This window comes from Glycine soja, chromosome 15 (assembly GCF_004193775.1).
Source record: "Glycine soja cultivar W05 chromosome 15, ASM419377v2, whole genome shotgun sequence".
NCBI classification, from domain to species: Eukaryota; Viridiplantae; Streptophyta; class Magnoliopsida; order Fabales; family Fabaceae; genus Glycine; species Glycine soja.
Window position 1 is genome coordinate 10,369,122 of NC_041016.1, and position 51,108 is coordinate 10,420,229.

Sequence of the window (51,108 nt, forward strand, 5' to 3'; positions counted from 1 at the left end):
TGATGAAACATTCACAGGTAAACAAATGACTTGTATAAAATGACAATGTACGCAGAAACCCCCTAATAAATACTAGGAAGCTGTGATTATATGGGGAGAACTCTAAAAAACCGCCTAATATAAAAGATACCCGTAATAACCTTCATGTTCATTTGAGTTGATCAAGTTAAATTATAAACCCAAATTCATAGGAAACAAAAGATGGAATGAAGAAATTATTTTTGTACCAAAAATAGGTCAAATGATGATACAAGAATGCTCTTTTCAATAAATAACTTACATTAAAATAAGTATTACAGAACTTTAATCAAATATCCACATATCATTTAATTAGAGAACGTAACGACAAGGATGTAAAAAAATTAATCTAAGTTTATTTCAAATTTCAAAAAAAAAAGAAATAGAAAATTGAACCATGAGTTAAGAGCATTTGGCACTAAGTTAGATCAAGCGAAACAAAACGTAAAGGAAAAATAGTACCAATCCTAGAGGACATTTGCTTCCTAATTATTTTGATTTTGGGCTATATACAAAAAAGACTTGCATTTGAAGAATTAATTCCGGTGATTCGAGTAGAGGCACGGAACACAAATCAACATTTTTGCAGTACTCTAACAAATAACTTAACTACTTAACGCCTAGTAGATTTAATACCTAAATAGTCTGATAAACCAAGTTCCAATTATGAAAAAGAATGTGCTCAAATTACTAGTTTATGAATAATAATGTCTCAATGGTATACAATGAATTACACTAGAATAAGACTAAGCCGGGAAGTATCCCAAGTTAGTTCTCTAGCCTCCCGCTCCAATAAAGCTCCCATAAATTGTGCTTAACCTATCAAAGTGAACAATCAACCATTAGTATTCTATACACTGAGGTGCATTAGACATAAAGATTATTTTGTTTGTCACTTGAAAAAAATAATGAACTTTGTTATGCCTACATTTAGAATCACTAACATACCAGGTAAGTATAAGCTGATGATTAGGGTCACTATAATGGTAAATATACAAGCCCTTGCACCAACAGCAGCTGAGGTTGACCTGCAGAATGGATGGTTCCATCAGTAATAAGAGGAGCAACTCTAGTCAAATGAAAAGTAGTTAATGACTAGCAGCATTGATTAATTAACATATAAAAAGCTTTAATAGTTTAAAGGAAAAATTACCTTGCTACCAGGTCCTTGACGGATTCGGTTGTTAGTCCGAAACCAAAAGGAAAAAGAGGATCATAGTGAGGATCCCCAACATTCATTGGGAGTTGATCTACGGATTTGAACCATGTCCTCGCAAGCTTACCAGTGAAACCATAGTCACCAAAAAGGACGTCCGTCATGCCTTGGCCTTCAGTGCCTGGTAACCATGCAGCCACCAATGCATCTATAGAAGAAATGTATGGTTCAATGACAATCGGTCTGCCAGAAATGATGACAACAACACACTTAACAGTCCCACAGACATTGTTGATGACATTTGGGCCAGATTCCATCATTGTAAGTGTCGTACTGTCCCCAGCAGTCTCAGCATAAGGAGGCTCACCAACTACAACAATGGCATATTCGAAGTTATTGGACTTAACAAACTCATTGTCAGGGTTGTCACGAAAGACTACTTCTGTGCTTGTATCAACTGCTGATTTTATGGCATTGAGAATAGTTGTTCCTGTCCAAGGAAAAGAATATTAGTTTCTGCTCCTTTGACATGTATGCAACTACTTGCTATTAGTTAACTAAAAATATGCATGACAAGTTTGGTGAATATTTATAAAAAAAAAAGGCTAGTAACCTTGCATTGCTTCACATATTATATAATTTTGGATAACTTCAAAAAATGCTCATTAACCACTTGTCTTACACATCAAAGTAAATGAGTATACATAAGATCTAGAACTCAGAATCTCATATGCTTCCATAGACCTAGACCTCAGCTTGTTACGATGTCTGAAAGTCACTTACCTCTTGTGTCACTGTTGCCACTGAATCCTTGCCATTTGATTGTCCACCCACCACATTGGTAACCCAAATTATCAGCATGAGATCCAGCAACTAGGATTTTTGGGACTTTCTTTGGAAGAGGCAGAAGAGAAGCACTTTCATTTTTCCCATTCTTAAGCAGCACAAGAGATTTTCTCACTGCTTCCCTTGCTAGGTCTCTGTGTTCCTACTTAAAAAAACATAATCTTATATCTCATGACTTTCAATGTCTCAATTATGCTAGGATATATATTATATTATAAAATACAGGCAACAAGGAATGCCATTAAAAATTAAAATACATACTAAATTTTGTCCTTAAAAATCACTTGCAGGCATCAGATAAATTCAATGCTGTAACGTATATTAACAAAGAATGTAAGGTATATGATGTTTAGTTTCTCAATACAAGTAGGTTCCAACTTTCACGATTTTCATTTTTTTTCCAAAACTGTTATCAACTGAATCTATCAGGCAGAGGCTGGATCATCTTAAATGGGTTGAACAGTAAGAATCCATCCCAAATGGGAAATCATCTGAGATGGTTAGGTCATAGGTGGGTTTGGAAGCAAGGAAGATTATATTCAATGTGGCTCAAGTTATAGAGATCTCTTGTTGTCTTTCGAATAGAATCATCTGAGACATTATTGGGAAGACAATTTCATCAAAATTTTGTTTTTCAATCAAAGGAAAGAGCATGTTGTTTTATATTATTCTGATCGAACTAAATGGTTTGGATGACTCACCTGGCTTCCAAGCTCATTGACTAAGCTGGTATCAGCTAGAGGATTCTCAAAAAGACCCATGGTGAACTTTACAAGCAAAATTCTCTCCACAGCATCATCAATGCGCTCCATTGGAATGATATTGCTCTTGACCAAGAGTGTAAGATCCTGAATGAACTTACCATATTCAAATGGGACCATCACCTGTAATGATTAGTACACAAAAAAACTGAGTTCTATAACCCTACACTGGACTACTTCAGAAAGCATACATTGTTTCACGAGCTACACTCAAGCAGAAATTTTATTCACTCCAGTCCCACGGGCAATTTCAACATAAACAGCGGACTAACCATATCAACACCAGCTTCAATGGAAGCCTGGACAGAGTATGTGTAATTTGAACTGGGTGGTGATGTGAGTCTGTCAATACCTTGCCAATCTGAGATGACAAACCCCTGATAAATAAATGAACAAATTTGTTGTTAGCATCCACAATATAAACCATGTTGCTTAAATCAGGATCTGACAATGGCAAAAAGACAGGCTGTACAATAATAGAACATCAGATTGGTTTATTCTCACACTATACTTGATAATATGGTTCAAACAGCATTATCAAAATAGCAATTTTAATTGCAGCATAAGTTACATGGATTTCTCAAGACTACGACACAAGAAATTTTATAGTAGATCCAATAACAGAGAACATTAAATATAATAGTGCAAATAGTTTATTGATTCTCATTGTTATTCAAAGTGAGTTCCTTTGAGAAATGATTTCATAAAGCTCTTTGGATAACAATAACCTTATCTGGCTGTAACAATCAGCAAATTGTAGAGCTGTCAGCATGTGACAGAAATATCAAATGCTGACCAAATGTTTCACAGGAAATTAGCCCAACACTTTAATATTTGAATTGAATATCAAATGGAATTGACTCACTAATGATGATCAACAATGAAGGCCTTGATCAGTTGCGTATGAAATGTATAAAACAAATATATTATGGACTAGTGAAAATAAATAGGATATACTTCCAATTGGAAAGATGGCAAGCAGCTAGATGAAGTGTGCAAGCCATTTTCTTAGGTCATCAATTGGCAGTTGATATGGATACAACATTCACTACAGAAAACTAAGGATAGAATATCTTTAGTTTTCGGGATTTTTCTTTTTTTTTTGGGGGGGGGGGGAGGGGGGGCGGGGGGGGGCACAACAATGATACCCCACAGATGACTTTGATATATTGGCTGATTTCATGTTTAAATTCACATTTGTGTCTTTATATAATTTTATATCTAGGTCTATGCCACATCATATGAATCAAGCCACTATCAGGTTCTTGTGTTGCCATGTTCAAATCATGTTGTGCAGTGTTCCTCCCATGTCTGGGTCTGTTTTTCTTTCTAGATGAGATAATAGGATAATCAAACAAAGCATTACCGTAAAAAGCATTTGGTAGCTGCTTCCATTGCATAGAACAAATGTACCTCAGCATTTATAATGTATGAGAAAAGAATACAAAGAAGCCAATCACCTTAAACTTAAGGGTATTCTTGAGGAAACCAGTGACTAGATCACGATTTGCATGCATCCTTACACCATTCCAACTGGAGTATGAAACCATGACTGTAGAGACCCCCTTAATAATAGAATCAGAATATGCAGGCATGTGAATGCTCAACAATCCATGCCAATCAATCACTGTGTTGTTCTCATTTATTCCCTTTGTTGTACCACCATCTCCAACAAAGTGTTTAGCACAAGCTGCTACCTTTGTCCTACAAGAAATTTGTAAGCCTAATGAAGGAAAGAGGGACAAAAATAACTCACTTTTTACATCTGTAACTACAAAAAATAAGTCAATCGTGTAATTACTGATTACAAACATAACATTCTAATTACTAACATTTTCCTATCATAAAAAACCATGTAATTTATTCATTTTTGTTGCAGCTTAATAATTGTGGTTGATGTTAATAATAATTATCTGGCCAGTATCCCTAGATGGACTGTTGTTGATATGAAGTGGTTTCCCCTAAGTCAAATTATGATCAAGTAAAACATATTAAAAAGGCCTTATTACCCAAATACAATTTAGACTATAAATCAGGTTCTATTAAATATCAGATAGTTACTAGAATGACCAATCACATGCATACGTCATATCAACTAGTTGCAGATCCAGAGGAATAGTGTTACTTTTTACACACTTTAGTTAAGGCTAAAATACAATTTTGGTCCTCCCATTTTTTCCAATCCGCAAATTTGGTCCCCCTTTAAATATAGAGACATTTAGTCCCCCAATTTTTCAATATCAGCAATTTTGGTCCAAAAGTCTAAATCAATATGTGGATCGTACAGTTTTTGATGTTGACTTAAATGATTGTCAATATAGTATTTGTTTTTTTTAATTTATATATTGATGACTAGATAATTTAATTTAATAAATATTTTATAAAAGTACATTGAAAACTTAACAATCAACGCATTAAATTGGATGGTAGGACTAAAATCACTGATTTCAGAAAGATGGGGAACTAATGTCTCTATTTTTAAATAGGAGGACCAAAATTGCCGTCAAGAAAAAATAGGGGGAAGAAAATTGTATTTTAGCCCTTTAGTTAAAAGGCATAAAGAATCTTTCAAATATATTAAAATTTAAATTTATTAGCAAATAGCAACTTATGGGATTAAAATCACTAAAGATCCATGAATTATATGTAAATTATACCATCTTCGTATGGGCACAAAACCAACAGATTAGGCATCAAAATCCATACATCATGGCCCCAAGGGTAAATTTACAAAATGTGTGCATAAAACACCTAATAATGAAATGCAATCTTGTTTTTAAAACTGCTTTAATATCATTAATTACATACTTGCCACCAACATATGGAAACCCCTTCCTGGAATTGGCAGGGATACTTCCTTGTAGACCAGGTATGATCTCTGTCATTTCTTGCACAATTTTAGGATCCTCACTATAGCTTTCATAACACCGACCCCATCTTGGATCTCTACAAACCTATAATCAGTGTTTCAGGAGTAATCAGTAAAATTATAATAAAAAAGGTGCACATTTGACAACCTCAAACCTGTATAACAAGAACTTTTTTACAAGTTTATTATTAGACTCTTCACCCTATTTACCGCTATGCATGGAGCAAATACATAAGGAATCCCTGTAGCTCTAACTTCAAGAGCAGTTGCAGCACCAATCCTTTGTGCCAGGTTAGGATCCCTGTTTATCAAAGATTATTAGAACCGAACAAATGGTGGATAAATGCAACCATGTTACCAATACAACACCATTAAAATTAAGATCAACTAAGTTTTAAACCTACTGAATTGGGAGTAAATTTTATACAACGACTCCCTTCTCACCCAAGTATATAGCCGGTGAAATGGTTCAGGTGACAAGAACTTTGAGATACGTAAATTATCAGGTTGCATATGAAAATCTAGTATCAAATGTTGTCCCTGTCTCCATACAAACAGTAAAAAAAATGATAATAAATCTTATACTTGCCTGGTACATCCAAGCCCAACATTATGGGGAAATATGGTAGCATTATAGACATTATTATGTCCATGAACAGCATCAATACCATAGATCATTGGTATGCCCAATCTACTCTCAAGAGCTCCTTTCTGAAAATCATTTATCATATTAACCCAATCTTCAGCAGTAGCCCTTGGAAGGGGTTCACTACCGCCACCACTCAATACACTCCCTGCACACAATTTAAAGAACCAGTTAATTGATAGTGTCTCTTAATGATAATCTCCTTTTATTTCCAATTCTTAATTTTTTCATCAATTACTCATTCCTGGCTTCACTTCAATTTCCTATTTAGGTAATAAAGATCTTATGAGATTATAAAACTAAAAAGATCTAAAAGCCTATTGAGTAAAGGTGGCAACTTTCCTACTTTCTCGGAGATCCCTTTCCTGTGTTTTAGTGTTCATATTTACAATATAGTTTGAAAGAATGTCAAGCAAATATTGAAAAACATAGTTTGAAAGATTAATCAGAGTTCCAAACAATCAAATGCAATGCAATTCAAAAGGAAAACAGAAAACTGTAAGTTTGGTTGCAAAGTAGTTAATTGCATAGACAAGGGAAATTTTCTCTGTATCCCTGGAATATGTACTCCCTTTCCTTTGAAGCAAGACATCTGGCATGTATGATTAATTTACCTAATTCCTAATTTAAGCAAAAATAAGGGGGAAAATTGAAAAAAAAAAAGATAGAGAAAGAAAGATAACTGCATACCGAAAATTTGCTAGTCCTAGACGTAAAATTACAGAATGAATTCAAATACTATTAACTGAGAAGAGAAAACAAGCTAGGAGTTCTTAATTCCTACCTATGAAGCTGGTTTTCATAACATTAGCATTGGCAACACTCCTATCAATTTGAACCATTTGACCAATCTTCTCCTCCAAAGTCATTCGACTCATCAAGTCCCTAACCCGAGTTGGAACCGGTTGCTTCGGATCTTTGTATCTCAGGTACTCTATTTGGGACTCTCCAGTTGATGCCAGCCAACAACATAGCCACAAAACACCCAACAAATGAACCAATGCCCTAGACATGTTTTGTTTCCCAGCTCTCACTTCACCTGCAGAATTGGATAGAACAGAACACACCCAATCCAATAAAGATTTAGTTTTTGGAGTTATACCCCACTTGGTCTCCAAGGTAAATGATAAAAGAGCAGCAAAAGAAAAGCATATCAAATGAAATGGAACTCAAGAAAACTAAACCCCATTACTTGCTTCAGCAGTTTTTCTCTTCTTTGATTTAATTTTTTAAAAATGGAAATGTGAAAAAGGGGTATAAACTATAAACTATAAAGTATGTTACCAAGATCAAGCACACTTTTTTATTTTTTATTTTGCAGCTAGGAACTAATTTTACATCAACCAACCAGATGGTGAAGTGATGAATCAAAACAAAGGAACAACAACAGTACAACACCCTTCAAGTTAAGCATAAGAGAGAGAGGGGGGGGGGGGGGGGGGGGGGGGACACATACCTCAAAAGGGAAGGAAAAATGGTGACTTTATGAGATGATATTAAGAAAAGTTGGTAAATTTGGATCCAATGGAGAAAGGGGTGAATGATAGAAATAATGCAAATGATACAGTGAAGAAGCAGAAAGCAGGGTTAGCAAATGGATGGTAGTGGGAGACACTTATCACTGTTGTCGTCAGAGAGTGGACGGTTTTTTCTCTGAGAAGTGTTGAGGTTGCTCAAGAAAACGTGGTGATGACAAACCATGTGGGCAAAAAGAATAATTAAGCTACGAAAATGTCGTTTTAATGAGAGGTTTCAATTTTCAACAAAATGATTTAAAATCGGACTTTGATTAACGTACTTGATTAAGATAGGCTAAAATATAGTAGTATTTTTAATCTTTTATCCTATTTCTCTTAAATTTAATTTGGAATTATAATTTAATCATTTATGTTTTAATTTAGTTCAATTCTATCTTTCCGTTAGTTTAAAATTAAAATTGTTAATAATTTTAATGAATGACGGAATTTTTTATGAAGCTGGTTAAAAACTATCACAAATAATATTATAACCAATTTAAATGTATTTAAAAGTAGAAAATGATATATCATATATGTATTATGAGCATATTTGAATTTCGAAAATAAACTATACATGTTTAAAATTGACTTTTGATATTCAGTTACAAATTGTTAAATTGTACAATTTTTTTAATTAAAATTATAAATTAATTTTTTTAAAAAAATAAAAGCATAAAACTATGAATCTAAATAAGAAGATTAAGAGACTAATGTTGGATACCTTCTAGAATTGATTATCCCTCCAAAATTATGGTAGTTAAGTGAAAGCAACTAGGAATATTTATCACTTTAACTTTCAAGGTGAAATTCAAATTGATAATGAAAAAATTGAATCTAATCTAAACACAAAGTAATTTAGCCATTAAGTTTTAACTAGTATATAAGTTTAATAGCACAATGATACATAAATTTACACTTAATATAATTAAAATTTATAATAAATAAATATTCTTATAATTATAATTTATAAAAATATATATTAATTATATATGAGATTTATAGTAAAAATAAATTATGATATAAGATTATTTTTACTTAATAATAAATTCTTTTAATAAATTTTTAAAAATCAATTTAAAATGAAGATAAAAGAAAGCAAATTAAAAGATATTTTGTAACCAACATGAAGTAAGAAGATAGTTAGAAATGGTTATGAGAGAAAACTTAGTAAATACACATTCAAATGAGAGAAAAATTAGAATATTTAATAAAAAGTAAGTAAAATGAGTCTTAATGTCCAAGTTGTGTATTATAATGCATAACATGAGAGTAAATGTTACCAAACCATAATTGTTAATATTTTCTATTGAAACAATTTTATATAAGCAATATGTTATTCACCACAATTCAATTCAAATATTAACATAATAACAAAAATAAAGTTTAATGTTTGATGCACTCACAGTGTAAAATAGTCTTACATTGTCATCAAAACACAAATTACTGTTTAAATTACTAAGAGATAGTTATTTTAAAAATCAATGATTTTTTTATATATGATAAATTGTCATCATATGATTATGTAAATTTTTTTACACTATTAGTACGTAACTTTTTTTCATAGAAATAAGAGGAAAAAAAAGAGAAAATATTAAGAATGAAGTCAATGCAAGGATGGATTGGGCAACATGAATTTTGAAAATTTAATAAATAAAATCTCATTGGTGTCTTCACATTTTTGTTACCATTAATTTATTCAAATAGTGGTTGTAAATGTATACCCCTCAACACATACACACATATAATGTCAATAACTTTTTTATTAATGGGCCTAGGACAAAGGCTAATTAGGGATTGCATAGGAAATGTCACTCTAAATGATATTTTTGGTCCTTTGTTTGTCTCATGACAGGAGGTGTCATCCTGAATAAGAAAACCTATTATGTTTATGGGAAATAATTTGACACTTCTTTGATAACTTTGATCGTCTATGGACAATTTTTATAATGGATTTGCATGTATTTAATTCAACCAAAGGAAATGAGTATGCCTTTGTTCCACCTTTATTATGGTTATGACAAGGCTTGGGCAATGGGCATTCTTATTATAGGTGATATTTTTTATTGCTTGGGGAGGGATTTCACTAAAACATATATTTTAAAAGGATGTTTTCTATACTCTATCTCGTATATTCATTGCAGCATCCATTATTTGTGCTTGCTTCAAAGTATGATACTTCACTTAAGTTACTCTTGTTAATGTAAACTTATCACACTCAATTAAAAAATTATTACCACATACTAAACACAAACAGGTTCTCTCATTCACCATGATGTCTCTTACTACAAGCCAAACGTAGAAGAAAAAAGACACTTGAAGTACCTCCCTACATGTTAAGCAACAGAAAAACCTACCATGTAAATTGTTTTCATATTACACTATTTGGGTATTTTGTTTTTTATTTTTACCCACTTTCGTCAAAAAGTTGACAATAAAAGTGACTTTAGAAATCTTGTGGTTGCTCCTCATTCGACATATGCTTAGGGAGAAAGAGTTAGGCTGCCAAAAAATCAACTTTAAGCGTTGGATTATTTTTCTTTTTTGCTTGTGAAGAAATGTTACGCAATCTCGTTGATGAGAATAAAAAAGGATTGATTGTGGGCATAATGGATAGGCCACTCACTATATATAAGAGCTTAGCTTATTCCAAAACATCCCTCAGGCTCTCTAATTTTTAGTTTAACAAGTAAAAACTAACAAAATCTTAAACAATGAGTCATATTACTTTCGTCTCTAAATATAAGATTTTATTATAAAAAATTATTCTTTTCTTAAATTGTCTTTTGTAATAATTATTTTTTTTTATCAAAATATAAATATATTAGCTCTTATAAAGATTAGAGAATAAGACTAACACACAATAATTAATAAGGTAAAAAGTAATTAAGTAGAAAGAAAGAGATGATGAGTTTTAATAATTTAGTTTCAATAAATTTTAAGGTAATTTTTTTTAAAAAAATATTACGAAATACTAATAAATTTAATGTTACTAAATTATCCAATTTTCATAATGAGGATAATTAATTAAAAAATATTATATTTAGATACAAAGGTAGTATTATCTATTACATATTATCTGTAAGGTGAAAGTTGCAACTACATGTGATTATATTTTTTATTGGTTTATTCAAGAAAGACATAGGTACCATTTTTAATTCATCACGGTTTTGCATAATTATTACTTCCTTTGTCTTTAAATAAGAGTCGTACTAGGTTTTTTTATATAAAATAAAAAATTAATAAATAGATATTAATGAAGATAAATAATTAATAATATATTAAAAACTAACATTTTTATTATATTGAAAAATTAAAATAATACTTATTAAAATATTAATGAAGAAAAATAACTAATGTTATATTAAAAACTAATATGACACTTATTTTATGATATACTTTTTTTACATACAATATTTATATCGGAACAGAAAAAATTATTAACAGTTTTACCGTTCAAATAGTCACTTGACAATAACAATTTTCATTTTAAACGCAAAGTAACTCAATTTAAATAAGCAAAGCTTGTATTCAGTTTCATAGACTTCCTACATGAGGAGGAATGCCACTATTTTTAGTTTATAATTTCGTCATATTCTTATTTATTGTTTCATTTGAATTTCTGATTAAGTTATAAATTTCAACTAGCAACTAAATGTGAAGTTGAATCAATAAACATTGAAGCATTAATTTGTAAACGAGTGTGGGTGGCCGCAAGTATCACATTTAACTTTTATGTTGTAACCATTAATGCAAGTACGCAATGGAATACATAGTTAATAATTGAAATGGTAAGTTATAATTACTTCTAACTTAAAGAATTTAAAAGATTAAAAAACATTTATTTTTAATTGAAAAATTGCTACCTCCATTCCCAATTATTTAAACATTGCAATGGTGTTTGTCCATAAAAAGTATTCCTTCCTTTTCAAAAGTATAGATGCCTAAGGTTAATGCACACTCATTAAAAAATATTAATTGATAAAATTTTAGATTAAAATATTTCTATTTAATTATGTTGTTGGAATCACCATTAGCTATAAATATTTTGATAATGAAGAGTCTAAAGATAATCTTAAGTGAACATTTTTATTTATGACCGATTAGTTATTGATGTTTATCTTGGATAACAAAAGTTATTCAATCTACTAATAATAATTGTAAACAAGGGTATAGTTGGAAAAAGTTGTGAATTCAGTCTTAAATTTGTAAAACATCTATAGTTTTAGAAGGGAGGAAATACTTTTTATGGAATATATGAGTTCTTTATGTTAAAGGAAATTACTTTACTTTAAGGTTTAGGGAAATATGAGAGAAATAAGAGGGAAAAAAATTGGATTCCTCATGAGACTTGCATCTTTTATACTTTAATTAAAAAAATATTTATTTTCATCATCTAAATCAAACTCATCATAAGTTTTGAGTAAAAAACATATACTTTGATGTATTATTATGTTGGCGGATTCTCTTGAGAAAGATGTTTGTTTCTTTTAGTAGAAATGTTGTTTGCATACAAGTGAGTTTTCTTGTATAGAATTATGATGTTATAATACTTGTATATATTGATGGGTTAACCCACATAACCTACTCAAATGAATTGGGAAGGTTTGCACATTTGAACCCACTAACTTCCAACCCATATAGTCTAACCATTGAACCTATTAATTTGTGATATGAGTTAAATTGGGTTGATCCATCAAATAGTTCCCTTCTTAAACTACATTTAATACTTACACTTTTTTTATCATCATGTCTCGAGTATTTTTTTATTTACTAGTTTTATAACATTTTTTCTCTTTTCTTAATTATACTTGATTATAAAATTTGAGAAAATTTTAAAACAAACTAAATGATTAAATTTTTTATTTATTTTTAAATAAGTTTACATACCAACCCAATCCAACACACAATATTATGTTGAAATTATCAATCCAATATAAAAATATATTCAACACAATCCAACCCAACTCATTTTTTTGTGGGTTGAGGATGGATTGAGTTAATTGTATAACACCTCTACTTATTTTCTTACATTGTGATCATACAATTAAATTGTTTGTTATTTTATATCATCATTGATGAATTAAATATTACATAATATAATTTATCTTACATCTCATGGTTAATGATTATGGTCACAAAGTTATATATTCAAAAATGAATCGCAAAACAAATTAAAGCTTAATAAATATTGCTCAAGGGGCCCCTTGAACTTTTTGGATTTAGACTTTTATTGATTGATGTATTTAGTTTTATATAACAAATTAAAGCTTAATAAATATTGCTCAAGGGACAATGTTGAATTTTTTGGATTTAGACTTTTATTGATTGATGTATTTAGTTTTATATAACAAATTAAAGCTTAATAAATATTGCTCAAGGGACAATGTTGAACTTTTTGGATTTAGACTTTTATTGATTGATGTATTTAGTTTTATATAACAAATTAAAGCTTAATAAATATTGTTCAAGGGACAATGTTGAACTTTTTGGATTTAGACTTTTATTGATTGATGTATTTAGTTTTATATAACAAGTTATGGCTAGGTTGATATTTTTCCCAAAAGTCCTTAAAATTATGTAATTGATTATAAGTTTGAAAATTATTTGTTGGGTTAAATCACTATTAGTAAATACGTTGAATAATGATGTAGGGCCAAGTAATCTGCTTCCTGTGATAGGTGGAGACTAGGTTGCTATTATAAGATCAAGATTCCCCATTCGCGCTCAATACTCAGCTACAGAACAGAGAGTACGAAAATAAGTTTAATATACGTATTATTAATATCTTATATTAAGATTTTCTATTTAGTTTATATTTTTATTGTTAATTTATTATGTTTAAAATGTTGTTATATTTTAATGCGATAAATTTTAGTTTAAAAAATAAAGTTAATTTTTTCTTCTAATTTTATATATTTTTCATTTTTTTTAATTATTTATAAAATTACTATTTAGGCCTTATCCGCGTATTTTTACTATAGGATTCTTGAAAAAAAAAACTCTTTATTTTAGGGATCAAACTTATTATATTCATCTAAAACATAAACTGAATCTTAAATGGACTAAACCGATGGGATCATTTTATATTTTAAAAAAATATATAATTTGTTATAACTTTCTTTGATGTTCTAAATCTTAGCATATGTTTCTTTACCAGTGAAAAATACAAAAGAAAACACAAGAGAAAACTACACCCTCAAAATTGATACAGAAATGGCATCAACTCTTAGCTAGTGAATCTACACATTCATTGGACTCACGATTGCTTATGAAAGATCTTATGTGATTGATAATTGAAGCATCATAATGAAAAAAAACACCTTCCAACACTAATTGAAGCGCTACAGCAGAATCAGTTTCACACTAAGGTCCCGTTAGTATGTGGAAAAAGAGGGTGAAAAAGAAAAAAAATGAACAGTAATAGAGTGAAAAAAAAAAGAATCCCAAGTTTCATATTTTACTTTAATTCAAAACTTTTATCTTATTTAGCTTTCATTCATTTTCTTTTAACTCTAAAGAACACCTGATCCTAAATGTTCAAGTAACATTGAAAGTTGTAACCTTCATTTTCCAGATTCACTAACAAAGAAATTGTTAAATGGTAGATTCCTGAACATAAAAAGCCCATATTTTGGCAAAAAGATTTAAAATTAAACGAAAAGAGGAGATGTGGATATGGATCATGTGGTAAAGATATGGATGGGTGCTGTGTTAAAAAGTACAGAACATGCCAAGAATAACTTGATTAATGAAAAATTACTTTGTCTTTTGACATTTCAGGGAATCGGATTCAAATTCCAATCATTTTGTCAATTCATTCAACGAAGATATGGCAAAAGTTTACCCCTTTTTAGACATTGATTTGGTGACGGCTTCTTTTGATGGATTCGAAAGTAGCAACCAATTTTGAAAATAGGAAAAAGTAATTAAAGAGGTGTAACTGAGAAACAAATTAATGGTACTACTATGTTAGAATGGAAGAAGAGTAAATATGATCGCTTTTCTTTCCATATAGAAATAAGGTGAAACTTAGAATATCAATTGCATTGTCTGTGGGAAATGAGTATTATAAATCCTTGATACGTCTTAAATCCCTATAGATAACTAACAAAATTGTCTATTTAATGAGATATCTCAACTTTTCTATACTAAGATGGTTTCACCACAAATGTAGTTGTTGAGAAAGTTTTGTATATTTTTTTTATCCCGGGAATATGTTTTCTGAAAATTATATTAGTTAGAAATCATATTTTTATAGTTATGCCATAAATATATTTGGTATGTTTAAGATACTTTCGAGAATGAAAAAGCATAATATTTAAAAAAACATTTTGTCCCTTCACAAGAATATTGGATTCTCACTCCTTTTCGTATAAGAGTTTTAATGGAAAAATTAATTAAAAACAATTCCTATAAAATGTTAGATTTCTGAAAATGATCCCTTAAATTTTTTTTTCTGAAAATGATTTTTAAGATATTCATATCAAACTCTTTTTTTTTTAGAAAAAAAGATTTCTGAAAATGATTTTTAAGATTTTCCGAACAAACACTAGCTAAGGCTAGCATTCAACGGCTGGATGCTACAATGAATATCAGATGGAAGTATAAACTTTCTTTTAGGACGTCCTTGAGTTTATTTCAGAAAAATAATTACTTATTTAAGTTTATTACGTGAAAGAATTTTTTTTAAAATATTTTTTCACATAATTAAGATTTTTTTAAATATGAGAAGCCTAACTCAATCCCAAAACATAGTTTAATAGGTGAGTGTTGCTTCTTATTTATATATTTTAATTTGACTTTATTTTTAGAAGATTTGAGACGTGAATATTTCTCCATAAATATCAAACTGTGTGAATTATATAGCTTTGTCATTAGTATTCCTTTTTCTCCCCTCACTGAAAAAATTGTTCCTTAAGTGGGAAAACATTATTAAAATTACCTTTTCTTTCTCAAGTGACAATTAGATATTCTTTATCCATCAAATCTAGAATTGCATAATTCAGAATGAAAAACCATCATTATTGTCAGCACAAAATTTAATAAAGGGTTTGTTAGTAATACACGTACTAAATAGGGAACAAATATTTTTTTTCAATAAATTTTACATAAAATTCATCCAATAACATATGATACAATATCATCATTTTTTTCTCAACTTTATAATTACAAACAAACACAATTTGATGATGAAGAAAACATAGGTGAGCATGAAAGAGACAACAAGAGGCTGCAATTATCGAATTGGACTGGAAAATTGTTGAACAAGAAAGTTGAGCTAAGTCAGCCCAAAGTTTATATTAAGGTTAGTGTCCATTGGATTTTACATGACACGGCGTTATCATGCAGCACATTAAGAAACGTAAATATTCAACTACTCACGCAACACAATAATAGCTTATTCAAATACTTTTTTTTAATTATAAAACTAATTCAAATACTTTAAAACAAGTGATTAATATAATTAAGTTAAGATTTAATCGTTTCAGTAATACTCAAGTTTAATCCTTACAAAAATATTTTTTATTTAACTTTATTTATTTTTTGACTTAACTTCGAATTAATCAAAATTTCATTCTCTTGATGAATCGGATAATTAAAATAAGAAAAAATACTTTCGAAGTTATAGGCTTACAATTGACAAAATACAAATAAAAGACAAACAAAATTAGTAAATATTTTTAGGCAAAATCTTGTACATTCTTAAAATACATCACCAACAATATTCTACCGCGTTCAAATCTTTCTCTTTTTCAAAAAAAACAAATAAATCTATTCTGGGAATTAACCGGACCAGTTTAAATTCATTCAAATTGATTCTACAAGGAATTTACTAAGATCACATTTTTTAGATATTATTACTTAACTTATTATTATTATTGGAGATAATTTGTTTGTCATATTGAATTGTAGTTAAGCTTTGACTACTTGAGTAAAAAAAAAAAATCTTGCCATTAAAAGATCATTTAAGAGAGTAATTTAAGTGTTGTTTAAAGTTATATCACTAGAGTAAAATATGAATTGTTTAAGGATGATATGATTGTAGGAACCAATGTAAGATAAAAAAAAATGAATTGCTTAAATTGCAAATGCTATATCTACTCCCCTTTTATATCAATACACTCCCCTTTTGTCATTTCCCCCCAAATTACCCTGCAAAACACACTGCCCTTGTGGTCTGTTGTCTTTAGGACTCTTCCTCAAAAAACACACTCCCCCTCATCCCACGATGTTTTTCCAAACACTCCATTCTAACTCTTGCACTTGTGACAAAATTCAAAATCTAAAACCCAAATAAATAACCACTGCACAAAATTAGGTTACCCAAAGAATAACCTCTTCACAAAATTGAATTCTTTTAAATAAACAAACGGCAACAACATCGTCTCGCCAAAGGACACTGTGACGGCATTAGTTTGTTTGGATATGCAATTGCCAATATCCACGGTGTTACAATTACTCATCTACCTTGCGTTGTTCTTTGTTTCTGTATATCTACTTTTTCTTTCTGTCTCAACAAAGACTTGTTCATTAAAATATTTATATGACCACTGCTTAATGTCAAACAAGTGGTGGGGCGCACTACCAAAAGGAGAATGTATGTTTTGTGAGTATGCATAACATCAAACAAGAAACTATCGAATAATGGTTCTATATGTATGTAAATAGGGGTATTACTTTTATGTACTTTTCTTTGGTTTTGGGATAAGGCATATCTTGAGCTTCATCCCTAAAAGAATATAACCACGCCTCATACGCTAACGTCGTAACTCATAATGATCACTGTGTAAGACTCCATGGAAATTATTTTTTGATTTTCCTTATACTTATGATTATTATAGTATCGTACGTGTGAACGCAAGAGTCCTGTAGTTATTTTTTTTCTTTTTTCCGGAACATGATTATATGAGAGGAACAGAGGGGGAGTGTGTTTAAAGTGGGGTAGATTGGGAACAAAAAGTGAGAAGGAGTGTCTAAACAGTAATTTCCAAAGAAAGGCACAACGTAATCAGGACAGGTTAGTCCAATCATTTACCTCATGACCCATGAAAGCTGGCCCAATCAGCCCAACTTTGTAGTTAGCTTGGTTTTCAGTTTCTCAGACAATCTTTTTTTCCCCCTGCACCATTCATTTGTGCCATGCACCTATTTTGGAATGTAAAATTAAATTCTTGAAAAGTATTTTTGGAATATAAATTTGCATTTCAAAAAGACCTTTCAGGAATGTAATTTAGCATTCCGAATTAGGTATTCCAAAAGCATAAAAAAGATGCAAGAAGAAACATTAGAAGTGTAGGAAGCAACAGTCAACTTTTAAACATTTATCAAACACACACATTCTTTATTTTAAACGTTTTTTTATACTCCATTTAGTTCCTATTAGTATAATATTTACATTAAAAGTGTAACTTTATCCTTATTATTAGGTTCAATCTAAAAATCTCATATATGAATTACTTTTTTACAAAACAACCCTTCATTAGGATGACGACATAATAATGAGGAAAACATAACTCATCAATATTTATAAGTTTTGTAAATAAAAATAGCTTTAAAAAAATCCTAATTTAAGAAAATTTAATGCACTCAACTAAATTAAAATTAAGTAATATTCTAATGAATTAGTAAATTTAACCTTATAATAAGAAACGAGAGAATTACTTTATATTATTCCTTGAATTACTCATCTTGGTCGTTTGATATTTTTTTTGGACACCAATTAAAATTTAGAAAACAAAAGTATTAAATTATTCTTTTTTTAATATATTAAATATCATATTTTTAAAAATACTTGTTTTTTTTAATTAGCCATTCAAATTAGGAGTGTTCACAATAGAGTTCAATTTAATTTTTAAATAAAAAATCATTCAAATCAAATATAAAATAAAGATATGGTTGGATGAAAATATAAAATCAAATCCAAATTAGACCAAATCAATCTTTTACGGTTCGATCTAATTTCACGATTATTTTTTAAATCTATTATTATAATTTAAATCTATTAACTAAACTTACATCATAATTTTTGTATATGCTATATTATTTTAAAAATGAATTTTATTTTTATTAAATTTTATTTTAACATATTTTACTTAAAAAATATTATTTTCACTTCTATTTAACATTAACATAAAATAAAATGCTATTACCAACTCTTTTTATAACATAACAATAATTAATTTGTGCATCATTTGACATATAAACATTATTATTTAACAATATTAGTATATTCTTTTTTAACATATGAAAGTAAAATAAACATTGTAAAAAAAATAAATGATTTAATACCTATTATTAATTATCACAATAAAGATTAATATAATTATAATATGTAATTTTTCCGGTTTAGTTTGTGTTTTTAACAAAGTTTGAAAATTGAACCAAATTGAAATAATAAGCGGTTTTTTAGATTTTTTTTGTTTTTGCAATTTTTGGTTTAAGTTATTGGTTTGATAATTTATAATCCGTTTGCTTCAATTTTTAACACCCGAATTCAAACTACTTTCACAAAACCATATTTTTAAGAATAATTCTAAATATTCTTAGAAATTTTACTGATTTTCATATTTTCAAAATATAAAGAGTGTTGGAGGTTTTTATATTATCAATAAATTAATATTAAATTTTTATTTAACACTTTTTTGTAAATTAAAAATTATAAAAAAAGAGATTGACTAATGTAAATACTCTTATCTTTTTAATATGAGTACGTTAATATATTATAACTAAAGATTATTTAAAAATATATAAATGAATATACTCATACTATAAAATAAAAGTACATGAATATATTAACAAGCTATAACTAAATATCATCTTAAAATATAATATATTAATAATGTAACTTGCTAACAAAAAAAAAAAAGTATATACGTTGACAACTCCCTGTAAAAAAAAATATTACTACTCTCTATTGTTTCGAGAGTCTCTTGTATTTTAGACAATTGCTTACCTTCCTTCCGGAGCATATCCACTATCCCACATTCCTCAATTTGTGTTTAATTAAACTTATTATGAAGAAATAGTAGTTTACTTATAATTAACTTTTTGAATAATTTTTAAAAGTAGTATTTTCTTTCAAAATGCTGCATTTCAAACATATGCTGAATGCAAGTTTTCAAAAGTTGTATGGTTTGGGTTTTTGACATTATTGTGGATCGCATTGTATGATTGTCATTAGACATTGCAATCGTATCAGCGGGTCAGGTAACAACATTTAGAATACAATCGCAATTTAAAATCCTACTGGATCAAGTGCAATTTTTTATTTTTTTATATATATATTATAGATACGAACTTAGAAAGTATTCATAGGTTCTTTGTCTTCAATTTTGTTTATGATTGATTTTTTAAAAATAATTTTATTGAAATATCTTTTTTTGTTATATTTTTTTCTATAACACAACTCAAATCTAATATTTTATTTAAGGAATTTAATTTCAATTTGACTAGAATCAAAATAATATTAGTTATACCGAACGTGATGATTATATAGTCCTATTTTCCCTACACAAAGATTCTGCCCCAGCAACAAGCACATGCACCAGAATTTCTGTCCAATGTAAATGGTAGCTCGTGCTTCTACCAGAATTTCTGTCCAATGTAAACGGTAGCTCGTGCTTCTACACTTGTTAGAGCTTACTATTACTTTAGATTCGCGATCGCCACTTGCATATACGCATGTTAAATCCAAGTAATAAAAAGAGTTGCTTTGATTTACTTGATCTTCTACATGATTTGACGTGAAACACATGAATTTCTCACATGTAAAAGCAAACACGCTAATCGAGTATGATTGTTTCTTTTAAAATATTGAAGTATAAATTGATACAATTACAGTGTCTTTATATATTATTTGTTTATATATATACTGTGAGATGAGTATTATATTAGTATTCAAATTTGGGTCAAACTAAGCCTTGTTAAAATTTCAGATAATGCATATAGATTAAATTAAACATGCATGTTTCTAACTTGTCCTAGCACCAATCCTAAGTAGGATAGTGGGAGTGATTGTATCACCCTTAGCTTTTAGATATTTTGTGTATGAATGGGAATGTAAACTGTTTATACATATGCACAATGACAACTAATTGATGTATACTTGACGTAGCGAGTTAAGCTTGGATATATATTCTGGAGTACTTAACTATATAAATCCGAAAGATAATTAATAAGTACTTTTTTTTGAAAGGGTAATAAGTAATTTTATACTTAAGAAAAAATTACAATTTTATTTCATTCATGTCAAAACATTTTTACAAAATCATCTATAGGGTTTATCAACTAATAATAATGAAATCCTAGTAATCAAGTTCGTATTGAATTAATAGTTTGTAAGATAAATAACACACTGAAAATAAGACCTAAAACAAAACACTGAAAACAAAATAAGATCCCCAAAATAACGAAATTATCACACAATCAGTCATTCTTTTCATTTTATGACATAATTTTTTACGAGTTTTTCTATTAAATTAATATTTTGTTCTTGAATTAATTATTTAATTGGCATTTTTATTTTATGTTTTACCAATATTTAAATTTTGTAATCAGTGATAAAAACAAAATTTATAAATCATTAGTAAGTAATTCCTACCGATTAAATGAATTGTTAACATTTTAAAATTAAAATTTTTAAGCACATGAACTTTTATATTTTAATTTATGTTGTATTATCATAAAAATAACAATGAACGTATCAATCAAATTAATCCTTTTTAATTTATATTTTTTCATGTTTTTTACATTTACACTAGTTTAAAGTTAATTGTATAATTGATATATTATTATGACGATTGACAAACTAATTTTTGTTTTATAGTTAAAGGTACGTATGATAAACTGGAAGACAGAGTAACATCAACATGTGACATTAACATGGCGTGTGATGTTTGAGATAATGGAGTAGAGTGGTGCGTGCCTATTGCTTAATGATGAGGGGATAGGTTCCCTAACAATAATTTGGCTCCAAATAGTTGGTTGGCAAAGTGGTTAAGTACACAAATTCTATTTTTTTATGTCACTTATTTTATTTGGTCGATAATTTTTTTTAAAAATTTCTTAATGTTTAAGAACTAAATGAGTATTACAACTGAGTAAAATTATTTGTAATTTATGTTTGTGTAGTTATCCTCAGGTAAACCTCTATTGTCAATCCCAAAATATTATTAACCCCTTACTCAATTGGTATTAGAAGTGTGAGGTGTCTCCCAATATTACTAGCCTTTCCGAGAAAAAAAAGTCTCCAATATAATTTAGTGTCTCCCTTTTTGGGTAGAGCACAGCCATTGAACTGGCTAGTAGTGATAAAAAAAAATCATTAGTATATAGAGATTAGTTAAGTGGTTGCAATTGGTGGAATTGACTATGATTTAAATTTATGCAGTAATTCTCTTAGTGAACCTTTGTTGATAGGCATCCAATATGCCCTTTCACAAACATATCATTTAACTGTCAAATCATTAAATTATTCATTAAGGGTTAATATCTTTTGATTGCTAAACTTTTTTATATTTTTGTTTTTAGTCAAAATTTGATTAGTTTTAGGACACGTTTGAATTTATGTTGGGATGATTTCAAAAGCATGTTTGAGAGTAAAATTAGTTTGAATATGTTTGGTTATCCCCTAGAAGTATATTTGAGTGTAGAATTTTGTTTGAAAAATGAGTTTTGGATAAACAAGACTTGGGATAATTTTGAAAACTCAGTTTGTAAATTTAAATCAAACTTAAGTTGTAAAATTTAATTTAAACATAATCTTTGAAACATTTTTCTGTAAATATATCAAATATCACTGTTGAGAGGTAACGTGACAATGAGTTGATAGTCATGTAATTATCACGTCATTAATTAGTTTGAACTCACATCCAAGTACAATTTTGGCATGTTTTGTTTTCAAAGGACTTCTATTGTATCACATAAGAGAAATTATATTATTAAATTAGCTTTATATGAATATATAAATTATCTAAAATTTGATATAAATATTCATTAGATTAATATTATATAATTTAATGATTAGATTAATAAAATATTTTATAAAAAAAACTCATTAAAAATTCCATTTTATTAAACTTGATATATTTCTGTATCAATTAGTGTTGAATAAATTGCAGTCAACACAAACTCACGTCGAGCTATCTAGCTTGAATCCTTATTCTTTAGTTGCTGCCTTCCGTGCCTTGTGTTTTCTAGGTTCTCTCTATGGATTAATCTTATCAACATCTATCAGTCGTGATTTAATTTATTTGGAAATTATGAATATTGATGTTTAACCTTCATATATTAAATTACATGTGATCTTTGAGTTGTAGTTTTTTATATCTATAAGTAGGATATCTCATTTGTGGATATGAGATAAGGATAATTCATTGTTCTCTCTTAGTCTTTCTGTTCTCTCTTTTTTTTAGCTAATTCTTTCTGTTCTCTATTCTTATAATTTTATGTTCATTTTCACAAAAATTAGTTTATGCTATTTTAAGTTTTTAATAATTAAAAATCATTAAGTTTCTTTAAAAAAATTAAAATGAATAAATAAAACATGTTTAAGTGTTTTTTTTTTGTTTTTTTACACATTATACGTTGTCATTATCTATTCATGTTTATTAAGCAAAAAACTTTATATGACAATCCAGCAAAACCAAAATTCTTTTATTTTTAAATTTTTTTCTGATTGGACCAAAAAACTTCCTATTGATTCATTTAAAAGTCACTTAGAATTTTTTAAAGTGTACATCCACATCTTATAAAAATCGTGAATAACTACATATTGTAGTCTTAATAACATTTAAAAGTCACTTAGAATTTGAAAAATTAATTCTAACTAGAGTGTTCAATTTAATTTAAACCTAGAAAAATGGCACGAAGCTTTCTTAAAAAAACACGAAGTTAATTTAAAATCAATTCATCTTTATGTAAACCAAAAATGTATTTTAGCTTTTTCTCACCCCTATTTAAATTTAAAAAATAAAATAGTTGGTCAACAATAATTTGTGCGTATAACCCCAATATAGAATGAATTTTTAAATAGATTATAAAATATTAAAAATACTTATAAATTCATCAAAATAATTTAAATTTAAGCAGATATTGATTAATTTCTAAATTCATTAAACAACAATAATTTACTCAGTGAAATTAAGATATACAAAAAATCTGAGTAAATGCTTCAACATCTTTCGACCTTTTTATCCTAAAAAACAGTGACATCTATGAGAGCATATGTTTGATCATGAGAGTTCATACTTTGTTGTTTAATTAGGAACATAAGCGGTTATGCAAGAATTGTTGGTGACTAGGTGATGGAGGCATCTACATATATGGGAGGCACTTGTCTTGTTGTTGTTGACAAGGCTATGTCCAAAGAGTCACTCACAAAATAAATTGACTACCCATGCTTGCTATTACTCTCTATAGGATACTCAAACTAAATCTTGACCAAATGATGCGTGAGATATACTTCTTTTTTAGAGAATATATATAAGTGCTCCTACATTGTTTAGTTGTGGAATTAATCGCTCTTTAAATGTGAACATTTTCCATGACTACGACCTACTTTTAGTGGATTCATGTTTTTTTTTTGTTAATTGTATTATTAGTTTTTAACCTTAAATTTTAGTTGCACCAATTGTCTCTCTTAGGTTTTTTTTCCCATTTATAATTACAAATTCCTTCATCTTGATTTTATTTAATATTTAAGTAATTAAGTTGCTCAAAATGAAAATATATTCTTGTTTATTTTCATAAAAACAATCATTTAGATACAAATAGTGCTAACCATGAATCAAACCCAACTTAAAAATAGTTTGAGATTTGTAATTTGACAATTAATTTATTGAACTTGCCTTATAAATAAAACGAGTTAAACTTGAGTAGGTATAGTTTAATTTGTTTGGTGAACCAACTCAAGTATGTCATATATAATTACTATGTTTTATTCTCAGATTGATGATATGCTAGCTTAACTTGATATGATATTAATACACACAAAAATGAAATCCACCAAAAAGTTGATATATTATTTTTTAATTATCTTAATTAGAGCATTTGTTTCTTTGATAGAATCTCAAAGTATATTTATAAACTTCAGTTCTTTAGACTTATTATGAGATTAAGTATTAATTCAAGATTCAGTCTTATTTAAATTTTTTCATTTCTCTTCAAGCATGTATTTTGCGAGATGTAATGAAACTATCACATTATTTAAAATACGAATATTGAAACGTTTAACTTTACAGTAAGAGTTTGATGCGAAAAATCGTACTTACGAAATCAACATTCTTTTGTGTTTAATAAGAGAATCACAATTCTTACTAAAATAGATTCTTTTTATTTGTTGGAATTGAACTTATATATATATATATATATATATATATATATATATATATATATATATATATATATATATATATTCAATTGGTTTAACATGACAAAGTATACATTTTAATTCAAATAATAAAAAATTAATGGGAAATCTATACGACTTTAATTTTTATTGAAATGTAAAAAGAAATCTCGAATAATAATTTTATTGATGCATCTATTTTGACAAGGTAAGTATGAACTGTTTATAACAAACTTGTTAAGTTGTGGTACTGAACTGTTTGGAGCTGGTGTTTATGTTAAAAGATGTTTTGCTGCTTTAGATTGAATCGAATAATTAACTGATAATAGGTTTCTGAAAATAGTTATAGATATACTTGCTAAAAAGAAACTGAGAACACTAGTAAACACTAATAAAGGGGAGTTTTGTTTAATTAGTTGAATAGGACAATTTTTTTGTAAACTCCTGATATTAGTTTTTGATTCCTACATATAAAGAAAAGAAGATAGTAAACAGTTATAACATTTTACATCAAATTAAGTTTACTTTGTCTAGCAAAGAAGAAGAAAAAATAAGTGTTTAATTTGCTAAGCACTTCTAAATTTTCATTTATGCTTGAAACAATCCATTCAATTATTTTTTCCAAAAGCGAAACATTTTCTTCTAGTAGTCCCATCCCACCTTATCATTTTTGCAGGCATGCACCTTTTTCAGCTTTATCTCGACATGCGTTTTATATTCTAAAATAAATAAATAAAAGTATATGATAAGATTCTATAGTACTTATTTTGGCTGTAATCTGTTCTCAAATTGACAACATTTTTTTTTGTAGCCACTTGTTTAGTATTTACTGTTTGTTGACCCTAGCTAGTATTATTGTATATATTGTTCCATCCTCTTTTTGTGAGTGTGGTCTATCATCACCTGTTTGATATTGTCGGAATATTAAACAACTGATATAGTTTGTGGCGAACGGTGTGCTTGTAAAAAGATATTCTAACATCACTTCAGTAACAGATAAAAGGTAAGTAGTATATATAGAGAGCAAACTTATATATTTGTCTCCCCTTATTTACATATGGTATTTGTAGGACTTAACAGCAATCATGCTATTTTTGACATATCATTTTTCATTATGAATAAGAATCGAAGATAGATACAATGTGTTTCTTATATATAATGAAAAATGCTATGCAACATTCTTTTTAACTTACTATTTATTATTAGCTAAAATTTAACATAAATCACAAATTTTGACTAGTTGTTTTTGCTTATTAAGTCTCTCATGATTTTCAATGTATTCTAAAACTAACAATAAAGTGTGTGTTAGGGGTAATTTATTAGAATTATTGTTAATTTTTAAAAAAACATGTGATTGCAAGAACTATCTTTTAGTCATTTATCGAAACTAATTCCTTTGTGGGACTTGATGAAACAAAACCAAAATTTAAACTCTTAATTACTTGCTTGAAAGACTTGAGTCCTTCATCATTATAGGTTAAAAAGTGTTGAATAAAACTAGTAAAAGAATAACTTTGAGGGGATCACAAATTATCCACCCAAGTTAGTTTGTGTGGAAGAAGGATATATATATATATATATATATATATATATATATATATATATATATATATATATATATATATATATTGATTCATCATGTGAAAGAAGGACATATATGCACCCATGGACCATGGCTTATATTTAAATTACGCTTTAATAATGTAAACATATGTACTTTAATCAAATTTATCCCCCTTTTTATGATTTGAACTGAAGCAAATGGTACTTTTAATCTTCAGTTTTTTTGTACAATAATTTTTATAATAATAAAAAAAATCCAACAACTGGATTGATGTAATGATTATAAAAACTATTATGAAATATACTAATAATAATACATCTCATTTTCTCGTGCCGCCGCAAAAGAGCAATTTCAAATCTGCAATATGTATTTTGTATGTCAAACACACCATATTCCGTGTGATCATTATTATTTTGTACATAATCTTTGGCAGAAATTTTCAAATTTTAAATTTGCTGACTGCTGTGCTATATTAATCTTTCACCATTATCTTACTTCTTTTTTCCGTACAATCACTATCGTACTTTTATTAGTTTAAAAGCTCATATTTGAATTCATTTATTCTTTGGGGGAAAAAACTTTTAATAAAATTTTGATTATAATTTGCTTTCAACATAAGAATAAGTCAATATGAATACACAAGCTGGTTCAAGTAACATTTTTTTCCCATTTTGGACACTGAAGGAGCTAGCTAGTAAAGTGATCCCAGGATCCTAAAATGACTGCAGAGCTCCTACACATTCAAAATCCAATGATTTTTATATATTTTCCCTTATATTTTATTAACTTTATAATATATGGAAGAAAAAAAACCAAGGGTGATAATTTTGTGCACTTCTTATTTCCTGCCGGGAATCTCATTCCATCAAGATTACCTGTGCACTTTTTAATTTGCTAACCTGATAAACAAGAGTAATTAAATACAATACAACTAGTTTTTAGTTTATTAATATGTATTCTGTGCATTGGTAATAAGTTCAACAATATTAATATTTTTAAAACAAAAAGTTAATACATTTGATATGATTTTATGTTTATCATCAATACATTTGATTTAAAACACTTTACTGTTTCTATATTAATTGCTTTGCCTTTTTTTAAAAAAAAAAAAATAAAACTGTTGTAACAGCAATGAATGGCATCATCAATATTTCAATCAAAACATATGATATTTTTTATCAAAAAAAACCCCGCAAAACTCCCTATTCCTCACATTCCCTTTAAACACCAGTTTACCATTTATAACCATACTAGATACAACCCTTCACCAAAAAACACTTCATAAATTATAACCATACAAAGTTTATATGTATTCTGTGTTTTAGGTTTAATTCTTAATAAAAGCAAATCAACAACGTTCCATATAAAAGCTTTCTTGAGCAAGTTCAGACAAGAGATAAGATAATCTCAGTATTACTGACTCGAAAAATGCAGCATGCAGAGGAAACCTCTAAAATGCAGAAAGTTATCTCTCATCAAAACGAGATTGTCATGTATTCTAATTAATCCATAATGTAAAGATATAAAAATTAAACTTTATGTTTTTATATGAAACATTGTGATATTTTATATATATTAATTTCTTCATTTTCATTGTTCTTAAAATAAAAATGTTTGTACAACACCGAAGACAGACAGATAGATAGATAGGAAGGGTATGATAATGGCATCATCGATAACTCAATTCTACACACCAAATGGCTTCCAACACATTTCGATCTTCGATCAAAACATATGATGTTATTATTATTAAACAAAACTCATCACCTTTCTCTATAAATTACACAAACCACACATTTTTCTTATAATTATACAAAACTCCTCAGACTCATCACATAATTCACATTCCCTCTAAGCTGCAGGGGGAAAAAGTGATCGAAAACCTTTGTTGTCACCACAAGAAATCCTTCCTCCAATTAACCTCATCATTGCTGAAATAGAACCCATCTTGAGTCACCATCCAAGAACACATCCTATGAATCCCACAGCGATCAGTGTCCCTGGAAGCCTTAAACGCCTCGAAGCTCTTCCTCGTGTTGTCCCATTTCATCGTGCACTTCATGCGGTTGCTGCTCCAGAAATTCGGCCTCATCACCCAGCTGAAATCATCGTGCTCCTGCAGAGCACGCCCTCCAAGATCCATCTCCTCCGAAGCACACCAAATCACCAAAGGCACAGAGGAATTGTCACTGAAACCATTGATCACTCGAACATAGTATTCATTTGTCGCAAACAACAACCTTGCCCTTTGTACTGTGGCCATCATCATGATAAAAGAAGAGGCTAGGCACAGTGTGAGGTAAACACTCGCCACAAATTTCATGGTCGGTGTGTTTCAATATAGCTATATTGAAGAGATATGAATATGAGAATATTATATCTATGTTTTGCTTATGAAGCGTTATTTATATACATGTGTGCCGTTTAATACTATAGTCTAAAAGGTTATAATACTACTAATTAATTAAATACAAAGTCAAGTGGTTAACGTACTCAAATATTAAATCATTCAAGTTCAATCTTTTACATAAATAATTTTTTATAAGATTTTTTTTATTTTGCGGCTTTAACTCCAAATGAGTGAGTCAGGATCTTTTTTCTCTAATGAGTCGAATAGTTTAAAAAAATTACACGATTGTGTACCGTATTTAGTGTACCCTCAATCTTTTTCATTCTTTATTCTTCCAAAATCTCTCAATCTTATCATTATGTGTGATTTTTTTTTTCTTCTCTTTTGTTGCCACTTTGTTTTTATGGTGTAGATTTCACTTTTAAAAGGCACACCCATGCGACACGATGCCTGTTCATACGCTGGGATTTATTTTCTACTTTATTGGTGAAATCTGCATGGTGTTTAACAAACTACTTTTTTATATTTTTTTATTGAATATTTTTTTATAAAGTATTAGTAGCCTTTTGTGTTTGTGTGTATGGGTGTTTTTGACGAGAATATCCACGCAAATTGTATTATGAGATAACAAAGTTTGAAATAGTTAGCAAATAAATGAGTCCCTTAGTAATTTATATTTAACTATTGGTTAGAAGATATCTTTAATAACATCTCAAGAATTACATTAATTAAAGGAGTGTGAAAAATATTTATTTAAAGACGTAAAGCACATGTGAAACTGTACGCCTCAAAAGATATTTAACCATCGGTTTAAAAGAATATTTAATGCTACATTAATTAAAGAAGTATATATATATATATATATATATATATATATATATATATATATATATATATATATATATAATATTTCAGTTAGAATATATTTTAAGAGATTACTTTTTTAAAAGAAATAAAACCACTCAATGAAATATGTGTCTCGAAACTTGAAAGAATAAGTATTTGGTTCTCAATTAAAAAGTATCTTTAATGAATATAAAAAAAATATACAGGATACTATAACATTTTTCTCGGTTTTTATTATAAGATTCAAATTAAAAATATTTTTGATTTTTTTATAACGTTCAACTTAAAATATTTATTGTATTAATTTTTTTCACAAAAATATCCATAAATAAAGTTAATTCTAAAATGACGAGATAGCGGAAAAAAATTATTAATATTCATAACTATAGAACAATATTATTTTATGATTATTGTAAAATCAGAACAAAAATGGCTTCTTCTTTTTTTGCATGAGAAGCCAGAAAAAATATATGAAATTTGCATCAAGTTAGTGATGCGATGCTGAATCAAAACGGTGTTTATAAAAATAGAAAATTGTTTTGAAAGATGGAAGCAACAGACAAATATATGTTGTCATAAGAATCCTCGAGATAATGGAGTTGCAGAGGAGTTTGATACAAATAGAATCCCTCTTCTTTCCATGATTCGCGAGAGCAGTCACCCCTGGTATTCGACAGTAGTGGTGGAGATCGGAGAAGTCTCATCGCTTGTGGACAAAGAAAATCAAAATAAGAGTGTACTCATAACAAGGACAAGTGTATATAGTCATTCCTTTCTTTCTTTTTAGTTATTTGGGCTAAAGTAGTCTTGATTCGGGGAGTTGACATTGGCCCCTTCACATTACTATTGACACCTATCATATTTCTGAAAACTCCAAAATACCCTTTCATCCTTTCCTCCAATTATTGGCACTCATCCTTCTCCACCCACCTTTCTTCCTTCCTTTTCTCTTTCCCTTTCTTCCTTGCCTCCCAAAGCTCTCTCCTCTACACCGTATTTTTTTTTCATGTTTGATATTCCAACGGAATCATGATTTTGGTGTGCAATTTCTACAACGGAATCACGATTCCATTTTTTTGGGTTTTTTGGAAACCCAAAGGAAATTCAATTCTGTTGTGTCACAAATTCTGTAATGCAATCATACTTTCGTTGTATTATGGGGGTAGGTGAAAAATGTACAATAAAAGTACGATTTCATTACACAATATACAACCTAATCATAGTTTCGTTGTATATTTTTTTTCACTCCCACTTGTACAATAAAATCATGATTTTGTTTTGTATTATATAACTGAATTGCAATTCCATTGCACAAAGTTCTTCACATCTTTCCAGTGCAGAAAAAGTATGTTTCCGCTATAGAAATTCGATAAGGATAGTTTTGGACATTGAAAATATTTGGAAAGACCAATAACAAGGCTGTTAGGACAAAGAATAATAAAATATAACACTTAATTAGTTCATTTCAAGCCCAATTGCATAAATAATTTGACAACTTAATATACTTTTTTGTAATTAGATATTTCTTACTTGAAAGTTAAAAACTAATTTCACCCACCCGAATTTGAAATCAAATTGTCTGCACATCTAAAAACTTTTTTGTAAATTTATTTTTATAAGACATCTTTTTACTTGTAGACTAACATAATCATATGGTTGAAAAAAAATGCGGAGGATCAGGATCCAAGTTCGTAAACTATTCATGATAGCATATCTTTTATTATGTATACCAACATATAATGTAAAATTTATCTGTAAGGCCAATGCTCGAGTGACTGTGAAGCAAAATAAAAATATTTAATTTTTTTAGGGTAAATTTATTGAACTTGAAATACTTTTAATAAGATAGTCCTTGAGTTTTAATTTAGGGTTATTTATATGGTCAACTACTAGGAGAAAAGTATTTCAATGCCTATAGCAAATAAGTTTGTAATGGGCCATAATCTTTTAAAACTGTAATTTACATCCTAAGTCAAAAGGCCCGTTTCAGTTACCTTTTTCTTTTCTTTTTGGTCTATCACTTTCCGTTTTAAAAATCTATCATATCGCCTCTATGATATTAACTTTATAGAGATCACTTTATCCCAAGTTCCATCCAATTCATCTTCTCTCATGCTGCCTGAAACTTGAACTCCCAATAATACTTATTTTTTTATCTCCACTTAAAATATTGTACATATGTTTCATAAAAATGTCATATCTATTTGAAATCATGAACTGCATATAAGCTATTAGTTTTTCATGTTATGCAAAGACATTTTTAATCGGCCGCAAATTTTTCTTCCTTCTTATAAATGTCCCCTTATATACTAAGGAGTTTAACTTAGTTAATTTAATCATGTGCCTATTAATTCCGTGAGTTGTTATAAATGTCGTATTACCTCAATTCTGTTCCTACTTGTAAAATAAAATTGTCTCCCTGCAGTGTGAAAAACAAACCACTAAGCAAACAGACATTCATTTGTAAGTATAGTTTAACATCTTAACTGTAACAGTCAACAAAAGAGTGTTCTTCCCTTCCATACCATAACCCATAGGCATTTTATGATCTCATATCATACAAGCAAAGTTTATAAGTTTTCGTCTTCCAAACCAAAAAATAAGTTTATTATATTATAGCAAAAAAGAATCTTATTTAATTATGAATAAAATTACTTGCAAAGAAGTTGAAATTTATATTTATATGGGATCACAAATTCTGAGCTGTGTACCATTTTTCATTGTGATAACATTTTTGTTTGATTTAGAATTACTTTCTAGTCAGGTGGATGGTCCACAAAACTAGCACTATACGTTCCTTCTTTTTCAATATAATTACCGTTAAAAATTTATATGAAAATTTAAAAATATTATACTTTTATATTTTTATTTTGAACAAAAATAAGTTCATTTAATTGTATTATTATTATTTTTACATCAAATAATTAAATATAAGTGGTTAATATACTAAAATTAAGGTTAAATCGTTTGGGGAGTATTTGAGTTTAATTATCAAATTTTATTTATCTTTTAACTGAACTTTAGAATCAGGATTTAATTTTGTAGATGAAGGGGGAGGTTAAGAGCAAAAAAATATTACTTTTCCTTGCATTAAAGTGCTCTCTGGTTACACTTAATGTCAGTAAATGCACCAAAACATTAAACAGTAGAGATAATTTATCAATTGGTTTGGGACAGTTATATGCGTTCTGCACCAAGCGTATTATAAATTTGTTGAACAGTATTTGGTAGTACTAGTTGATAAATATTGCAGAAGTGTGCTGTTATCCTGCTAGTGCAACGTAAAAACTTTGTTCAGTTCTTTAGTCTAATCCATGCATTCAATTAACGCAGTTAAATTTTTGGCTAGTTAGTGTAGCAGAACAGAGATCCCCTGAGGTAAATGCAGCAACCAAGTGGGGTGCAAATTCAGACTTTAGCCGTAGCCATAAAATTTTAGTTGTTCCAACTTCTCATATCAATTACAAAATAATTATTCATAAAAATCCAATTCTAAATATCACAAAGTTTATAACTTACCGTTCAATTAACTTAACTAAACTCTAATGGTATATCAATTATTGTATTTGAACCTACGTATAAACAAAAAAAATGTTTTAGGTAAATAATAACGTACTGTTAAGAAATTAAAAGAAAATATTTTTATTGAAATACACAAAATTGCATTTGTCATGATTTTTTTTACACTCTTCTATATTTTACATAATAAATATTTTTTTAATTCTTTAATCAATATCCCAAAAATACTGATTAATAAGACCATATTTTCTAAACTCAAATATAAGTAAATTTTAACTATTTTAAACCTATGTAATAATATCTTTCCAAAAATATACTTCAATTAATTATGATTCTAACTCTTGCAATTCCTTTTTATTGTTGATATCAAATTTAATTAAAAGACTCTTTAGAAAAATAATTCATTTTTAAACGTGATTACATAAAGTTAGCTAATTTTATTTCCAGGGAGAGCGATAGTAACATCTAAGAGGTAATATAAAAAAAAACTAATTATGACGTGGTTGAAACAAAATAAAAAATACTCGTAGTAAACATTAACGAATATATTTATAGCATTTATTAATTATTTACAAATAATAATAAAAATATAATTTTGAAAAATGTCATATTAAATATTAACTCTTGAAAATATCAATGTACGTCATGCAGCGACACATGAGCTGGTTCCCACCACGTAGTCCCATCTTCCCATTAATTCACAATCGTAACATGAGCTTGAAGCTAACTAAAAAATACTTTTAAAAAATAAAACATATTTCCTTTTCTTTCGTTTAAGTTTCGAAGTTTTTTTTCCCTTTCTCTTATTTTATTTCTTCCACAGAAGCAGAAGGTAAAGCAAATCATAATGAATCCCACATTGCTACATTTCGTTAAATTCCAATGAGTAATACTACTAATAACTAATATCCTGTTTTCCACTTTCAAAAATCCTTCTCCCACACATCATTTGAGTTCAACATGAGTCAATGTTAATTCAAGCACACCATTAACTTAAGAAGCAATACACAAAAATAAATCATTTTCAAAATTTTCTCTAACAAATAATTTAATATAAAACTATAAGATAAATATTGAAAAATACCCAAGTCCCATATTTCCTGTCTCAATCCTTCGAGTGCGACTTATATATCTGTTGGACAACTTTAATGCAAATTAATTTTAAGATGAAATCTATAATGTGAGAGACCTAACTCAACCCCAAAAATAACAAATATCAACCTGTGTCTAAAAATATTGGTTAAGAAATTTAAAATAAAAATATTTTTATTGAAAAACAAAAAATTATATTATTCATAATCCTTTTTACATTCTCTTATAATTTTAAAAAAATATTTTTTTGTTTTATTTTTTAACTAATACCTAAGAACCTAAAAACACTGATTAACAAATAATCCTTAAAACTCAATGGTCAAAAGTCATATTTACTTTTCTGTTCTACAAATTATTATGGTGATCTTCATGATCACCCAAAATCCAAATCCCCCATTTCATTCAACCAAAATGGTAACAACCCAAACCACCACCACCCTCCCCTACCCACGTAACAAAACAAAGAAAAAACAAATCCCAAAGTCCCAGTCAACAACTTTCTCAAATTAAGACTCTAAATTTCCCAGACCATGATAGTCTAGTACCCTATTTTCCACCACTCCTTTACTACCTCACCCTCTTTAATTTCCTCTGCTAAAAATCTTAAAAAACCCTGCAAGGCTGCAACTGAAAGATATGTTTATAACCCCCCCACCCTTCAATTCAATTACACCCTTTGGTCAGATACTACCCCCCCAAGACAAAGGCATCACAAAGCCTAGCTAGCATATCCTATGTGACATAACAACAGCCCAACAACACCACCTAGGTCTCACTTTCCTTGGATTTTGAAAAGCTGAAGATCTTTGCACTTTAACATGTTGTGGAGGAACCAAACAGTGCCCAAATGCACGCTTATTCAGAATCTTTAATTCAAACAAAAAAAAAGAGCATTTTTCAATTTTCCTCTAGTAGTAGTATTTCTTAAAAGTGCTATTGTGTGTGTGTGCATGTGAAGCGTGAGACACATTATATGATAACTGCTATAAACAAAAAGTGGAAAGCGAGGGGTCTCCACGCGGAGCACAGATAAACACACTCCTTTCATCTTTCTGCTCTGCCCTGCACTCACCGTAACGCAACATTGACCCGCAAATAAGGTTCTTATGGTATTTTGTAATTACCATAAGACCCTTATGTGAAAAATGTTCAGTTTAAGATAACAAACTATTATTTATTTAAAAAAGACTAATCTGAACTGCAAGCATCTGTTTGTACGTGTAACCAAAGGTTAAATTTTACACTAAAAAAATGCTAAAAACACATTACTTAACACACTGATCTTTATTATTATCAAAATTTATTAAAAATTATAAATTTTTATGAGTCTCACTCATCTCTCATTTAATAACATTCTCTCCTAATCTTATAATTTTTAATAAATTTTACCCAATAAAAAACATATATATAAAAAAGAGTGGATTAGAAAATGCTTACCAGCATGTCTCTCTTTTATACTAAGAAGTTAGTACCTAGAAAGATTGGTTATATGAAAAGAAAAGACACTATAATAACTAGGAAATAATTTTGATTTATGAAAGGGTAGGGACAGAGAGAGAGTGAGAATAGGGCACGAGGCTCGAAACCACAGTGCCTTTCGCACTCAAACTTTAAAACGCCTCGAATTTCAATCGCTGAAAAGGATATCCTAAAGGGGGCCAAAATAAATAAAGACCTTTATTAAATATATATTTATATCCTACTACTGTATGTTTATGTATTTTATTTTTTACTTTGCATCATTGTATGCATACCAAAACAGAAAATGCGTTATGTATCATCATCATGTATGATCATGATTTTGTGTATGGCACTTACGACGCATACATATACATGCATATCGTATGTACTATGTACGTATTCTGAGTTAAGGGTGTTTTTGTTTGCAGTTGGGGGTTGCTTGCTGTCAGCATTAATGTAGCTGATCAACAAAGGGTAGAAGGACTCTATTTTAGAATCATAAACTTGAAGGTGTTGTCAAATGAGAAAATTTATAAAATTGAGTATGTTATTAAGATGATTTGTGAATATATTAACTTCTTAAAGCTTTACTCCTGAATGAAATATTTAATTTTTTTGCAGTTATTAAGAAGTAATGAAGTATTTGAAAAAAAATCAACTTTTAAGATCACTTTATTTATTCTTTTATAATATATGTATGTAGTAGGTTAAATGGATCGATCTGCAAATTTGCATACAAACAAAAGTAACAACACTCATTAATTTGCAGACTAAACATGCAAACTTGTACAAGACCACATTTAAATGGGTTGAATTTCACCATGTTCAAATTTGTGCAGACTGCAGATTAAATAGGCCAGCCTATGAAGTGCAACCTATTTACCTAGTTCTAAGTAACATTAATTGTAAATTTGATAACAGCAGAACTGCATGAGAATAGTATCAATAGTGAGGATGATGTCGGTAGTAGAAGTAATAATATTAGTGTGAGAGCAACAAAACCAAAAATTATTATAATTGAAGACATAAGATTTATATACGAATTATGGTCGCTGAATTTTAATTATATTTAATTTTATAAAATTCTGATTTTAATTTAAAACAACTTTCAAACATCATAACTATAATTTTAAGGTTCTTTTTTCATGTCTAATTCCATGGCAAATAACTTGATTAAATAATATAATCCATTCATTATTTAAATATTATACTTTATAATATCTAAGATCTCATGCAATAAAAGGATGGTGCAGAGGATCTGAACCCCCATATTCATGAAATGGACAGTAAAGTATATTAATTTTGCATAGTTACTTTACCGTATGTTTGGTAGAGGAAAAAAAACAAGAAAAAAAAACTTTAAAATTTAAATTGGAGGATTAATGAAAGAAAATAAAATATTTATTTTAAAAGTTAATTAATTTTTATTTTATTTTCTCTTGAACCCAATTGTTGTTAAAAAGTACTTAGAGTAACTGGGGGCATGGAAGCAAAGAACATGAAAGACATTTGATAGACAGTAGCAGCAGGAAGATGAGCAGCTTGAATTGGCAAATGGCAACTGTGCAATGGTAACCATTTCAATGAACAGAAAAGGAATATGAGACAAACATAGGCAACACGTGTGGGGCCTGGGACTTACCTAACTGTCTCTTCTCTGCTGTCACTCATGCAACAATACGTCTCTGTGTGTCTGATTATTAGATAAATAAATAAATAAAACGATCCATGATAACTATATTTACTCCATTTTCTGTTCAGCATTGAATTGATAAATAAAAATAAATTGATATAAGATTAATGATTACTATTATTATTAAAAAAAATAAAAATATTTTTCTTGTTTCATTCAATGTCTTTATTTTTTATATAAATTATACGATAGTATAAAGCAAAATTAATTTATTATTCATTTTCACTATTAAATAAAAATAAAAAATTTATTATTTTCTATCTTGCTGTAAAATATTTAAAAGGAACAAAATCATTTATTGCTCTTTATATCATTTTATTTTATTACCTCATTTGGTTTAATATTAATAATTTAAATTAATTTTATTCATTAAATATTTATTAAAAAATATTTAAAGCAGTAAGCATACCTAAAAAATTCTAAATACTATAAAAAAAATTCATTAAATTTGTCTCGTTTGATAAAAATTTCCTAATAAATATAAAAATATTAATATTAATATTATGATATACTAATAACATTATTATTATTTTAAAATGTTTTTATTAATTTCATATTTATACTATATATTAAAGAAAATATATCATATTTTAATTCAATAATTTAATTTTGTTAGATAAAATTTATTTCAATAAAGACATACCAAATGTTTAATTATTAACATATTTTTTTATGTAACAATAATACGATTATAGCATGTTTAAGGTTTAATCACTGGAAAACAAAAACTCAATACAGGTAGGAAAATACACACTAAGTTTGTGTAAAAGGACTTAGTTTTTTTAAAAAAAATATGAGTAAATTTGAAAGGATTAATCTCATAATCAATAAACAATCAAAACTTGGAAGAATAACTATGCGATTTCACTTGCAAGTAAAAAATCCTAATTACGTTAATTATAAAGAAAAATACTGAAAAACAACATTATTTCTTGCATGTAAACGTGAGCTTGAAGGCTCAGACTCTTTGAACAGAATTAAATAGATAAAGCATACATCCATTTCAATTCCATAGTTCAAATTGGTTTCAACATAATATATTTGCAAAATTGATTTACTAGCTAAGTCTTGTTATATTTTAAAATTTATTATCTTAATTTCTAGAATTAATTTTAAACTTGAAAAGGATTAGAACTACGATATACTTGAAAGTGTTGATGTTTTTTTTTTTTTTTTGTAATCAATGTTTAAAATTTAATAATTAACGGCTTATGGGGATTCACACAGTAAATTTTAAAACATAAAAGGATTGAAACAATTCATTAAAAAAAGTAAGGAAACCGATTTAATGAAATAAACGAGACAGCAGAACCAATTTTAACATTAAATCCAGCAGAATATCCAGATATGAGAGAGAGGGACAGGATCCATCGGATAAGGTAGGGATATGACAGGCACAGATTTGTGATGGATCAACAGAATGATGTCGTCACCCCTTGACCATATTTGGAAGGGAGATTCTGTGGGCCCCACATATCTCTATTCCCCAATGCATTTCCCAGCCACATTTCATGCCCATACCCTAAAACTCAAACAAAGCCTCTTTTCCATATTTTGTTTTTTGTTTTCTTTTTAAGTAAAATTAAAAGAATATATAACAAAGCACTCTCATCTTTTGAATGTTGCTATAAAGCAACTAATTATCATCCCTTTAGTACAATAGAAAGACATGAAGAAAAAGGGTCACCTTAATTTTTTCTCGGAGCACATATTTGGACACCATTAAATGTTAATGAAATAAGATATGAAAAATGTTAACTAATATTTAAGAATATTGATTAAAAATTTTGAAATAAAAATATTTTTATTAAGAGACTGAAGATTATGTTTCTTGATCTTTATTATGTTTCTTTGTCTCAATTAAATCACAAAGCTTCATCATTGCTACTAGAAAGCACTGATCCACCAAGTTTAAAATCTTTATTCATGTCAAACTTCCTAGCATAAGTTTGTCCTAGAGCATGTAACATAGTACCAACATTATCCGCAATAAGCTCTTCCTTTTATCTCGCTATCAGAAGACTTTCTCCAACGGAAAGAGATATTCGGACACAAAAACAAACATCATCGCTTGTGACAACTAACGCTTTTTGTGATTAAGAATTTCTAACCATAATATCCCTTTGTTTCATACATTACATTATGTTGGTTACTTGGTTTGTATTGCATAATAATAGTGTTACTTGTGTCCTGGTCAGCATGCTCACAAGACTCAAACCCATCACAACAATGGTAAGCGTAGGTGACTAGGTGCATCTATTACTTGCGTGTCACTTTCTTGTGCATACTTGCATTGTCATGCAGAAAATTTCCATTCCATTCTAAAATGTTCGAGGCTTTTCCCATATAAATAAGGTTGAATTTGTTGTAGGTTTCTTCTGACACAATCTTTCACAATTACTCCATCCTGCACAGCCATCATATCATATCCTTAGACAAGATTAGAGGACTCTTTCATACCTCTTTAGCGTTGAATTAATGCTTGCCATGACGCCAAAATATCTCGTTGAATGACAAGGGAGAGGGCTAGTATTGACTTTTTTGAAGCCTTAACAGATTCCTTTGATATCATTTGAGTTAAGAGCAACTTTTATCCATAACAGCCATTGGGTATAACGGGATAAATTTTAAAATAAATAATTATGTTCCAAGTTGAGTTTGAAACAATATTTTTTAGCTTAAAAGTTAGATTAGAAAAAGTTATCATCCTACTACTTGGCATGTACCATTTTTCATAACAAAGGATCCCTTAAAAGCACCTGAAAAACAATACAGCTAGCGAACTTAATGCACTACAACATGCGATTCCCATTGCACTCTTCTAACTCCACTCCTTAATCATAACACCGTTCTGAAATAGACTGAGTCATGTTTGGATAGGCGATGCAATAACCGCACCTTATTTTTCCACGATCAGATTGAGAACACCATATCACTCACGGTAATTTATTTATTTTAATTTCTTAGACTAAAAAATAGCTTATATATCACAAAAATGCAAATTCATCGAGTGATAGGAAAGAGCCCCGGATAAAAGTTACTTTTTTATGTCTTCAGACTAAAAGATACTATCATATATCCAAATTCAACGTATATAAATGGTTAAAATATTAGCTCAGAAAAATGCATCGTGAGACATTCATTGGCCGTTAAAAGTTGAAACCAAGGCACACTTTTGCTTTAGAAGCAAAGCAAAAACACCATCATGACCATCGTGGTTTGTGAAGGAAGAAAAAGAGACAACCTGTTTACCCCTGATGTTAATATCAAAATGCCCCTAGATCATATCAAAATACCCCTAGGTAAGTGTAAAAGCAAAACCAATCAATGACAATTTAAACAAGAACACCATCAGTACAGTCTCAATAGTCAATACCATGTAAATTATTTCAAAGTAAACGGTGGAATGAAAACTATCAAGGATTTCACCAAATTAACTAGATATTTTATATAATAGCGAATAAGTAACTCCATACATAGGGCATAAAGAAAAGCTGACATTAGTACATTTGTCTGTGATAGTATTATCTGATAATTAAGTACTGAATATAAATTAGTAGCAGATAAAATAAGTAGTTTCTAGATGGTTCATCCATTATACAAAAGACCAATTCATGAACATGAATGCTAGGCAGTGATTAGAATCATCATCATTGAGGACTTTCCATGCAACAGCCTGCTCATAAGATACTGGCCGATTCATACTTGATGCACATATTCCTGCTGGGAGATATGCAAAACCCTGAAAAGAAACAGAAAAGTAGAGAATGTCACACATAAGATAAACAGAATATATAGCAAAGGAAAGGGTAACAATTAAGCAAATTGGAATAGATGTATCCTAGATTTTGAAACACCAAACTCATCATGCTTTTCAAAATTTACACATCATTATGTTTAGAAAGATTATAGATGTTACTCATTTCTATGCAAGCATACATAATCCAGTACTAACTCCAAGGACCAAAAGCCCAAACTAACAGAAAGTGTAGTTTACTATCAAGTACCTGTTGCATTATCTTGGAGAACTCACAGCAAAGAATCTTCCTGCTAGATTCATCAAGAACTTTATCAAGCATTATATCTTGAAGGGCGACAAGAGTAGTTTCAAGCATGTCTAACCCAGCTTGGTTCGCAAAGGTAAACACTGGAGATGCCTGCAATAATTTTAGAAGTACACCACTCAATGGAAAGATTATTGGCCAAAAGAATTGCACATTCTTCCAAAACATAGAGCACACTGTATAATATATAAGAAATATAATATATTATTATCAACAAAGTCCTCTGACAACTAAATGATTTTTCAAATTCCAATAAACAAGAACTTAAAGAAGCGATGCAAGTGATTACATTTGTTTTCACAGAACAGCACATGATTGCATCGGGATGGTGCCAAAGTTGCTTCAAGATTGCATCACCAGCTGTGGACTCAGCTTTAAAAAGCTCCGTACCAGTGTGCATCCTGAAAGGAAACACATTACACTGTCAGACAAAACAGAATTAAGACCTGGAAAATTAAGCTACCGCTGAAGCACATGAATACATGTTTGTACAACACTTTCAAACGAATCCACATCCCAAGAGCATTAAACTCAGTTACCAACAAATGAAATAGATTATGCTGGTAACTAACAACCAATCTACAAACAACACATTTCTAAAGGCACTTCAACAATCCACTAAATACAACTCCAATACAAGTATAGTCAAACCCTTCAGAAAGCTAAAATATGCAGTCAAAATTAATATAAAACAAACCTATAGCTTCTAAAGATCCACCGGGCTAAGGTAAGGGCCTCAGGCGAACCAGGAAGAGACTTTGGAGCCAACTGGGTATTGAGCCTGGAGGGAGCAATTGCCATGGCAACCCTCTGAACTGATCCCACAACACTACGCACATACTGGCGAGCCATAGCAGCCACATTGTCCCGTGTATGGTTCTCAAAGGTAAATTGGAAAGCAATAGTGAGGACCGACCTAAGGTTGTACCCATTCAAGTCTGCTTCCCCAGCTGGACGGGCATTACCAGAACCTACTTCCATCGTTGATGCCAAATCTAATGTCCTAGTTGGAGCTGGACCATCCTGAGATGTAAAAGTAATGGGATAAGAAACATTACAACAGATTCTTATCTGCCAATTGGATTATACTATCATAACCTTGGAGACTAGGATGAGAACTAAAGTACCAAATTTCCAAATTACAGGCAAAGTAATTAACAGTAGTTTCATGACCAAGCTCTAGGAAAATCATAAAAGTCGCAAAGAAATGAAACTCAACTGATTTAGGATCCAACGGAATGACACGAAAACCAGATGGCAGTAACAGAGCATCATCAGCAAATGACTCATCAATAGGTGCAAACACAAGTTGAGCACATGCCCCAACTGCACTTTCATCAACTCCACTGCACAGCTGTCACATCAAGACACATAACAAAAGGGTCATCAAGTGTCACACACAAAATAGCTATAGCTTCCTAGTTATATAAGATATGCAAACGGTAATAAATTCACACACACTACCTGCAATAGATACATATCGCGTGCCATCGCTACGTCCTCAGGAGAAAATGCATGACCCTCTATTCGAACTACCTCCAGGAACTGCACCATTGCAGTATGTCACAATTGAGCATATACCATATGTTTTAGGAATACAGAAAGGAGGTTATCACATAGTTCAGATTAATACCTCCTCGTGCTCAATAGTATGAGCAAGGGGTAAAATGACCTGGGTGCTGGGGAAGCCTCCAGGTCTTGCACAAGGAACTGCATAGGGACTAGCTTTAAGGCATGCGGCAGAGTATGCATCAACTCCATAATCAGCCCACTCTGATCGATGCTCCCTCAAAAACCGAACAAGCAAAGCAGGAGGAACATTCTGTAGAGAAACATTGTACAAGAGATGATTATGATGAAAATTTAGAAGATGCTTAGCAAATTAGGAAACAAAAAGACAAATTTTGAATAGTATATATTAATATTATTAACATTATGCCTGAGCCCATAGAATTGTTTCAGGTACCTGCAGGAGCATTGATGCCTTGGCACACAAGACCCCACCTCCAAATGCTGGAAACATTGATGCGTTGTAATTGGAGCCCAAAAATTTGTTTGGAGATGAGTTTATGGCTATAGTCACATCTTCCACTCCATCAGTACCCATCAGTGACCAGCCATCATCAACAAACCCATTCACAGCATCATTAAAGCCCCTAAGGAATGCAATTTCAATAAAAACTTAGCAATTACGATGCAGTGATAATGGACAAGCTTGAATTTTAGCAAGAATAAGAATGATTAATGAACAAACTGCTACTTAATCACATCAAGTTTAAAATGTGCCAAGTCAATAACTAAAATGCACAAAGCATATGTTAGAACTACCAAGGACATTAATGCCTGCCTTACCTGCAAAGTCTCTGGCTAAATGTTCTTAAAACAGCAGGCTGGCGTCCACCACCATACTGAATTTCTCCACTTGATTCTAGTGCTATCTGTCTTATATGTTGCAAGGCCTGCATAGTCAATTTTAAAATACTCAGTCACTGATTTTTGAAAAAGTTAAACATATCTAATTCATTTAACAAGCAACTAATCTTACAGCAATTGTCAACTTCTGAGCCAAGATTTTTGATGATTCATACAGCGGCCTCAGTACTTCAGGTACACTCCAGACCTGCATTCAATAAGTTAAACAACTAAGGACTATAAGTTCTGGAATATTAAAATTCTAAAATTGACTTGGATATCTATTACTTACATCTAAATCAATATGATCAACAATATGAATAATGGATCCACCACCCTCACATGGTCTAATTAGAAAACCACTGGGAAGCATTTCAGCTCTTACAAAAGTAGTAGAAGGAGGCCCTGCTGGGCCACCAGTTGAGGATGTCAAGGATCTCTCACATATCTGCCAACATGATAATTCCAATTAGCCAAATTTGTTTTAAAATAAAAAATCATTCAACATTATGCAATGTGTTGACATAAAACACACCGTAAGCCACACCCTGTAAGCAAAAGCTTCAAATTTTTCATAACAGTTCTAACATCAAGTAGACCAAAAATCACAATGGAAGCAAAGTAAGGAGGGCAGAACTTAAACCAAAAGAAGCCAAGTCTTGTCAAATGGGCAGCTTGCTTGTGCTAATGAACTAAAATATTTGAAAAATACTCTCTCCTTTCTAATCAAAAGACAGGGAGAATAATACTGGGACCAGTTCAAGAAATGACCATTTTCAGCATATGAGAAATGAACAGTCATTTAACCAGGGCATTTGTTTGCTAAGAAATATATAATAGGATTAAATTCTTCTCAATACCACAAGACTTCCATCTTCCAAACTTGTCGTGTATCTCAGTGTCCAAAAGTCCCGTGCTGCTGCCAAAGTTGTGGGCGCATATGTCTGATTAAAATAAATGAATCACATGTCAACAAAACAACCAAGAAACCTAAAAACATAAAATCATTCAAAGTGAAGTAAATAGCTACCAGACCTGCATGTACATGAGCTCTATGGTGCCCCCATTTCCAGTGGGGACTATACTCAACACATCCACGCATCGACAGTCACGATACCACGACTGTCGATCTTTGAGAATTTCAGCAACCTGACATAAACAACAGTCACAAACACAAACTAATGAGAGTAAAGAAAAGACATTTTTCATTGTTCAACATTGTGAAAAAAAAGGAAAATGGAGCCAATAACATACCTTAGTGGGCTCCAGGCTCACAAGGCCGCAGGCTCGTGCTGCCACGCCACTACAGTTGCGGGAAACAGCTACGATTCCAATGGAATCCGGACCAGGCTACTCATTGAAAATCACAATGAACAAACACACAACAACAATATCACAAATTTATGAAATATACATACAAACACAAGCAATTAAGAATATTAAAAAGGGCATACCTTCATCCCAATCATCTGGACCCAGTCGACAGCAGTTCCAGTAGCCTTGGAAAGGAACTCTGCCAGGGTCTCCTCAGCTATGGCGAGAAGACTGAAACAAAAATGAACAATGATGGTATTATTACCATGAAAACATTGAAATGAAAAATAATAAAGAAGTACGTGTTATGTTATGTAATGTTACTTACCCAGCTGGGTTGTTAGCATCCCGGTTGGGATGCTGAGGTGTTGGGTTTTGCTGTTGGTTTTGACCACTCATTACCACAGACTCACAGCTATTGTCTGTGGTAGTACCAGCAGAAGCCTGTTCAAAGTTCAAACCAAAACATGGTTCAGCCATTAATATATTCAGAAAATACAAAAAGCATTCACAAAATGAAGAGAAGAAAGACAGAGAGAGAGATAGAGAATATCACAGTGTGTATCTGTTGCTTCATGTAACCATTCTCATACACCAGATGAGAAACCTGCTTCTGCAAACGGTCATTCTCCTCCATTAACAGCTTGTTCATTGCAGTCAGCTTTCTGTTCACTGTCTGCAAGCGAGAAGCTTCCTTCCTCTGCTTCTCACGACACCTACACACCAAAATTCACCAATGCCTTCTAAGAACAATAAAAAGAAACACAAAATAGGAACTAAAAAAAGTTGCGTTCTTTCATTGAGACAAGATAAAAAAAATAGGTGAAGTTGAAGGCTTTTTTTGAGGAAGAATAAGAAATGGGAGATTTTGGCATTTGGGTTATTTGAAATTTTGAAAAGAAAGACACCTTCTATTCTGGAACCAAACTTTGATCTGTTTGGGTTCAATGTTGGAAAGTATGGGGCACTCTCTGATGAGTTGCTGCCTCCTCAAGGAACTTGGCTTAGGGCATTCAGCATAGACCCTCTCCAAAGCCTCAACCTGCTCTGGTGTGTACCTCACATACTTGCTTGAATCCATCTGGTTGTTGGCTGAGTCCTTGTGCATAGAAAGTGCCATCACTCTAAACACACACACCCTATTCTTCTCTTAACACACACACGCACACTATTTGAAGAAAATGGGATTGGGAGGGAGGGAGTGAGTGAGAAAGAAAGAAAGAAAAAAAGGAACTAGTTAATTGGTTCTTCTTCTTCACTGTTCTTGGTGTTAGTCTCGGGCAGGCTCTCTTCTCCAAGAGAGCCTCCACTCTCCTTCATTAGATGCTGCTCAGTTCCTTCAAAATCCAACTTAGAAGAGAAACTAAAGGGGGGAAACAGTGGTCTTTATCGCCCTCCACACACCAATCTCGAGATTGTGAGAGAAAGAGAGAAAAAGAAAGGAGAAAGAGATGGAACAAGAACTGAGGAAGAAAGAATGTGTTGTGTGTTTTTATGTGTTGTCTCTGTAACAATAAAATAATATTATATTATTATGTATTGTAACATAACATACCATAAAATAAGTGTGATAGTATGTAATAGTGTAATGGTAGTACTGGCTGAAAAAAAGCAAACAGAAAAAACAAACAACAACCAAAGGGTAATTAAAGGGACTTTAATTTGTTACTACTGAGTTATTTTATTTTTCCTTTTTTGGTTGCTGCTGCAGTGCCATACTCTTTTCCTCATTAATCATGGTTACAGTTTGATGCAAAAATAAAAAGGAATTTCTAAAGAAAAAAATGTATAAATAAATGAGAGGACAGCACAAGAGCACAACAGAGACCATTTAAAGAAAAATATAAGTAATATAAAATTGGTGATATGATATAAAAAATATAAAAAAATATTGATGAAATTATTAAAATAAAAATATATTTGTGTATTGTTGATATTTGTTAAGCAGCACTCTTTCTCTTTCTCTCTCTGCAGGAAAAAGATACTAGTATATAGTAGCAGGCACGCAGCCACACCAACAGTGTATAGATGTTGTAGCTTCTCTCTCTTCATGAACGCATGTTTCAAATTCAAGGGTGATGATGATATGATATGTTGTTATGCATGCATAAATGTATGTACATGTAAATGTAATTATGGTACATGATGGATGCATGAAAGAGAGAGTGTACTATGTACGTACGTAAAGAGAGTAGACAAAAAAGACGGACAAATTTTTGGCATCACATTTGATTGCTGGGTGAAAATGTTAGCAGGATCCCATAAAATTGGCTTCACCTTGATTTTCTTTTTATTATTTATTTTCTCTATTATTTTAGCATTTCTTTCTACTTTATACAATTGTTGCCAAGATTTTTTAGTGTGTATCATTTCTTTTTGCTTACACTATCTTACTTTTTTTTTTTACCTACAACATAAAAAAATAATCCTTTTTGAAATATGGTGAAATTAATTTTTTTTCATACGTAAACTCACAAAATTCCTATTTCAATTTATAACATTTTTCTTCACAAAATTCACATTTCAATTATAAGAAGATGACAAACTAACTATAAAGTTGGACATTTTTTATATAAAGAGATAAGTCTTTTCCAAAATTAACAGTATGTCTTTTTTTGCAGTAGGGTAACATATGTTTCTCTTAAACTTTTATATAAATACATATATCTATTGACTTTCTTTAAAAAAAATTCTTATATAGTATTGCATTTATTACGATAATTGCTTCTGATTGAATATCTAATTGATTAATTGAACTTGTAATAATTTTAATATATTAATTGCATAAAAAGTTTGCCTCATAATATTAAATAAAATTACTCTTTTAATGATATAGAGATCTATAATTCAATGATAATATACTATTTTATATTAGTAATATATCAAAAATACTAACCATTTTTATTCAATCACTTGATTAATCCATGGATATTTTATTCTCTATTGTATTTTTTTCATTTTTTTATTATTCGAAATAATTGCGTCGTTTAATAATTAATTTATAACATATGAATAAGTAACATATGATAATATAAAGGATTTTTATATTTTTATTTAATTAAGAACTATTATGTAAGGACGTATGCTAATTGTTTACTTTTTATAATTATTTTATTTAAAATTATATTAAAATAATTTTTAATTAATATTAAAAAACTTTTAATACTAATAATATATGTCTATTAAACTCATTTTATTTTATTACATATAAATTATTTATATGATATCATATGATTTGATTAAGTCAATTCAACCTATATTATAAACGAACATATTTTAAACATGTGTTAGAACGGTAATGACCCGTAGAAATACACGAATATCATACTAGTTTAACAATTAAAAGGATAAGCTTGCTAAACTTAAAAAACAATAAATACAAAAAAAATTAAAGCCTCCTATTGGAGAATGACAAATTTAATTAATTAATATTAATCAAATCAAATGTTTACAAGTAAATAAAAGAGTCATTTTTTTAATTATAAAATTAAGAAAAATAACCAACAAGTTAAATTCTTTTCAACTTGTTCCAACTCATTTTGGAGGTGGATTAAGTAAAGTGGGTAAATTAAACTGATGGATTTTAAATCCCAACTCATCCCTATTTAATTTTATTTATAAAATGTGAGTCTTCAGTTTTTAATAATTTTTTAAAGAACTATCTTCTTCTTTACTTAGCCGTGCATCTTTTTCCACCACTAGCGTTTTTTTTATATATATTTCTTACAGTATAACTTAATTTAAATTTAAATATTCAATCTGCATATCAAATTAAATTTTAAAAATATCATTATTTTAAATATTTTTATAAACATATAAATGCAAAGAGTTTCCTTAGTTGTTATTATATTAAATTAGTGATAATTCTTAATTTCAATTTGATGTTTTGATTTTAAATTTACACATTCCATATCTATAAGGCTATAACGTATAATGATTCAAATAATGTATTTCTACAATTTTCTCTTAAATTTTAAAAGTCTTAATATTTATACACATATAATTGCAAAGAGTTTCCTTAGTTCTATTTTTTATATTATATTTATTATTATTAATCAAAATATCTATTTCTAAAAAAATGTTTTTCTTTATAATTTTTGTTTAAATTTAAAAACATCGATGCGTTACAGGAAAAAACTTACTAGTTTAGACTTGTGAAAGTAGCTTATTATTATCGTCGTATGATTTTTTGTCTTGTTTTAGTAAATTTTATGATGATTGATTTTTTTTAACTTGAGTTTTACAATGAAATTTATGATATAAGTTCTTGTATATATATATTATATAAAGTTTTCTTTTAAAAAGTTGCAAGTTAAATAATAATTTTACTATAATAATCAACCTATTCGCGAACTTGCAAATGATGAATGAAAGTTCAAGTTGAGGCAAAATTGACAGCCCAATATGATTAGGAGTAAAAGTGAGATTTTAACTTAAAGGATTTTTTATTGTTTATTTTTCAAACATCATACCTTATCTCAATTTTTGGGGCCATAACATAATCAACATCAAAATTTGAATAGACACCCATTACCAACTATGACGAGTGGGAATGGGAGTGGGAGTGGGAGTAAAAGGATTCAGTAGATGTTTGCTAAATGGTATATATATCATTCTACTAATCTTTTATCTTTCTGCAAATTCTCTTTCTTATAAAAAAATATTGAATGGAAAATTAAATACATTTCATTTCATATTTTAAAAATATAAAGCTTCCTTACTACTTACCGAGCAAAGTAAATAGGATGATGTTGTATGGAGATTTAGAATTATTTGCACTACTATAAAAAAATAAATTTTAGTATCATCCTATTAATATCATTTATCGATGTTAATGATTTAGTGTGATTTTAACATCAATTATTTTAAAATTGATGTCATCTAAGCACTTACAACATCAATTTTAAAATAACTGATGTTAATATAAATTCTTTTTCTTTAATTATTTATATATTTTTAAAAAAACCATATATTGAGTTATTAATTATATTTTAATTAAAAAATATAATAATTAATAAATAATAACAAATTCAAAAGGTAAGCATTTAAAAATGAAACTAAATTTTTAAAATAAATTATGTAATTTTAACTCTATTATTTTATGATTATCATTTAAATATAACACATATTTATATTAATTATTACATATTAGTTCATTTAAAAATAAAATAAAATAAAGATTGTTTTTAATAGTAGAGTTTAACTTGTTGATGAGTAGTTTTTAACTCAGTTGGTGATTGATTGAATTAATAAGTGATCAAAATAGTGCAGGCAAGGATTAATCCTAGGACTCGATTCAATGTGGTTAGTATGCACTCACAATTGAAAATTCAATTGTATATTAGGAGCTTGAGATGATAAACTCGGTCTTTTATATACATTTTTTTTTTAATTTCCGCACTAGATGATGTATACGAGTTAACATTGGTTTTTTAAAAAATGGATGTTAATAACAATTAATGTTGATTTTTTTAAAAATCGATGTTGTTAGTCCCAATTAACATTGGATTTTAAAAAAATTGATGTTGTTAATAATAGTTAACATTGATTTTTTAAAAAATTGATGTTGATATGTCGTTTTATAACTTTCTTTTTTCACAATTTTTATCATATAACATTGACTGTTTAAATAA

The 51,108-nt window shown here is 29.3% G+C and overlaps 3 protein-coding genes across 3 annotated transcripts; all 3 read right to left on the minus strand.

The window, feature by feature from the left end:
• Nucleotides 1–526: 526 nt before the first annotated feature.
• LOC114388416 (beta-glucosidase BoGH3B-like) lies at nucleotides 527–8,014 on the minus strand. The gene is made up of 12 exons (XM_028348899.1): nucleotides 7,753–8,014; nucleotides 7,081–7,335; nucleotides 6,240–6,444; nucleotides 5,861–5,951; nucleotides 5,590–5,735; nucleotides 4,242–4,485; nucleotides 3,054–3,158; nucleotides 2,722–2,904; nucleotides 1,958–2,162; nucleotides 1,172–1,664; nucleotides 967–1,046; nucleotides 527–837 (listed from the first exon to the last, which is right to left on the minus strand). Exons 2-12 carry the CDS (start codon nucleotides 7,307–7,309, stop codon nucleotides 833–835), a joined length of 1,986 nt encoding a protein of 661 aa, XP_028204700.1. The 5' UTR covers nucleotides 7,310–7,335; nucleotides 7,753–8,014; the 3' UTR covers nucleotides 527–832.
• Nucleotides 8,015–28,444: 20,430 nt separating this feature from the next.
• Nucleotides 28,445–29,088, minus strand: LOC114385672 (S-protein homolog 5-like). The gene has a single exon (XM_028345690.1). It carries the CDS (start codon nucleotides 29,045–29,047, stop codon nucleotides 28,616–28,618), a length of 432 nt encoding a protein of 143 aa, XP_028201491.1. The 5' UTR covers nucleotides 29,048–29,088; the 3' UTR covers nucleotides 28,445–28,615.
• A 12,020-nt stretch (nucleotides 29,089–41,108) lies between these two features.
• LOC114388654 (homeobox-leucine zipper protein ATHB-14-like) lies at nucleotides 41,109–46,947 on the minus strand. The gene is made up of 18 exons (XM_028349258.1): nucleotides 46,384–46,947; nucleotides 46,032–46,191; nucleotides 45,804–45,919; nucleotides 45,616–45,706; nucleotides 45,416–45,511; nucleotides 45,197–45,310; nucleotides 45,022–45,105; nucleotides 44,454–44,609; nucleotides 44,295–44,369; nucleotides 44,102–44,208; nucleotides 43,716–43,905; nucleotides 43,383–43,571; nucleotides 43,214–43,294; nucleotides 42,969–43,103; nucleotides 42,447–42,772; nucleotides 42,039–42,150; nucleotides 41,693–41,842; nucleotides 41,109–41,427 (listed from the first exon to the last, which is right to left on the minus strand). The coding sequence occupies exons 1-18, from the start codon at nucleotides 46,593–46,595 to the stop codon at nucleotides 41,281–41,283; spliced, it is 2,541 nt and encodes an 846-aa protein (XP_028205059.1). The 5' UTR covers nucleotides 46,596–46,947; the 3' UTR covers nucleotides 41,109–41,280.
• Nucleotides 46,948–51,108: the final 4,161 nt, after the last annotated feature.

What these genes read in the sequence shown, in the direction of transcription:
- LOC114388416 (XM_028348899.1), bottom strand. Translation starts at nt 7,309, where the DNA reads ATGTCTAGGGCATTGGTTCATTTGTTGGGTGTTTTGTGGCTATGTTGT. An exon ending in TATGAAAACCAGCTTCATAG is followed by an intron (nt 6,445 to 7,080) that starts GTAGGAATTAAG and finishes AATTGTGTGCAG; the next exon opens with GGAGTGTATTGAGTGGTGGC. An exon ending in AGAATACCCTTAAGTTTAAG is followed by an intron (nt 3,159 to 4,241) that starts GTGATTGGCTTC and finishes TTTATTTATCAG; the next exon opens with GGGTTTGTCATCTCAGATTG.
- LOC114385672 (XM_028345690.1), bottom strand. Translation starts at nt 29,047, where the DNA reads ATGAAATTTGTGGCGAGTGTTTACCTCACACTGTGCCTAGCCTCTTCT.
- LOC114388654 (XM_028349258.1), bottom strand. Translation starts at nt 46,595, where the DNA reads ATGGCACTTTCTATGCACAAGGACTCAGCCAACAACCAGATGGATTCA. An exon ending in TGAAGCAACAGATACACACT is followed by an intron (nt 45,920 to 46,031) that starts GTGATATTCTCT and finishes AACTTTGAACAG; the next exon opens with GCTTCTGCTGGTACTACCAC. An exon ending in GCGATATGTATCTATTGCAG is followed by an intron (nt 43,104 to 43,213) that starts GTAGTGTGTGTG and finishes TTGATGTGACAG; the next exon opens with CTGTGCAGTGGAGTTGATGA.